The 61,108-nt window shown below is 39.5% G+C and overlaps 2 protein-coding genes across 5 annotated transcripts in view; one reads left to right on the forward strand and one right to left on the reverse strand.

Annotated features, from left to right (window-relative positions):
* Positions 1-20,429, forward strand: part of SAMD13 (sterile alpha motif domain containing 13) — a 45,238-nt gene extending 24,809 nt beyond the window's left edge. For 3 of the 4 annotated variants that reach the window (XM_011355563.2, XM_023528059.1, XM_023528060.1), the window contains exons 3-4: positions 1,777-1,888; positions 19,269-20,429. In XM_011355563.2, the coding sequence (XP_011353865.1) occupies positions 1,777-1,888; positions 19,269-19,412 (256 nt within the window). In that variant the 3' untranslated portion in view covers positions 19,413-20,429. Of the gene's footprint in view, positions 1-1,776; positions 1,889-13,447; positions 15,001-19,268 lie in introns of those variants that run through there. The other variant, XM_023528058.1, reaches the window with a different exon arrangement.
* A 14,802-nt stretch (positions 20,430-35,231) lies between these two features.
* Positions 35,232-60,312, reverse strand: LOC105289066 (uricase). Its single transcript, XM_011355564.1, has 8 exons — positions 60,283-60,312; positions 50,984-51,202; positions 48,131-48,247; positions 47,945-48,023; positions 40,881-41,067; positions 39,171-39,294; positions 37,092-37,175; positions 35,232-35,306 (listed from the first exon to the last, which is right to left on the reverse strand). Exons 1-8 carry the CDS (start codon positions 60,310-60,312, stop codon positions 35,232-35,234), a joined length of 915 nt encoding a protein of 304 aa, XP_011353866.1.
* Between the last annotated feature and the right edge of the window lie 796 nt (positions 60,313-61,108).

The following is a 61,108-nucleotide window of genomic DNA, read 5'->3' on the forward strand; positions in this document are numbered from 1 at the left end:
CGGGGTCTAGTCCACCACTAAGTCACGCTGGTTTTATTGGTTAAATATCTCTTAAACCCTCACACTTATCTCCTTTTCCATAGCCTCATCTCTAGTCTTGGTCACCATGATCTCCTGCTTGGATGACTCCAGTGGACCTCTCACTGCCACCCCTTCTTGCCCTCTGGAACCTCTCCAGAACTGTTTTCAAAATGTAAATCTGATCAGGTCGCCCTTTACCTAGGACCATTTAACAAGTCCCCATTGCTTGTAGACACAAATCTAGAATCCTCAGTGTGGCCACCAAGACCTGCATGGCTCCCTTGGCAGCGTATATTCTTGTCAAAGAGCCTGCAATAATCTTCTGACTTCTTCATCTGGTTAATTTCTGGCTGCTTTCTAGACCTTACCTCAAAAGAAACTTCCATGGGAAAGCCTCCTCTAGGTCCTTAAATTGCCACAGTACAGTGCGCTTGTCCTTCATAGCACTTAGCACAATGTGCAGCTGTACATTTTGTTGTGTGATTACTCATCAGTGCCTTCCCCATGCAGGACTATGGGTCCAAAGAGCAAGCACCATGTCTATTTGCTCACCAGTGTGTTCCTCGTTGGAGAGTAAGCAGGAGCTTCCTCCTGAAGGATCTCCTAAGCCAAGTGACACTGCTTGGAATTTACCTTAAAGGCAATGGGAAATTTGGAGGATTTTAAGTGGGGAACAGTGTGATCAGATGTTCACTTCGGAAGAATCGCCTTGGTTGAGGTCTAGAGAAATCTTGATGAATACACCTGCAGCAGAAGCGAGGCAGAGTCACAGTAACTGCAGGTCCCTGCTTTTCTCTCTCTATTTCTACTTCTCTTGCACATCCTTTCTAAATGCAGTGAAGTTACCTACCCACTGATTCTTGAGGACAAATGCTTGATCATCATCTAGTCATTTGAATATTGATTGAGTTCCTAACTAGATGCTTGACACTAGGGATAATAAATTGAGAAACGGTCCAGGCCCAAATGTGTATCTCTAGCCCATATCTCCCACTGTGGTGTGACAGACTGTCCAATAAGCAGAGAGTATAATCCAGCACAGAAAGTGCTACAGTGGGAATTTGAATGGAGTTCTTGAATGCAGAGGGAGTTATAACTAAAACAGTTCCCTGGTATAGCAAGAAAATGCCTCACAGAGGAGGAGGCATTTGAACTAAGATTAACTAGGTAGGAATGGTGGATCTTGTCAGGTAGAAATGAATGAGGGGTCACTGTGTGTGGAACAACATGTGCAAAGGCTCAGAGCTGTAAAAGGGCATGGCATACTGGGGAATAACTTTAGCCCTGCAGTTTCAGAACTGCAGAGAGGGTGTGTGGGGATGGGGATGAGGAAGGTGGTGAGAGATGGAAAAAGACAGTTACACTGGGGCTATTTTGTAAAGGGCCTGGTGTTATTAACTCAGGAGTATGAATATCGTACTGAATATCATACTGTGGGCCACCGGAAATCACTGGACCACTCAATATCTCTGGATTAAAAAAAGAGTATATAGAAAATACTTTATATTAAAGGTCTGATGGCTTATTAGGAAAGCAGTGACTGAACCAGTAAGAGAAATGATCTTCTGAACCTAGGAGACACAAGAATGATTATGGTCCTGAGAGAGGTGTACCAGGATCTGGGCCACTGAGAGAAAAGAGGGCTATGGTTCCAGTGAGCTGGCCTGGACCCACCCCTAGGAGACTGAGTAGTGAGCCTGGCCGCACACTCTTGCATGATCTACCATGACGACTGTCTGGATTTGTGTTTTGCAGTTCCATGGAGAATGGGAGGCCACCCGATCCTGCAGACTGGGCTGTGATGGATGTCGTCAATTATTTCCGAACAGCAGGATTTGAGGAGCAAGCTAATGCTTTTCAGGAACAGGTAACTCAGTCTAGAGAAACATATGATGAACACAATTACCCGCCTTCCCTGCAGTGGGCAGAGGAAGTGAGGAAGAAGAGGACCAGAGAGCAGTGAGTGATCAGTGAAGCTCTCTGCATGTCCTCCACATCAAGTTCTGATCATACCAGACCCTGAGAAACTGAGGAGAGTGGAGAAGGGAGAAGGAAAGTGACAAGCTAATGGTTCCTTCCTGCAAGAGAAAAACCCAAGCCCTGAGTCACAGCTGCAGAAAGGAGGGCTAAAGCTCATTTACTTCTGCGAGACGGAACAGCTCTACCTTCACCCTAAATCCACTAGAAAGCAAGAACAGAAAGGAATGAAAAAAGAGGGACAGATCTGACACTAAGAGACATGCAGTACCATCTACTACTTGCCTTGGCACCAACTGAGCTTAATAACCCCCTCCAATTTGCTTTCCCAGTACTTAGCAAAGTAGAGTGGAAAGAGCACAGGATTTAGTCAAATCTCGGTTCTTCTAACTCTGTGTGACCCGAGCAACTTACTATATCTCTCTGAGTCTTGGTTTCACATCTATAACATGAGACTATCCATACCTCACTTGATAAGGTGGTGTCGTGAGGACACAAAGACAGTGAATGTACAGCACCTAGGATAGGTCCTGGCCCAATGTTGATGCCTCAAAATGTTAATTCCCTTCCCTCAGATTAAGGCAGCTGCAGATGTGGTGGCTGGGTCATGCTCACTTCCTGGACAGCCATCTTATTGCTGTGTTCTCACGTGGTAGAAGGGGTGAAAGAGCTCTCTGGGGCCTCTTTTATAAGGACACTAATCCCATTGATAACGACTCTGCCCTCATGACCTAATTACCTCTGAGAGGCTCCACCCGTTAACATCATTTCTAATACCCCCTGAAAATTAAGTTTCAGCATAGGAATTTGAGGGAGACACAAACATTTAGACCATAGAAGTTCCATTTAGATAAAGGTTGAAAACAGGAAAATCCATCAGTGGTAGCAAAAAATCAGAACTTGGTTGCCCCTGGATAGATGGTGGTGGAGAATGACTGGCAAGGGGCATGAGGGGACTTTTTGGGTGATGATAGTGTTCTGTGTCTTGATAAGGGTTTGGATTACAGGTATATGCATTGGTAACTGCCTGTGCACCAATATATGCAAACGATTTAGATTCGTGTATTAACATAGCCTCTAAATTTTACCTCAAAAAGAAAAGAATTTTAAAAATATTAACAATGATATGCAAACTGAAGTATTTAGGGGAAAAGTATACTAATGTATACAACTTACTTTGAAATGCATCAAAATATGGATTGAAAATTGGATAGAGGCATGAGTAGATTGGTAGATGTACGATCAAGTATAGAAAATGTTAATTGTCGAATCTAGGAGGTAGGAATAAAATACTCTTGTAACTTTTCTTTATGTTTGAAAATTTGTATAATAAAATTGCGAGGGAAAATAGCTCAGGTTGGAAAGTGGAAGGCCAATCAGCTGGAGCATATTTTATTTTAATTTTTAATGGTATAATGTCCATTTGTAGCATTGCAGTTGAGAAACTCACTTCTAAAATTATATTTAAATAATATTGTGAAAAGTTAACCAAAAAAAAAAAAGTGTCTTAGCTAGGTGACCAGCTGTCCAGAAGTGTTTTTCAGATTGAGTCTTTGTACAGACTTCTCTGAGACAACTGTCCCATATTGGAGTAGGGGTTGTTCTTTGGGCCTTCCAGATTCTGTGGACCTCAGAAATGGAACTGGCCAGCTCTGAGCTTGGCCTAGGAGGAGGCCCTTTCTTCCAGGATGACATCGCTCTGGCACCAGGGACACTGGAAAGCAAAAGAGAATAAACTCTCCCAAAGCATTTCATTCAGAAGTCTTTCTAGGGGAGAAAAGAGCATCATCTTACTATTCTATTGAGCCTGCCAACTCAGGAGGCTGAAAAGAGAATTTCCAGGGGACTGGAGTTTTACAAGCATGAACCAGAAGCTTAAGTTCCTTCATTCTCATGGACAGGTGATTGGGTGAAGTAGAGTCTACCTTGAATTATTCTCTGGAAGTGGTCCGACCTTCCTCCTACTGTGAACTTCTCATCATCTTTCCTCTGCTCATTAAAGGAGGTAGGAGGTGAGGAGGGAACCACTAGTCAGGCTCAGGCTGATAAGACGAGCAGGTGCTGTGATTTTCATGAGGACTTGAGGATTACGATCCTCTACCATGTTAACCTGCCTCTTCCATCATCATGCTTCAGAGATTTTCAGTGTTTCGCCTCCAGGGATCTTCCTCTCAATGAACCTCAAGCAGACAGTAGCCACTCGTTAAGTTCCTCCCAGATGGGAAAACTGCAGGCCACCCCCCATCACAAACACATGACCCTTTCAGGCATATCTTCCAGGTCACAACAGCCACATCTTTAAATCTGTTCAGGGAAAGCTTTGCCCTGCCATTAGATATAAGCGGGGCAAGGATAGATAGAGAGCATCCCCTAATCCACCTTAAAAAAGGGCGGATCCAGAAAAAAATAGCACAGTTGCCAATGACGTTTCATGAAGTATAGTTTCATGGCTGACTCTTATGCTCTGAATGTTTGTGTCCCCCACAAAATGTGTAGGTCAAAACCCTAACTCCTGAAAAGGTGGTATTAGGAGGTTGGACTTTAGGGAGATAAGTAGATTTAGATGATGTCATGAGGGTAGAACCCTTGTGATGGGAATTAATGCCCTGAAAAGAAGAGACCAGAGAACTTGTTCTTTCTCTCTCTGCCACGTGAGGATACAGCAAGGTGGCAGCTACCTGTAAGCCAAGAAGAGGACTCTCACCAAGAACCCATCCTTGTTGCCACTGTGATCTTGAACTACCAGCCTCCAGAACTGTGAGGAATACATTTCTATTGTTGAAGCCACTCAGTCTGTGGTATCTTGCTATAGTGGCATGAGCTGACTAGGACACTGACATTGATGTCAGACCCTCAGATGGACTGACTTTAAGGAGAGCATCTGTCTTTATGGTATGTTCTCACAGTACATAAGTGGATACTATGTTGCTATAGCAACCAGACTTGGATGTGTCTCTTAGAAGACATCAGGCCATTGAATGACATTTGTCCAAAGGACAGGAATGATGTTCCATGTTCCTGTGGTATGGAGAGGCAGCTGGATTAAGCTGGCGATCTTTGCTTAACACTACCACATGACGATTATCTCCATTAAATTTCCCTCTGATGCAATTACCCCCATCAAGTTTTCTTCTTCTGGAAAAACTCTTTTGAGCCTTCTGTGTGAGCTGCAACTACAAGCCAGAAGAACTCTCCAAAGAGAATGCCTGGGTCCCTGCATAGCCCCCTGCCTACTCCCACACAAATGACCCACTGTCAATAGTGTGCGTATGTGTTGGGTTGTATTACTGTTCTGGCCAGTCTCCTTCTATGACCAGTGATGCTCTCCCTCAGGTTGGCATGTGGTTTGTGTCATCAAGGGAGTTGGGCCTACTGGCCTCATTAACATTCTGCTCCAGAGGGTTCACTGGCCCATAAGAGAAGGAGGCAGTGGGAGCCCTTCCTAGAGAAGGCAGTGATTCCAGCTCTGTCAATATTATGTCTCTTTCCCACAGACACTGTGGTGTCTGTTTTCCCAAGTGTCTTCTAGCAGAGAGACCTCACAGGTTGTAGTGAAGGGCATGAGTGAGAGTCATGACTCCTGGTTTCTTTTCTCCTGGTTGATTCATAGTTACTGGATGATCCTGGCAAGTTTACCTTTCTAGGACTCAAATTTCTATAGTGAATATTGAGTTAAACAAGCAGAATATTGCTTAAGCTCCTATATTAAGAGTCAGGTGTTATTTTAGAACTTGCCCTCATGAAGTATGCTTTCAATGCAAAGCATAGGGCCCAAAAACACTTGAGATGATATATATACATAGTTGAATTTTTGTGACTAGATGATAAAAAATTGGCACTTGCCCATGGTTATAGGTTGCCTGGTTTTCAAGAGTCAAAGATACTTTAGAAATTTTACTTTCCTAAGAGCTTTAGTTTGAGAGAGAACCTTTTGACCAACCTCAATTCAAAAGCATTGCCAGCTTCCTCACTCAGAACATTAAGGATCAGGTTCACTTTGTCAAACACTACAGGTAAATGAGCATCATTCTCTGGTGTAAAGCCATCTCTATTGACTGTGCTTCTAGTGGCCAGTTAAGGCATTCTGGCAGTCCAGTACAGAAACTTCACCACTCAATCTGGAGCCAAAATGCAAGTCACAAAGACAGTTCTGCCCATTGTAGTAAAGTCACTTCATTTCTATCTTTATCTGTCTGACTCATTTATTCAGAATATATATGAAGATGGAAGATAGAGATCTGCCATTCAATCAATACTGTATAATTCATATTGCTCAGATGCCTCAAACTTAAAAGTGGGTGACATCAGTGATTCTGTTTTTAGTAGAGTGTATGTCACTGACATAATTTATTTCTCAGAGTATCATGACAAAATAATATGCAATTCATGGTGACAAATTAACTTTATCTCCTCACTTTCCCCAAACCACACGAATAGCAACAATATTTTACTCTGAAATACCCAATTGGTTGTTTAAGCCATTAATTTGAAAGGATAAGACTGGCATTTCTTTTCAGATGGCTTTTTGCTAACTTTTGATATGTTTCTGAGGGAACTGACTTAATACGTATAAGTGAAGTTTCTTATTGCTACAAATTACCAAGTAACACTAACCACCTCAAATGGAGTAATAAAGTAGGGAGGCCATCAAAGCAACCCTGAGCATGTGTCCATCATGACCAGGTGGATTTCAGCTGTAGTGATTTTAGAAGGATACTTCTAACAAGACCCAGGAAAAATCCAGATTTGGGGAGAGTTCAAAACTTATACGATTCTAAGAGGCCGCCTTGAGAAAAAATTTACAAAATTAGGAATACAAAGTTGCTAAGGCTAAACTTAAGCTTCATTGGCTCTGTAGTAAATCCAGCTCTGAATTAGACCAGCTAAAACCCCACAAATTGGAAATAACTTTTATTACTTTATCAGCATTTTATAGTACCAAGTACTGAAAATATTCAACGTGCTTTTACACCTGATATTTCTGAAAAGCTTAAAGTATTTTATAGCGTAATGAACAGATGAAGTGTAAACTCAAACTGCTGATGTGTCCTGTCAGCCCATAAAAGGATTAGAAAAGAGTTAAAAAGCAAACAGGTAATGCTAACAATTAGAAAACAGCCAGGAGAACTGAAAACAAAACAGGGAAAGAATCTTTTGAATTTTTGATTAAACTGGAGTAGGTTTCCATAAACCAAAAATCCCAAATGGTTTAAATCATTCATTTGAATTGAGAACAATTACGAGACATTATAAGATAGGTGTGTAGTGCTTCTTTGGCTTTTTCACTTGTTCAATTGTTTCCATAGTTGTTATAGATTTTCCTAACATATTCAAATAAGTACAAGACTATTAAAGTAAAATAATGCTCATTATTACAAGTTTTTTTTTTACTTTAATAAAGCCATTTGAAATCATTACAGGTATGAGAACCATTTGAAAGAAGCACAGAGGATTCCAGGCAGAGGGAGGATCAAATACAAAGGCATGGGGACCTGAAATAACATGGTTTATCTTGAGAATAACAGGTACTTTGGAGTAAGAGATGTGGTCCAGGGAATGCCAAGGGATTTGACTGAAGGGTAAACAGGTCTCCAGATAATAGTCTGGTTTGCCTGGCAGAAGAGAACTTTACCTAACAGGCACTAAGAAACCACTGGAGCATAATAAGCGGGAAGTGCCATGATGGGATTTGTGTTTTTGAAAGGTTAATCTTAGTGGCAATGTGGAGAGTAGTTTGGAGGACGAGGAAACCAAAGGCAAGAAAACTGCTGTAATAGTTCATTGGAGATGGAAAGTAAGAGATAGTTTGAAAAATCTGGGAAGACAGTCGAAAGAATTTAGTGGATCGTTAACAATAGAGACTGAAGATTTGTCCCATCCTGGTTCTCCGCTGTAACTCTTGGACTGAGCTCGCTGCTCACAGGTGGAAGAGGGTAGAAGCCTGGATGACTGACTGCCAAGTTTCCAGGTTGGGTGGTTATAATGTAGTGCCATTAACCAGGATGTCTGCGGGAGGTAAGTTTTAAAAAGTATGTAATGAGCATAGTTTGGGACATATTACATTTGAGGGCCCGTAGAACATGTAAATGGGTATATCTAGTAGACAGCTCAGGGGAGAAGTGAGGCCTAGAAACAGAGATATGAGAGCTATCAGCAGTCACAGAAGAGAGTAACAGTGAGAGAGACATTTAGAAGGGGAAGAGAAAAAGGCCAAGGCCAGCACCTTGGGAAACACTGAGGTTTTAATTGTTAGGAAAAGAAAGACGACTAGCAAAAGCAACTGAGAAAGAACACTCAGGGAAGTGGGGAGAGAACCAGTAATGAAAGGTTATATAGAAACCAACGAAGGGGAGAGTTCTGAAGAAAAAGAAATAATTAATGATGTCAAATGCCTCAAAAAGGGGAAGCCCAATGGGATCTGTGCATAACGGTGGAGTTCCAGTGGAGTTGGATGAAGGAGTGTGGATGACTGTTTGGGATGTGGAAGACCCCTTTTTCTAAGTTGAGGAGTGAGTGAGGGACAGGCAAGGGAAGGGAGAACCAGTAGCTGGAGGGTCATGTAGGTATAAGGACTCTCCTCATAAGAGAGGAAGCACTCAAACTTATTTACATGCAGGAAAGTAGCCAAAAGTATTGGACAGGTTAAAATCGAATGAAATTCAGGACAGTTAAATGAAGCAAACTCCCTGAGGATAAGGAAAGAGATGAGATCAAAAGGGTATGGAGGGGCCAGGATATGGAGAAATTAAAACCCTCATGCATTGCAGGTGGGCGAACAATATGGTATAGCTGCTGTAGATAACACTTTGGCAGTTCTACAAAAAATTAAGCATTGAATTACCATATGACCCAGCAATGCCACACAAAAGAATTGAAAAGAGGGACTCAGACGGATACTTGTACACAAATGTTCATTGCAGCATTATTCACAATAACCCAAAGGAAGAAAAACCTAAGTTTGCATGAACAACTAGGTAAACAAAATGTGATATATGTAAACAATGGAATATTATTCAGTCATAAGAACAGATGAACTTCTGATACATGCTACAACATGGAACCTTGAAAACATTATGCTAAGTGAAATAAGCCAAATATGGTATGATTTTATTTATAGGAAATACTTAAAATAGGCAAATTCGTAGAGACATCAAGTAGATTAGAGGTTATCAAGGGCCAGGAGAAGGGGTTATTGCTTAATGGAGTTTCTGTTTGAGGTAATGGAAGAGTTTGAAAAATAGATAATGGTGATGATTACACAACATCATGAATGTAATTAATGCCACTGAATTATACACATAAAAATAGTTAAAATGGCCTATTTCATGTTATATGTGTTTTACCACAATAAAATGTAATGTCAGCCATAATACACACGATTTGGTCTATGATTTGGTTCAGTTTGGTCAGTAAAAAATTCAACTATTTTATTAAAAAAAAAAAGAATATAAAGGAATTAATTCTAAGCAAGACAAAGATATCTTCCTCTATCTTTCCTGCCCTTCCACTATACCCCAGTGTTCTGGGGGCATAAGTGAGGATGTGTGTAGATACAGCTAAGAGTGCCCTTGTCCTCAGGGACATTAGGGAGTTCCTGACAGTCTCAATTAACTTTGCTAAACAAGAGGCTCCTTCGCTTAGAGTGGACAGGATGGATGGAGTTTTAATAAGAAACTAGAGGAGAGCAGTGAAGGTTAAGAATGGCCAACAAAGGGAATGGAAGAGGGAACTGACCAAGGATAAACAAAAGAACTGTTGAGGTATTCTACTGACCCAGCTGAGATTGGTATACTGCACAAGTACAATGTTTCATCTTTATGGTTTCTTGATTTATTTCCAGCTGCATCAGGTATAGGGGTCAGAAAAGCTAGACTGCTCGTAGGTGGAGTGTTTGTGACATGGACACAGTGGAGGACTGATAGCTTAAGAGAATATGTGAAAGAATGATTCCCAGGGCCAGTTATAAGATATAGACTTGGTACAAAAGAGGAACCCGAAGGAGACTCATAACCCTGGAAAAAGTGGAGTTGAAATGAAAAAGCGAGTGTAATTAGAGCGATGAGTGAGAGATAGAATAGGATATTGGACTTCCAGTGTTGGCAGAGGTAGGACTCTTCTGGTTGATGACATAAGAGTCGGTTTTAAAAGTGAAGGTGAAGTTGTAGAAATATTTGGTGTATTAGATTAACTTCTGTCTACATGTGGATGAAAACATTTGTAATGGATTAATTATAGTAGATGCTTATTTCTTGCTCATATAAATAGTCCAAGGTGGTCAGTGGGGGTATCTGCTTCACTGTAATGCAAGGACCCAGGCCGATGGACTCTCTGTCATCTTCAGCCAGAAGCTGTCAAGGTCATCTGGGCATTGATATCCAGTTAGTATAAGGATAAAGAGCAAGGAGTGCACGTATGTGGTTTTTTGGGCCAGGCCTGAAAGAGGTGCATATCCACCAAATTGCAAGGAAGTCTGGGAAATGTGTAGTTGTGTGTCCTGGAAAAAGAGCAACCGGCAGCCCTTGCTACACATGAGCTTTAAAGCCATTTTTAAAGCATTTGTTGTTGTCATGCTGCTACTTAGTTTTGTCCTTGAGCCCAGAGATAAATTTCAAAAAGGCTAACTTTAGAAGATGAAATGAAGTGAAGAAGCCTTATCTGATCATACATGAAAAGCCTTCACTTCTAGTTCTGTTCCTTATATCTACTTTTTTTTTTAAATCTAGGCAGACATCTCTGTAACCCAGTTTCCTCATTTGATGAAGTGAGTTGCATTCTTTCTACATCAGAAATGTGTACAAGGTTTTTTAGATTTTGTTTTTGTTTTGTTTTGTTTTGTTTTGTTTTGGTGATAGAGCCCCTTTATCACCCACTTTGGCCCAGCAGCAAATATTAAATAACACAGGGAGATGCCTATTTAGTCACTGAAGGCATTAGTCCTCACAAATTAGCCAAAATGGATTTTGTGCCTGATTTAAGTACAAGACCTATTTTGCTTCTGACTGTTATGGGTATATCTAGTAGACAGCTCAGGGGAGAAGTGAGGCCTAGAAACAGAGATATGAGAGCTACCAGCAGTCACAGAAGAGAGTAACAGTGAGAGAGACATTTAGAAGGGGAAGAGAAAAAGGCCAAGGCCAGCACCTTGGGAAACACTGAGGTTTTAATTGTTAGGAAAAGAAAGACGACTAGCAAAAGCAACTGAGAAAGAACACTCAAGGAAGTGGGGAGAGAACCAGTAATGAAAGGTTATATAGAAACCAACGAAGGGGAGAGTTCTGAAGAAAAAGAAATAATTAATGATGTCAAATGCCTCAAAAAGGGGAAGCCCAATGGGATCTGTGCATAACGGTGGAGTTCCAGTGGAGTTGGATGAAGGAGTGTGGATGACTGTTTGGGATGTGGAAGACCCCTTTTTCTAAGTTGAGGAGTGAGTGAGGGACAGGCAAGGGAAGGGAGAACCAGTAGCTGGAGGGTCATGTAGGTATAAGGACTCTCCTCATAAGAGAGGAAGCACTCAAACTTATTTACATGCAGGAAAGTAGCCAAAAGTATTGGACAGGTTAAAATCGAATGAAATTCAGGACAGTTAAATGAAGCAAACTCCCTGAGGATAAGGAAAGAGATGAGATCAAAAGGGTATGGAGGGGCCAGGATATGGAGAAATTAAAACCCTCATGCATTGCAGGTGGGCGAACAATATGGTATAGCTGCTGTAGATAACACTTTGGCAGTTCTACAAAAAATTAAGCATTGAATTACCATATGACCCAGCAATGCCACACAAAAGAATTGAAAAGAGGGACTCAGACGGATACTTGTACACAAATGTTCATTGCAGCATTATTCACAATAACCCAAAGGAAGAAAAACCTAAGTTTGCATGAACAACTAGGTAAACAAAATGTGATATATGTAAACAATGGAATATTATTCAGTCATAAGAACAGATGAACTTCTGATACATGCTACAACATGGAACCTTGAAAACATTATGCTAAGTGAAATAAGCCAAATATGGTATGATTTTATTTATAGGAAATACTTAAAATAGGCAAATTCGTAGAGACATCAAGTAGATTAGAGGTTATCAAGGGCCAGGAGAAGGGGTTATTGCTTAATGGAGTTTCTGTTTGAGGTAATGGAAGAGTTTGAAAAATAGATAATGGTGATGATTACACAACATCATGAATGTAATTAATGCCACTGAATTATACACATAAAAATAGTTAAAATGGCCTATTTCATGTTATATGTGTTTTACCACAATAAAATGTAATGTCAGCCATAATACACACGATTTGGTCTATGATTTGGTTCAGTTTGGTCAGTAAAAAATTCAACTATTTTATTAAAAAAAAAAAGAATATAAAGGAATTAATTCTAAGCAAGACAAAGATATCTTCCTCTATCTTTCCTGCCCTTCCACTATACCCCAGTGTTCTGGGGGCATAAGTGAGGATGTGTGTAGATACAGCTAAGAGTGCCCTTGTCCTCAGGGACATTAGGGAGTTCCTGACAGTCTCAATTAACTTTGCTAAACAAGAGGCTCCTTCGCTTAGAGTGGACAGGATGGATGGAGTTTTAATAAGAAACTAGAGGAGAGCAGTGAAGGTTAAGAATGGCCAACAAAGGGAATGGAAGAGGGAACTGACCAAGGATAAACAAAAGAACTGTTGAGGTATTCTACTGACCCAGCTGAGATTGGTATACTGCACAAGTACAATGTTTCATCTTTATGGTTTCTTGATTTATTTCCAGCTGCATCAGGTATAGGGGTCAGAAAAGCTAGACTGCTCCTAGGTGGAGTGTTTGTGACATGGACACAGTGGAGGACTGATAGCTTAAGAGAATATGTAAAAGAATGATTCCCAGGGCCAGTTATAAGATATAGACTTGGTACAAAAGAGGAACCCGAAGGAGACTCATAACCCTGGAAAAAGTGGAGTTGAAATGAAAAAGTGAGTGTAATTAGAGTGATGAGTGAGAGATAGAATAGGATATTGGACTTCCAGTGTTGGCAGAGGTAGGACTCTTCTGGTTGATGACATAAGAGTCGGTTTTAAAAGTGAAGGTGAAGTTGTAGAAATATTTGGTGTATTAGATTAACTTCTGTCTACATGTGGATGAAAACATTTGTAATGGATTAATTATAGTAGATGCTTATTTCTTGCTCATATAAATAGTCCAAGGTGGTCAGTGGGGGTATCTGCTTCACTGTAATGCAAGGACCCAGGCCGATGGACTCTCTGTCATCTTCAGCCAGAAGCTGTCAAGGTCATCTGGGCATTGATATCCAGTTAGTATAAGGATAAAGAGCAAGGAGTGCACGTATGTGGTTTTTTGGGCCAGGCCTGAAAGAGGTGCATATCCACCAAATTGCAAGGAAGTCTGGGAAATGTGTAGTGGTGTGTCCTGGAAAAAGAGCAACCGGCAGCCCTTGCTACACATGAGCTTTAAAGCCATTTTTAAAGCATTTGTTGTTGTCATGCTGCTACTTAGTTTTGTCCTTGAGCCCAGAGATAAATTTCAAAAAGGCTAACTTTAGAAGATGAAATGAAGTGAAGAAGCCTTATCTGATCATACATGAAAAGCCTTCACTTCTAGTTCTGTTCCTTATATCTACTTTTTTTTTTAAATCTAGGCAGACATCTCTGTAACCCAGTTTCCTCATTTGATGAAGTGAGTTGCATTCTTTCTACATCAGAAATGTGTACAAGGTTTTTTAGATTTTGTTTTTGTTTTGTTTTGTTTTGTTTTGTTTTGGTGATAGAGCCCCTTTATCACCCACTTTGGCCCAGCAGCAAATATTAAATAACACAGGGAGATGCCTATTTAGTCACTGAAGGCATTAGTCCTCACAAATTAGCCAAAATGGATTTTGTGCCTGATTTAAGTACAAGACCTATTTTGCTTCTGACTGTTAGTTTAATAAATGAGGTAAAGACTTCTTTTTGAGTCACACAAATATATTCTCTCTGTTAACAAGTTGGTCAGTGTTGCTCTTTGAAATTAGGTGAACCCTCCCCCAACATGTATATTATCCACCCTGAATTTTCCACCAATAGGAATGTAAGACAAGCACAGCATCAGCTGAGAGTCATTGGCTGATAATGTTGAGTCACAGTAACTCCACCCACAATGAGCTGCAGAAGGCAGGGAGGGGCGAGGACACTGTAGAGGACAGCTACACCAAAGAGGAATTTCTTCCCCAGAAGAGAATTTGTCCCAAGAACCATGTGATCAGATTCAAAGGATCTTAGTGTAGACTTGAGTAGTTTACCATCTTCCTTTCCAAAGTTAAACGGAAATCCTTCAAACAATAAGCTCTGTGCCTTGGTGGGGAAAGATCTTTTAAAGAAACATGGTGAATTACTACAAAATACTAGGAGTGCCTCAAAATGCTTCCTCCTCTGATATTAAGAAGGCTTATCACCGGTTAGCTCTTCAGGTACACCCAGACAAGAACCCAGAAAACAAGGAGGCAGCTGAGGAGAAATTCAGACAAGTAGCCAAGGCCTATGAGGTCTTGTCTGACGCTGAGAAACGCAACGACTATGACAAGTCCAGAGGGAATCACATCAAAAGAGAAAACAGAGGAGATGGCAGAGACAAAAACTATTTGAAGGAAGAACTGTGGTTTAAGAGGCCACACTCTGGCTTTCAAAATGTCTTTGAAGATGAAGACCTCTTCTCAGGAGATTGTGTTTCCACTGGCTGTGCGGGTGGGGCCAGGAGATCCCGTTCCTCCTTTTTCGATGTGATCCCCATACTGGACACAGGATTTTCCACTTTTGTACCCCTGGGCTCCAGACCAAGTCCCTCTTCCTCTGGAACATTTGTGCCCTTCGTAAGCAGTGGAATGGGAAAGTTTAGATTGGTCACCACTTGTAGCCAGACAGTCAATGGCAGGAGAGTTGTTACAAAGAAAGTTCTAGAAAATGTGAGAGGGAAGACTGAAGTGGAAGAAGAAAGCCTACTTCACCAGATTGCTCCAGGTCATTGGTAAGATGTTGCTGCTATATTCTTTCACAGGGAGATTTTCCTGTGAAGCTGGTAAGTGATGCTTGTCAGAGACAGAATTGGAATTTGAGATTGTGTTGAACTGGAATGGACCGAGGTCAGCTTAGTCCAAACCTCTCATTTCGCAGAGGAAGTGAATAATGGGTCAGATGTTACTTAAGGAACTAGGAAGCAGCAGAGTTTGGCCTTTAGACCCAAGTCTTCTGATTCTAAATTGATCCTTTGTTTCCCCTGCACTATATTTGGAACATCAGAGACCACCACCACAAATATGGCTACCTGAGTCAAGGCCCTAATATCATAAACCTCATCGATTTCTCTTCAGCTTTTCTCCTGCCGTACCTTGCTGTTGTGCAGTTGGCTCTTTCTTAATGGTCTCTCTTTTTCTCTTTCTAGCCTCTTTCTCTTAGGATCTTCTCTTTCCACCTCATCATCTTTCCACACATTTCCAATGGACCATGTCACAGTTAGGCTCAACTGGAAAAGCTACTTAGGTGTAGATTAATGTTGACAGAAAGAAAGAGTGAAAAGTAAATGGGTTTAGATTTTTTATATACTTTTTTTTTAATAGCTAGTATTTATTGAGTATTCAGTAGAAGTCAGGAATTCTACTTCATGTGTGTTGTCTCAATAATACTTTCAGGAGTGAAATATAGTAGCTATCCCCTGCCTCCTGCCCATCATAAGGATAAGGAAATGAAACTTATAGAGATTAAGTGACTGGTCCCAGGCCCCACCTAATAAGTGATAAAATAGTGTCTTACTCTAAAACATATGCTTATCTACTGAGCTGTAACGTCTATAGATCCTATTCATTTATTTGTAGATCTAGGATCTTGCCTTCATTGAGAATTTATACCTGACATCTCTAAACCCTACTTCCATGCATGAATACTTGCTGGAACTTTCTAGTATGCAAACATTTTGAATTTTATTGCCCAACAGGTACTTGGTTACTCTTAACATGAAGACAGAAAACAGAAGCAATGTAAAAAGTTTCAGTGAAACTAATAAATGATTATCCCTCAACACAGATATGTAAACAGGATCCAAAGATATGAATTATCTTTTTTTCTTTTTTGGCTTTAATCATTATCTACATGCAAAGTTATAGGATTTTTATTTGTTTAACTGGATCTGATCACCTTCTGACCCCTTCATTTATACTAAATGAATGAGATCCAGAGGAATGGTTGGTTCCTTGTGGAAAGTTACTTCATGGAGTCTGCAGTAGAACTTCTATTTTCCAATTTCTACTTTCAGGCTCATTCTAGTACACCACGCTGACTGGCAAAATTTGGATTTTTATTTGCATTGCAAACTTTTATAGAAGTTATGTAACCAGTGATTGGCTTTCTTAATTCAAGGAACTTTCCTGTGTTTGTGATTTTTAAGAGATAACTGTTTTATGTAGTCTTTGAATTTTTTAAATTTTAATGAAATTTTTTTTTTTAACCTGAACAGGAATAGTCTTGTATCCCTCTGGCAAAGGGTAGCATTCAAGCAGATAGCACGCTTCCAGAAAGGAAGCAGAAGACCGATTTTCTTTCAAAGCCTGTACATTTCCACATTGAGTGCTTCCTAGATATCAGGCACTGTGCTAGGTGCCTGACATGAATACATCATTTCTAATCCCGAAAATCCTTCAGGGGTTTATTTCCATTTTACAAGTGAGGAAACTAAGGCTCAGGGAAGTTAAGTTCCTGACCCAGGGTCATATAATAAGCCATAGAGACAAGGTTCAAACTGTGGTTTCCTTGACCTGGAAGCTCACATTTCCATTATGCCATATTCTACTCCCATTTATCTGAGCTACCATAGTAATGGTTTAAGAGGAAAGTTTTGTTGTATGAATTCTATTTATTTCAAATGCTTTAAATGAGGATTTCCAAACAGCTTTCCTTTACCAACCCTTATCTGAGGTGAAATGCAGTGTGGCTACTGAACAAAGGGAATGTCAAATCGGAGCATGAAACATGATTTTCCATTTTGTCTTAAATAAAAGCAAATTTCAGCATTTTTCACTGATATACTTGGCTTTTGACAGAAATGCTGAGTTGTAGAAGGACTTTTTGCCAGCAAAGACTTTTTAAAAATTCACTTTGAGTTAATCAAGGAGGTTTTCTTGTTGTATAGAAATGAAAGCAGTGTCATCTCTTCCTGATGCCTGTTTAAAATATGTAGTAAGTTAAGTATGAGCAAACACCAGCAAAGTAAAGAGGGTGAGCAGGAAGCTATGCTGCTTTGTAAGCATTCCAAATGAGTCAGTATTCGTCTCAGTGCATAAGGAGCATGAGCTTTGAAGTAATCTATGATTCAGATTCCTGCGACCTCACAATGCTTTGAGAACTGCTACTGTGATTGATATCCAGGTGTCAAAAGCCAACTCTCACACTGTTCCGGGGGTTCAACCGGGAACCAATAAGGGGAATAACAACCGCCCAAAAAAAAAAAAAAAAATACCCCACAACTTTAGGATTAAAAAGTCAATTCCTATGCCCTTAATTTCCCACTCTTGCCCTATCAACCAACTGCTTGTTTAATGTGTTACTGTTTGGAACAGTTGTCTCTTACAAATTAACGGGAGACACTTTGTTTTCTAGTAGATGACAAAATGAAGGCTTCTAGCACTCAAACATACCACAGACCAATTAGAAGTATTTCTTGTCCTTCTGCTTTGGTTCATGTTAGCTGGTTCACAAGTGAAGTGAGGACCCTTGTCCTGTCAAGGAATAATGACAAGTGATTGTGTAACTCATAGCTCAGGGAGCATTTGCAAGAGTGGTCTCTCATGGAATCCTGTCAGAAACCCAATATCCCCCCAGACCAACTGAGGAGAGAGAAGAGGAGGGGACTTACCCAAGGTCACAAACTGGGTGTTTCTTCAGTCCCCTAGCCTGGTGCTATTTCTCCAACACACTCAGACATTCAAAGCACGTTTTCTGTACAACCTGGCAAAGTACAAGAGAGAGTTTGGAGGAATGGCCCTCTTGGGGATGGTGTAGGAGGAAGTCACATGTTTATGTAGTTGCAGTTGCACAATGTGTCACCTTGTCTGTCCAACAGTGGGGGAGGTGGGTAAAGATGTATGTGGTAAAATCATAAACAGATATGTTGAGGCTGACTGAGTATGTACCTCTGGTCCATCTCTTGAACCCAGGTCCCCTAAAAAGAGGAGAGGCTCAGCTTCTCTCCGCAATAGACAATAACAAAAATAAGGTGGCATTCAGCATTCTTCTCAATGCTTTTTTTCCAAAAGTTTCAAATCCCTTTCTATATTCAGGGTCTTCATATCTTTCATGAGCAGCCCATTTTTATTTTACCTCAAAGCTTTGTAGTCTCCAGGGTAGCTAGAGTGAAGGGGGTACCTGGTTGGGTACCTGAAGGGTAAGGAAAGAGGACTCGGAGGAGAACAGGACAGAAAGTGAATGGGCCCTGCTGCACCCTCACTACCTTATTTCAAAATTCGAGGATCCATTAATGGAAAGTGTGGTAGGGCCCTCAGCATGAGAGATTGATTTTCACATTGAGGCAGGATGGTTCTCCTTTGAAAGGGTAGAAAAGAAGATCACAGTGAGTGAGTTGTTTTCCCAATGCCTATTGTTGTGATCGACAAGATTCAGAAAATCTAAGATTCTAGTCTCCATTGATTCATCTAGACAACACATATTTACTTCTAAGTGTCAAGAGAAACAGAAGGGAGTTGTGAAAAAAGCATCTGCTTTGGCCGTAGGCAGATGAGAGTTCAAATTCTGTGCCATTCTTTCCTAACTTCTTGATCTTAGGCATATTAACTTCTTGCCTTGATTCTCGGTTTGCCTGTGAAATTAACATGATAATCCCTGCCTGTCCTAATTTACAGAGTTGTTCTAGGAATTAAGTACACAAAATTCTGCATAAACTTAAATACATTTTATAAATGGAAAGTGTCATTATTCCTTTCGGAAGCAACATCTTAGATTCTTAGGATATGTACTCCAAGCTTGCCATCACTTTTTTAAGACATGACATTTGTGATGTGATTTTGAAAACAAGAACAGCTATGAATTGTATGTAATCCCAAAATAAAAGTAGGACATGGAAAATAAAATTAGAAGATTCCATTTTTTCCATTTTAGCATAAGTGAAAAAGTAATGATTTTAGTTTGGAGACAATCGATATGACTTTTTTTTCTCTGAACTTCCTTTTTTCTCTATTATTCTTGAGCTTTTGGACTTAATGTCGTCTTTATCCTGTGCTTCCATTATAGGAAATTGATGGAAAATCCTTGCTATTGATGACAAGAAATGACGTGTTGACAGGACTTCAGTTAAAATTGGGGCCTGCTCTGAAAATCTACGAGTATCATGTAAAACCTCTGCAGTCAAAGCATTTAAAGAACAACTCTTCATAGTACAGTCGAATTGGGGTCTTAGACCTCAAAAAATACACAATGATGTAATTTAGTTTCATGTGATGAAACTTTGTAAACAGAATACATACATGTGTATATGTGAAGAATTTCAATCAAATGAAACGCTATCCTATTGGATAGACTAGGCAATCCATCGGCTGACCTGAATTCAGCCAGGAGGAGCAAGGATAACATGTGGACAGAGTGGTTTTCATTGTGGAGTTTGTCAGAGAGAGTGAAAAAAACCAGTCTTTGACATGATTAGACACCCCTCCCCAGAAAGGCTTTGAATTCATAAGGGTTTTCGTCATTTCTTCATAGATTGCTTTTCCCAAAATCCTTAACAAAGAATTTAATGGAATGATCATCTTTTGGTTACAGACTTGGGGAGGGAGAGAAAAGAGAAAGGGATTGCTGTCTCCCTTGGATTCCTCTGCTCCTTAGAGCTTGTGTTATTTGGATGGTATTGCCAACGCCCTTTTTTATAGAGGGTCCTCCACTTGACCTTATTAAGGTTTCACTAGGATATGCTGCGATGTTTGAAATGAACGTGCATCATGCCCCCTTCAGGAGCAGAACCGTAGCTCTGAAAAGAGAAACGGTGTTGTGTATTGGGGATATCCATCCATATGCAGCTCGCTTTCACAAGGGTAATAGTATTTTCTGCATAGAATTGCTTTTAAATTGGTTCTTTGTTTCCGAAGAAAGCATTTTTTTCACTTTATGGTTTGTATTTATAATAATTTGTTTCTGAAGAAATTAGCCAAGAGTTACAGATTAAAAAGGCTTGTTACTAGTACAGAATATTTTTATATATATTCCTTCATGATGGTGTGATTATTTTTTTAATTGCTCTGATGCTTGGTTTGATTCCTGGTTTAAGTACTTGTTTTTAAGAACTTGAAGAAGTGGGCTTGCTACATCTCTGTTCAAAGAGACATCTGTCCAATCTCTGTGTGTGTCAATGCCTTGTTGGATTGGTGCTTTGTGGTTGCAATAAAGCATTGCTTCAGTTTATTCCCAGTGTAAGTCTGATCTTTTCTGTTGGGTTGCTTCTGCATCTGAGATTTAGGATTAAGGTTGCTCCTTAAACCACAGAGAGAAAGTTAAACCATTTTTTTAAAAAAGAAAACTTTAGATATAGGAAACATATAGATCTACATGTGGGTTTGTTTTCCTTTCAAACTGAATTCTCTGTGTATGCTTTGATCCTTCTCTTACCCCCACCCCACTGCCAGTTTGGGGTGTCTGTTTAGCCAAAATTTTTTTTTTTTTTCTGTAGACCAGTGAGAGTCATGATTTTGGGGAAAATTCTGGTGAAAGCTGATCTTCCCTCCAGACAGAAGCTCACATTCCCACATACAAAACTTTGCAGAGGTGATGGACTCCCTGAATTTTCCTCTTCCTTCTCCTCAAGAGTCATTATTTTAGACAGTGTTGTAAATCAGTCCTCTGTGGAGATCATTTCTACGGAAAGTCTGAAGATGAGAGTGAAAAAACGTAGAAAACAAAATAGTGAGTGGGGTTCAAAAATGCATTCCAGATTAATTCAATTATGGAGTTTATGGAGTATCTGCAATTTAGGTAATGCTTTTGTTTTACACTTTAAGTGGGAAAGGGGCTTACAAAAGAGACATTTTCTATCCCCAAATTCTTATGGTCTATCTGAGACAGCAAGTAGAAAACATATAAAAATAAAAGGCAGAATGTAGTTAAGTAGCATGAGAAGAGAGAGTGATTAAAGGTGAGAACTGTACCTGCTGGCGATTTAGGTAGGGAAGAGGGGACAAGAGTTTAAGTAGAGGGAAAATGGAATGAAGAACTTGATTAACCTTTCTGAAGGAGTTTCCACAAGTGAAATAGTGAAGATGTGATACCTCAAAGTGATAACAAGAAGAATGCCCAAGCCCTGCTTCTGTCGAGTCACCCGATACCCTTCCATATGGTTTGGAATAGGTTTTGGATAGGAGTGATAAAAACTGCTTCCCTTGCTCTTACCCCCACCTCGACCGTTAACATCAACAAGACAAAAGCTTGCTTCTCTTCGTGTAAATGTCCAGAGAGGGGAACCAGGAAGTCCCTGGTATGGCTCTTGATGATGCTAGGAATATCTTTTTGCTTCACCAGCCATGATATTCATTCCCAGAATTTCACTGCCCAATATGGCTGCTTCGGCTCTTGCCATTACCACTTTAATTCTAACCAATGAAGAAAAGAAAAGGGAAAAGGTACATACCTCTTTCCTTTAAGGACATGTCCAAGAAACTTTATAATACTTCCACTTATATCTTGCTGTCCAGAATTCAGTTACATTGCCATAACTAAGCTGCAAAGGAGGCTTGAAATATCTCTTCTTTTTATTAGAGACCATGGGCCCAATTAAAATTTAAAAGTCCCTTTATTCTGTAGGTAAAAAAGAAAAAAATATTGGGTGATGACTTTTCGTCACCAGTCAGTTGGCCATTGAACACTTGGAGCAAATGTTCACACTGAAGGTGTGTCTAGTCTAGATTCAAACTTGGGCTCACACTCCTTTTAGTCTCTAGATGTTTTTATCACAGTCACCTCCTACAATTATTGGAAGCTTTGTTCACTAATCCCAATCTAACTCAATTAAGCTTTAAATCTGGACTGCTCTATAAATGTTTGTCAGAAAAAAAGAAAAGGAAAATATCTTAATTGAAAAGCAAACAGAAAAAAATCAAATCATTCCTCAGCCTCTGTTGACAGCTTTCAGGCAAAATTAGCAAATTAAAGATAGTCTGCCTTTCTTACACCCAGAATAACGAACTATGACAGGCGGGCCTGAGTGCCCTGGCAATAACTGAAGATGCCTTCATTCCTTCCTCCTTCCACTCCCAATCCAGGAGAAAAGCAATGTGATCAAAATAGGCCATAGAGAGCTGGCTGGAAGTACTTGAAATTCAGCAGGTAGGCAGCCTTTGTCTCCAGACAGCAGTAAAACCATAGACGTCTGAGTCCTTTTCAGATCACACCAGATTTCTATTAATGTGATCTGGGTCTGCAGTGAGTAAAAAATACACATGCCACGTGGGGAAGCACTTCATGAGTGCAAGTGGGAATGAGCATGCCTTGATGCCAATAGATTTTATGTGAGAACTGTTTATGTGAGAAGTGTTGAATTTGATTATTTTCAAACGGAGGGGCGTACAGGGTATAAGAACCACAAGGTATTTAAAAATTGCCATTCCACGTCCCCTCCCCACCCCACGTTTAAACCTCAGACTCTCCAAAAGGCATTTAATGACTTAATTTAAAGGTAAGTTCACGAACTGGTTGCTTTTCAGTGGAATCTAAGCTGACATGTTATCCTTTGGCCAGTCCAGTATGTGTCTGTTTGCACCACTACATTTGCAATCCTCTAGGTGAGACTGAAAGTTCTAATTTATTACACACTCTTAATTTCTGAATATTTTGCAACCAGCAATGCACACTTTTACATTACCTTTCTGGACCCTGAAGGTGTATGAAAATTAGACTCCTGATCTAAAGCAAAGAACACACAGAGAGCCTCCTTAGAGTAAGTTAATTCAGAAACCAGAAATCGCCAAGCAGATTTCAATGAAAAGAAAACAAGTTGGCATATGGCATTAGAGTGTGCAGCAGATTTGAGTATCATTTTTGATACTTAGTGGACATGATGAATATGATGAAAAATAGACCAATTGCTGGCAGTCTCTTCATTCTGTGCTCAAGAAATATCCCATGTGAGCATGGATACTGTCCCTCTGAGCTTAGGATACACTGTCAGGGCACACACTGTCCTTCCTTGCATTAGTGAAATATTTCTTTGGAGGAATTTAATTTGGAAAAGTCTAATGACCTACAGTTTGCCCAGCCACTCCCATATTTGGAAGCAGAATGCATAAAGTATTTACTGATGATGATCCATCTGCCTTTGACGGTCGTTGTAAATGGGATCTGCAGGGGTCAGGTCTGGGCGCAGAGCCATTAACTGTTTTCTGTAATGATTTGGAGGATGAAGTTAAATGTTCAAAGATCTGACTGCTGTAGGACAGATATGCTCCTTAGGAGAAAACTTGTTAATTCTGCTTCAAAACCAGGAACACAAGCCACAGGAAGAAGAGAGAGAGCCATGGGTGTATTAATGAGCAGCTCATTAGCTTCATGCTGTAGCTCCATAGGCAATTAAGTAGTCTGGGTACCATTTCTGGCCAGTAGTGGCAGTTCTATAGAGAGAAAAAGAGATTAAAACTATCACATCCAAGTTCATTTGCTGACAGTGGTTGTCTTATGTCTTTGTGAATCTCAAGAAAAGAGTTGTGTCCAGCCTAGCACTGGGGCAGAATAATGGGGAAGGCTGTGAGTAAAGTAAGTTCTCTTTGGCTACCTACAAGTAGGTAGCTATATTGGTATCTGTTTACATCAGTTAGGTAGTTTTTCCTGTATACAGTTATCTTTAGGGAAGAAATAGAAAAGCTGGGGATGTCAGGCAATCTCCAAATAGAAAATGTGCCCTTCTTCCTTAGAATAAGTACATGGTCAGATCTACTAGCTTTATCCTAGTAGAGATGGCAAGGAGGTCAGTGAGTAAAGTTGAAAATAATGCTAAACATACTTATTACCTGTGGAGTTATTAATATAAAAGCAGGCTATGGACCAGGCAGCCAGATCTACAAACAACAAGATAAAGAAACATGTGCCACAAGATAGCACATACTATCACCTAGGCGTCACCCATGGGGTATCTTAGGTCACAGAACTTGGAGCTTAGAGGCTTTAATCTTCCAGAAAAGTCCTGCAAAGCAACCAGGAAAAGATGTACCATAAGGGTCTCTAGCTCTGTCATCTGTGGGACATATCTATGGCAAAGTTTTCAAGTTAAATGTCTTCTTTCTGAATTAAAGGTAGAAGAATCATTCTGTAAATTGTGTTTTATTCCCTTTTTCAATAGATTATACTTTATTTTTATATGCTGGGAAGTATTTAAAAATAATACAAAATGCATCAGATTATAAACATATTTTGAGGGGAATTCAGTAAAACTCTTCAAACAACCAGCATTTCCTGCCTTTAAAAATTAGTGTTTGGGTCAGTATTCTCGCTCCTGTGCCAGAACCCAATGATCCCAGTTGAGATACAGCATGGCGCAGTGGACGGAAGCACTGGGGCTGCTCCAGATGCATCTGGGCTTGAATCTAACCCCATATCTACTTGACATGGGAGCATGGATAAGTTGAATGGTTCCTCTTCAACCCCAGGTGCCTCCTCTCTTCCCTAGTGCAGATACAGAGACAGAGAAAAGCAGCACTAGCCTAGCCTTGTCCAATAAAAATATGTCAGCCACATATGTAATTTAAAATCTTCTAGTAGCCACATTCTAAAAAGTAAAAAACAGGAATTAAATAATATATTTAACCCAATATCTCCAAAATATTACTTTTTTCATAAGTAATTAATATAAAAGTTATTAACAATTTACTTTATGATCTTTTTCATGTCTTCAAAATCCACTGTGTATTTTACACTGACAGCACATCTCAATTAGGACAGAACAGCTCAAGTGTATCAGGATTAGTTTCAGTTGAAAACCCAAATAACAGTACTTAGACAAGACAGAATTTCTCTGCCATGTTTATGAGATCTGAAGGTAAGCAGAACGGGGTCGGTATGGCCACTCCATAACCATTGGATCCCAGACTTCTCCTAGCCTGTTGTTCTACCATCCTCAACACACAGCTTCCTATGTGGTCCAAGATGACTGCTTCAGCTTCAGTTATTACAGTGGAATTCTAGCCAAGAAGAAGTGCTGCTATAAGAAGTTGCATACAGCACTTTTACTTATATTCCTTTAACAAGATCTTAGTCATTTGGCCATACCTAACTGCAAGGCAGGTTGGGAACTGTGGTCTTGATTTCAGACAGCAAAGTATCCGGGGATAGATACTGTGAAGAAGTTAGCAATCCTTCCGTGATATCAGTCTCATATGATTGATGGAGGATTGAATGAGACTAGATTGTACGGTCATTAGTATTATGAAAAGTTCATTAAAATATTATTTTATTACTATGCTGTCACTCCATTTCAAGCCCAGTCAAGCCACAGAATTAACAAACATATGTTAAACCCAAATACTGCTCATTTGATGCATCCATTGCTTGCTTAGATCCTTGGATATTGGGTTGTTCTATATGCTTTATCTTCATAAGGGTACATAAAAGAAAAAAAAAAAACTGCATTATTTAAGTTCCATGAAGATTGTTTTGCTGAGTAAAGGGAAACATGCTGAGCAAAATGCATATGCTTTTATTGGTCTCCAAAGACCCAGAGAAGTTAGTTTGAGGCATTCGTGAATTCTAAACACATCCTGTCCCTAATTAAGAATGAACATTCAATAACATTCAAACGATTTTGTGAGACTAATGAAAGGGAGATCTCTGATACCTTTGGGTCAATAACAAACAGAAATAAAAATTTTTTAATAATAAAATTTTAAAATCTGAGTAAATCTGCCTTCATTAATTTGAGCCAATTAGGTTGACATCGGTCTGTTTAATTGCCTATTTTGGGCAGATTTGATAATGAATTTTTAATGCTAAGGTGACTTCTCCCAGCCACCAGAATGTAGGTTATTCATCAGCCTTTTGTATGATGTGCATGCAGAATGCAGAGTAAGTTAACATCGGCCTAATCCACATGGAGTTAAAAAGGAAAACTTTAGAACTATGAATCCACAGTGGAGGAGGAAGGGAACACTGTATGAAGGGTCAGGATACCAGGGTTCTGGTCCCAGATCTGCCCCTGACTTATCTGCAACACCTTGTACATTCTCTTAACCTCTGTTAGTTCAATTGCATACCGTGTGAAATAAACAAATCCAACTAGAAATTTATTTCAGCATTTAATTTCTGTGATTTTTCTAAAAATCCAATTATTTGAGTTGTATGTGTCACTGCTCCCTTCTGCCATTCAATTAAAATTCACAGCATTGCCGTGTTCCACAATGTCATTTCCCCTTTATAAATGTTCTGAGCAACCAGTCTGGTTGATTGTCTCTTGACTGTGCATGAGCTGGGAACAGCTGTTTTTCTTGAGAATTGTTGAGTTGGCTGATTGTACAAGCCTATATAGCTTTAAGTTTAGTCACACTCTCACTGTATCCCCTGGTGGAAGTATCCCCCACTCTAGGAATAGGACTTCTCCACAATCAGAGCCTAGAACTGAGGAGATGAGAAAGCACAAATTTCCCAAGTGGGTCACTGGGAATGATGGTCAGTGGGGCCATTCCTATTTCGACCCTTTGTGTTACCAGACCAGTGTGTTCTACCATTTAGGGACATAGCACCATATATACTGCATCCTGGAAGATGGTACTCCATCATCACATGGTATCATTGCCAAGCTGGTGCTTCAGTTGTGCCTTTAAAAGACTGTGTTTCATAATCCAGGACAGCAGCTTCTGGATGGTACAATATGTGATAGGACCAGTGGATTATATGGTAACTTACAGACTGCCATATCTTCTTTATTTTTAAGTAGATCCTTCAGTCCCTTGGTCTGAGTAATATTATAGAGGGTTGTATAAGCCCTTGGCTAGTATTGCCAGTTGAGTCCCTGAGGACAGGAAAGGCAAACTCATACTAAATTATGTATCAATTCTAGTTAAGATGAGTTTCTTATCCTTTCTTAATGAAAGAGGTCTAACATATTCAACTTGCTGCCAAGTAGCTGGTTAATGTTCTCAAGGATTTGTACCATATCAGGTTCTTACTTGATATTGGTCTCTGCTGCTAGATATTTGTTAGCAACAGTTATGACCAGTAATGGAAAGCAGAATCCTCTCTTTGGGGCCTGTGTATGGCCTTCCTCTCTGCTACCATGACTACTCTATTCACAAGCTCATTGTGCCAACACTAAGATTGCCAATGACAAAGGTTGATTGACATCAACCAGCCAAGTCGTTTTACTTATTCAGTTGGTCAGTACCTCATCCATGACTGATGCCCTTTTATAGACATTATGCAATACAAAGATCTTCGCACTTAATGTCCACTCCCACAGTAACTTGTGCCCAGGTCTTCATGTATAAAGATGACTGAGTGACAAAATGAAGAGGTCAATGCCACTGAAAGAAGAATTTATTATTTACATTTCCTGAGAAAAGGGGACATGCCATGCCATGCAGGGCCACAAGTGAAGTACTGGGTCTTGGTCAGGAGGCAGAATTAGAAGTGAGAGGAAAGCCTAGGCCAGAGCCTTTATTGGGGTTTCCTTGAGGAAAGGCAAAGCAAGGCAGAGTAAATAGCTTGGAACTGGCTGATTTAAATAATTCTGGCAGGCTTTGGGGTATAGCTCTAGCTGTCTCGTTCCTGGGCCTGGATTAACTTAGGGCAGAAGAAATATTGGCTTGGTGTGTGATATAGATAAAGAAGTGGTTAGATTGCATATGAGAAGCATGCTCCCAAGTAAGTTTTCTATCTTTGGGAATTAGATACCCCTAGGAGGAGCAATCTCTCCCTGGGTCTGTAGGTCCCCCCAGGATCTCAAAACATCATAAGATACGGAAAATGAAAAACATGATTAATACATACAGATCTATTTACAAGCCTCTTCCTTATCCCCAGTCTGCCAATCTTTTACTTTCCAGGAGTCTGACCAACCAACCAAGCCATTTGTCCATGAGTTTTTAGATATCCTTACCGAGGGCCACTTTTCTTTTCATACAGAGTAGATAACACTTTGGCGCATTTTTTAAAGCTTTACTCATTGAGAGGATTTCTCTTCTCCACTATCATAAAAGCTACCCTCCTCTTATGGCCATTAGGGGATGACATGGAGGATGAAGCCCATGTCTTGTGCCTTCTAGCCCTACTTGTGCCTAATCCTGGATCTATGATTTCCATCTTACAATGGATTCCTGCTGGGCTTACCAGACCCAAATGCTTGGTGGGTTTGACAAAAACCAGTTCATGATGAGCAGCTCTGGTCACAAATTTCTTGATGTCCCACAGACAGACAATTGTCTTTATTAAGACCCAGTAACACACCAGGAGCTTTTTTTTTTTTTTTTTTTTCAAATGGTGAATAACTCTCTGCCTCAGATGGCATGCTCCAGAATCTTAGGAGTCTATGTTGTAATTTTCTTATTGGGGCTTGCTATAAGCCCCACACAGTGATACTTCTAACAGCGTAGGCTCTGTTAATTCATGAGATCTGAACAGGAATGTTTGTATCTAGCCTGGACCTGCTGCTGGACCTTTTACTACTCTGAGCCCCACACAAAGCTAGAAGCCTTCCTTGCCACCCAGGAAAACGGTTAGACCAGTATTCCCATTGGAATATCCCATTGGAATATGATGCCTCCAAAACCCGAAGAGACTACCAGGCATTGTACTTTCTTCTTAGTGATAGAAAGTTTAAGAGGCAGGAATGTGTTTATTTTTGGAAGAAATGTCTTGGAATGCCCTAGACTAGGGGTCATCGAACTTTTCTATATAGGGCCAGAGACTAGGTCTTTGTACGCCAAAGAGCCTCTGTTATACCTACTCTGCTACTGTTGCACAAAAGCAGCAATAGACGATACATAAGCAAATGGATCTGGCTGTGTTCCAACAAAAGTTTATTTATAAAAACAGGTGGTGGGACAGATTTTTTCAACCCCTGACCTAAACCATTGGACTCCTAAAAACTTCACTAATATGATGGGCCTTTGATGGGTTTCTCTAACATTCTCTGGAATACAAGGGCCACTTCTTGCTCTTCTAGTCCGATTAACATGATATCATGATGGACCAATGTGGTGTCCTGTGGAATGTCTAGATGATCCAGGTCTCATACACAGAGGGCAGGAGACTTAATATGTCCTAGGGCAAGACCATAAATGCACAAAGTGGTTCATCCTGTGTGAATGGAGTCTACTTCTGTTCTTCCTTCTTGATTTGAAAATCTGATGGGTTTTATCCAGTACCTTTAGTATCTAGTTCCATGTATACCAGCTCCTGTATATATTGACTGAGTCTTTGCCACTCTTTTGGCCTATTGTCCCTTTCATCCTGAGTAGGCTCAGCATGTCTCTGCTGATTCATGATGTAACTTGACCCTAATTATAGGTCTGGTAGCCTGCAGAGGAGGTAGGGATAGATCCCGGAGGCAGCGGGAGGGGAACACTGTTTCCTTGCTAAGCAGTAAGTAGAAGACTCTGCATTGCCATCAGGCAAGAGGGACAGTGCTAGCTTTTAACAGGGAGGAGAAGGCCACTTCTGTAGGCCCAGAGAATTCAGGAAATTCTGAGGACTCAAGGTTTCAGGTGCATCAATCAGGACCCTGACCTTGTTGTGGCAGACCTGTCAGGGTTGAGAATTCAATCTTCCTTGGGGCTTTGCTATTCTTATAATTAAGTCCTGGACCTGCTTCTAAGCTTTTCTTGCCATCTGGTTGTAGATTCTGTTTATATGCTGCCAAGGAAGCCCTCTTGTTTTTTGCTTTGCATTATATTGGTTATTAATCATCCTCAGCTTTTAAATGTTTTCCTTAATGCATTAATGGTCTCCAGCAATACCTATCCAAATTATACAGTCCTGATAAATATTATTTCTCTCAAATTTCTCAAGCATCTGAGATATTGCCCCTACCACTGTATTCTCTTTCTCCTCTATCTCCTCCTGATTCACCTCTGGTGAAAGTTTTAACAATAGCATGACTACAACATTTTAGGGGCTCATTGCCAGCTGGCAGTGGGTAGTTCAGCTTCAAAAACCCTATCTTAGAGTCTCCTTCCTAGGACTACCCATGATATTACAGATTGGCTTGCCCACAAACACAGCAGTTAGACCCTGAGATGTCCATGCAGGAGGTTTGTTGAGGAGTGCTCTCTAGAACAGCACCTGTGAGCATTGAGGGCCACAGGATTGAGCAGAAGGAGAAACTGAACTGTGCTGCAGTTGCAACAAAGGCCTCAGCTAATCAGGAGCCCTTGAGCTGGAATGCTCCACCAGAGTTGTCCCAATTGAGCAAAGGAGTCAGGTTTTGTATCTCCCACAATGACTAGCAGGGCATAGGTGTAAATTTGAGTGAGACAGCTTCCTTTAGTCAAGGGCAATTCTGCAGAGAGACCCAACCATAAGCCATTAGCAGTCAACACTTCTGGCATCTGAGTGCTTCAGTCCCAAGGAAGATCTGAATCATGCACAATAATATCTTTAACAGTAGCTTTACCATCAGTTTTGTAGCCACTGGGGAAACATTATCACACACTGAAGATTGCAGAGCAAAGGATAGAATGAGCCCGAGTCCTTGATGTTATCAGCAAATGGCAAAAATCAATCCTGGGATAGTCTATCTCTAAACATCTTGAGTAAATAAGATGCCTTTTAAATTTAAGACACTCTTAAGCATTCGGTTACTTGAAACCAACAACATTCTGACTCACACCTGCACTATCTCAGTTACTCTGAAGTAGACATTATTATTATTATTATTATTATCATCATCATCATCATCATCATCATCCCATTTCAAGATTAGAGAACTAAAGTTTAGGGTAAGTTGCCCAAGCTCACATAGCTAGAAATGGGTGGAGCCCAATCTAAAACTTAGCACTATCTAGATCCAAAGTACATGCTCTTCACCCTTTTATAAACATCTAGTAACAGCTGATCAAACTAAAGTGTGTGTGTGTGGAGGGGCGGGGGGAGGGAGGGGGGCCATCCCTAGATACAAAGGTAATAGTAGCCTGTCTGTAGCTAAAGATTCAATTGGTATCAGAAGAGCTGCCCTCAAGAAGCTTACTGTCTTCTGACTTGGTGGAGTAGGTTGAGAAGTGGACCTGAAATCCTATGTTCACATCCTAATTACCAGAAACTGTAAATGTGACCTTACATGGAAAAAAAAGGACTTCATAGATGTCAGTAAGTTAAGGATCTTGAGATGAAGAGATCATCATACCTAATCTGGGTGGGCCTTATATTCAATGACAGGTATCCGTGTAAGAGTCAAACAGAGGAGACTGACAGGCAGAAGAAAAAGAGGCAATGCGACCATGCAGAGATTGGTGTTGCAGAGCCACAAGCCAAGGAACCCCTGAAGATAGCAGAAGCTGAACAAACAAGCAAGGACGGAATACCATCTAGAGCTTTTTTCTTCTTCCTCCCAGCCCATTCCCAAGCTTTTAAAGAGAGAACAATCCTACCAACACCTTGATTTTGGACCCCTGGGCTCCAGAACAATGAAGGAATAAATTTCTGTTGTTATGCACCACCAAATTTGTGTTAATTTGTAACAACAGCCTCAGGAAAGTAATACACATGGAATCTTTCTCTTTTATTCTAAATATACTTATTTCCCTTTCTCATATAAGGGTAGTCTGTATGCCCTTGTTCTAAGTTTGGTTGAATATATTCTTAAGTGATAAATTGCTATTGGAATCATTTATCCTATAAGAATAGAGTGTAAACTACTTCCTCAGTAGTAGATGTTATGGCACCTGTAGAGATGTGAATAAGCATTTTCCTGGGAAGTAGGTCCACAGCCATTAAATTTTCAATAGGAAATTTCTGAGAATTTCTGAGAGTTTAGTTGGGCAAATGGAAGAATGAGAGGCAGCTGAGCTCTGAAAGAAACGAGAACAAAGACTATGAAAAATACAAAGAGATTAAGTTTCCAATATTAGGAGGCAGGAAGAACCCGGTGTGTCTGGTTAGAGGCTTGAAACCCATGTCTTTAGAAAGAAGCTTTGGTTTCCTCATAAATGCAGGTGAGGAAGCAGAAGTTACAAAGGTTTTACAAAGAAGACTACAAAAGGCAAACTCCGTTCAGACCAGAGTCTGAAGGAAAGGAAATGCTCTTTCGGGACAGAGGGTTAGAAGGTTAGAGAAAAGTTGAGACGTGTGCAGGGATGCATCCTTGATGGCAACGAGAAGGCGTATTGAAGGTTTGACCCCAGAAGAAATCCGAAATCTTTCAAGAGAAGAAATGCACATGCCTACAACTATGGAGGATTTTGAAATGGCTTTAAAAAAGGTTTCTAAGTCAGTAGCTGCTGCAGACATTAAAAGATATGAGAAATGGATATTTGGGTTTGGATCATGCTAAATTCTCACATGTAAACAGTGAGAAACCTGCCTTAAGTGTTTGAATAATAAATGTAGTATTTCACTGCACCGAGTGCTATATTTTTTTAAAACTTTAATTATGGTAGGATTAAAGAAAAATCTTATGATTCTGAATAAAGGCAATTTTTTAAAGTGGCAAAAAAAAAAAAACCAGGTGATTACAAAAGCTAAATTCATTTCAATGACAAATAAGTAAAATTCTGTCTCAAAAGAGTTATTGTTATTACCCTGGGGGAGAAAAAAGAAGGAAAAAGCAGGTTATTATAAGTAGAGGAAGGTATGCACTTAAGTCTGATTCTAAAAAAGGAAAAGGCATAGGACACATTTTCTGGGTCTGTCTCAGTAAAAAGTTAGGAGATAGAATTCAGAGGATTTGGAACAAGTCTTAGCCAGAATCTTGGCTGCCAAAACCACAAGCCTCAAACAATGGCTGCTTCATTGAGTACCATGCAAACTGCCTCCCAGGCGGTAAACGCACCTGCATTATTCTCCCATGAAAGTACTTGAGATGAAGTAGGCGTAAGGAAAGGGAGAGAAAAGAGGAGAGTGTTGAGACAGACAGCTCTGCTTCTCAGAAAATTCGAAGAGTTCACATGGCCTTCCATAACAAAATTACAAAGTGTTTTGCTACAACTACCTTACAGGTGTTTACAGTTCAGGACCGCCTGCTCCTCTGCCAGCACTGAAAGGAGCAAGTGAAACTCAAAGCCTGGTTTTTAGCACATAGTTTACAATCCTAACTGCAAGGAAACATCCTTCACAAAACAGGAACCTGGTTGAAAATTTACGAGTATAGGCTTTTCTGTCATCACACGCTTGGGATACTACATTCAGTAGCCCATTTGCTACCCATTACAATAAATGTTTTAAGAACTTCAAAGAAGCAAAATGCATACATGTCTAAAATTGGTCACAGTTTCCAAGGATTCTTCTTTAACGTGAATTTCTTCTTTGAAGCAACTACAGTGTTTCTATAACTTACATGACCAAGAGTGTGTCAAGTAAGAAAGGCCTGATTAAGTTTATGTTCTTATTTGCTTGTTTAGGAAACATCATGTTAGATTCTAAATTCCTTTTTGAACAAAATTATCAAATCAGCAGACGAGTAAATGTACTTGCCATTTGCCATGCAAGTTACATGTCATAGAAGCACATTTTGTTACATGAGTATTAGATATAGCACGAAGCTTTCCTTATCAAATGGTTTCTTATCTCATGTTCTTTCCAAGCAGGTACTAGCTGGCGAATGGCCTCTAGCATCTTCTAGGATTTGCTGCTCTCAGACCTCCTATCTCTCACCTCACTGACGAAGTCCAGTGATGACTTTCTACTGGGGTCCAATAACAAATGAAAATAAGGCAGGATATTTCATTTAACAAACGCATATAGAAATTTCTATGTGTCAGGCATAAATACTACCAAAGCACTCTACAAATGTTAACCCATTTAATCCTCAAAAAACCTATGAGGTAGTTTCTATTTTCACTTCATTTTATGCATGAGGAAACTTGTCATATAGCTAGCAATAGGTGGATCCAGGATTTAAATGAGTTTGTGAAATTAAACATTACACCATGCTACCTTAAGTAGTAATACTATAAAGGTGAATGAAGCAGATTATCAAATTATACTAAGCACTTATATGTAAGCATCCATAAAAAATGGAGATTTAAAAAATTTTTTTTTTAATAAATGGAGGAATGTTATCTAGAATGTTCATGTGGACAGGTTTTCATAATGGATTTCTAAAATTATGGTTTCTGAAACTTTATGCTATATATTCTATAGTAGAGTTAATTAATTGATGTAAAGATAATCACTCAAAATCTGAATGCATTGTTAAATGATCGATTATATTTATTTCTCTTATTATATAGGTAATAAATGTTTGTATTTGGAATATTCAGAAAAGCACATGGCAAAATAACAATCACTCATAATCCCAGCATCCAGAAGTCATCACTGTTGATATTTCCATATGTGGTCTTTGGTCTTCTTTCCATATGTATATTCATCTATCAGTATATTGACTTAGCATTTATTAAATGTGACTCTTCATGCCAAAGTGATACATTGTTCTAAGAAAATAATTTACACTTTTTTTTAGTGCCCCAATGTGTACTAAATATTCTCTAAGAGTTGTAAATGTCATAAAAGCAACACATTAAGATTTTTTAAAAAGTTTTACAGTAGAAATAAACTCCCAATGATACATATGCTAGAGCATTCTTAAAAGTTTAAATATTCAGTCTAATTGAAGTCACAATGGTGATATATTTCAAAATATCATTTTGTCATTTCATTTTCTGCACTACCCAGAGCAGTTTTAGCACCAGTAGAATGAAGACAATGAGTACTTCTTCAACTTGTGCACAAATTAATTGATATGACACTTCCATTAATTCATGGTTATTTTCTTAGTAAATTGATCTCAAAGTTTCTCTAAGATTGGAAGGCACAAGACAATTAAAAAAGAAATATCGACTTGTGATTGTCGTTCAACATTTGTGAAATAAACTGTATCCAGAAGGTATTTTATAATTACTAATCACAAAACACATTGCTGAGCTAAGTATAGACAAATTATTTAGTACAAGAGGAACATGAACACTATAAATTATCATAGGTGGTTGAAAATTTACATGGTTGCATGCTATGATTTCCAGCATCACAAGTGGCTTAAGGAATTCCTCAGCTGAGAGTGGACTCCCACTGGTAGCTACAATGTCACAGCTTCGAAAGCAGCTTCCTCTTGACTGTACCTGTAATTCTGCCGTATGGATTGTCTGTTGGTAGCAAGACCTGTAGAAAAACCACATTGTAACTTCAAAGACATTAAAGTAGACCTCTCCTTTAGTCTGTGAATCAATATTAAATCAGCAACAAAAACAACAACTTGCTAAACAGGAAAATGTGTATACCCTACAATCAGGTTACTTCAATCATGGCAATGCCTTATTTTTCTGGTGATAGTTAAGAAATGAGTCAAATTAAAGAGCTTTAGAAAAATTTCAATCATTGGGATATAAACGTTTCTCAAATGCATTACATATCCTTGCCTTTTAAATAGAGGGTAGTGAACGTAATTTGGACTTTTTTTGATGACTCACACTGAACATCAATCACTGTCTGATGCTATATAATATGGCCGTGCCCTTAGGAGCATTTGAGGTCCACAGGGCTGTTAGCCCAGTGCTAAATGGCTCCAGACAGCTATATACTTGGAGTTCTTCTGTCTTTCCACTCTCTCATTTGTCACTTGTCTGCTATTGTCAGTGTGTCCTGACTCCCTTCTTCTCATATGTTGTCTTCACTTTATACACATCTTCCGGGCGAGGGCCTGAGAGCAGCTCTAGCCATCCCTAAAGTGCAGACACAGACAGGGGACAGTTTGTTCACTGACTCTGGTGTCTTTATGCAGAACCCTGGCCAAAAGGAATGCAGGACTTTCCGCCTTCGGGTCCCCTGCTGGGCTCCAGAAGGGAGCTTTGAGTCTGACTTCTCAGAGCAAGGGACACGGTGGCCTCAGCCCACAGCCCACAGGAGTTGAAATCAGCACAGGCCTGAGGCATTAAGGGGCCCTGAGGAGACCCTCCTCTCTCTCTCTGCCAGGATTGGGGGTGGGAGGTGGTTGTTCTGGTCATGACGCCTAAGCCTTTTTGTGTTTGGGGTGTGTTTGTTTCACCTTTGGTGGACATAGTCAGGATTACTTTCAGGTCTCTCTCCTGCCCTTTAGAAGGCAATCATTTTAAAAGTCTTTACATTCTAATTAATGGCATTCTGATAATTAACATCCTTTCCTTCCTCTGAAGTAAACAGTGCTGCCCCTCCTTCCAGGTGAATGAACAACACATGGGATCAAGGTCATTGTCCTCTGCAACCTAGGGCTCTAAAGCAACTATAGCAGGCACAAAGCATGACCTTTGTTTCCCAGTGCTGCTCCTCTACCTCCGCTTACAGCCTGACGTAGCCAGACACACTGACTTGGTTTAGCCTTCTGCCATGGCGAAAACTAAGTCAGGGTGAGCGCTTTTTCCAAGACAAAGTGTCCTTTCAAAAACTGAATTTCCTCATCTGGCCTTCTGTAATTGAAAGTAGAAACACACACACAACACACACACACAAATACTCTTTCATCTTTTCTGTGTATATTGTATGCTACTGGATTGACTACTTAATCAAAAGTTAGAGATGATGGACGAAACGAAGATAGAATCTTGTTTTTTCTCCTCATCACCTCATGATAAAAGAATAATGAAGCTGTGACCTTGTGCGGCACTGTTCGGAGAAGTGGATCTCAGAGCCGTTTCCTTGGGTACACTCTGTTCTCGCTTTGTCTTTTACTGTTTGTGACTTCCAACGCTCCTCTGTAATCATTCATCCGCTGCTAGGGTATACCAGCCTCAGGTATCGAGAGGTCCAGAGCCTAAGAGGGCTCTAATCAGTAGCAACTTTAAATATTCCAAAACCAAGAGCTCCTGCTCTTAATAGTTTTGGTCGGTGATAGTATCATCCTAAGTTTATAAAGAGGGGTAAGGGAACCGGGGAGGAAGGTAGATGTGCTTTAAATATTTTTAATGTTCTTACCTCTTCCTTGTTGATCAGTCCCATCTTCGACATGTCTATGTTAAAGTAGTGAATGTTTGGCAGGCTGATTTCCATTTCTTCTATCTGGAATCCACAATAATATATATCACGTTGGGCAACTGTGAATCTCTCTCCCTCCCTCCCTCCACATACCCACTAGCCCGTTCTGCAGGCTCCACCCCTGTCTCTGAGGCACTCTCCAATGTTCCTGTACTGCCTGACACTACTCTCTCCTCCTGGTCCTATTAGTAGATGGTGGGCCCACTCTTTTCCTCAACGCGTACGAAAATGACTTCTCAGAAAAATAAGAGCTTCTTGGGTCAGAAATCTGGGAGACCTCTTCAGCATCTAACAGGCCTCCAGGTGCTGGCCAGTCAACCAACCTCCTGAATCCCTCCTTATTACACTCCCTCCTCTTCAGGCCTGTCCCTAACATTCGCACGCCCTGGAGTAAGAGAATAATTAGAGGCCCACGTACCAGATGTATAACGATTTAAAAGTTATAAATCGAGCTAAAAATTTTTAAGTGAAATATGTTCTATCATTCTAACTTGGCAAATACACCTTCATAACAACCCAGAAGGCCAGGATCTAATTTAAAATTCTCTGACTCTTTGGAGGGCCATGCCATGTCTCTGGCCCATCCCATCTTCTTTCTCACACTCATGTGAGTGGACACCCCCACGTGTATGTCAAGTCTCATCCATACCTCTTGCAAACATCTCACTTTTTGCCCACTCTCAGGCCTAAAGGTGCACACAGACAGCATGATCTGCTTTTCAGAGGATGAATGTAGGGAAGAGAACTGCTCTGGTTCTGAAATTGGTATCAGGGCTATTTGAGCAGGAAATTCTGGGGTGCAAGTATCCATAAAATGGTCTAGAGGGGATACATGGGCTCCTGAAAAGTTTGTTGCCTTGACCCCACTGACTCTTCATCCAGTGGAGACAGGCATAAACAGAAGGCCTGAAGCAGACCTCCAAAGTAGTGGTCTGGGCCATGGCAGGGGTCCCTCTTGCCTAAGTCTGAGTGTAGTACTCTCCCTCTCTGTCCCATCATGGCCTTAGTTCAAGTTTTCTTTGCCATATTACAGCAACAGCCTCCCAACAGCCATCCTTGTCTGAGGTCCATCATCCTTCTAATTTGTCACCCTTCTTTCAGAGTGATATTTCTGGACTGCAAATCTGGCTGTGCAATATCCTGCTGAAATCCCCACAGTGACTCCTGAGCGCTTTCAGGATAAAGTACAGATTATTAATAAGCCTACAAGGGCCCTCCTAATCTGGTTCCTGCCTCATATCTAGACATGTGGAAAGACTTTTCACTGCTGAAGCTTCACACATGGCAGACTCTCAGCTGTAAATGACTGTTCCATGCTGCCTCCTGTCTCCATACCTACTCTGCTCTCTCACTTTTGACTGTGAAACCAAATAGCCCCTACTTGTCCCTTAAGACTCAGCTCAAGCACCTCTCCCTCCAGAAAGCCTGGCTGACCCTATACCTGAATTAGATGCCTTCCTCTGTATTTCCAAAATATTCTATTCTCTATTGTATTGTTAGTTTACTTATTTTTTTCTTTCACTGTACAATGAGCTCTTAAGGGTGGAGAACATGTCTAATTTATCTTTGTATCCCTCATGTTCTGACAGAGACATAACCATTCGATAATATCAAACAGATGAATGGATGGATGGATTGATGGATGGACGGATAGATAGAATCTTTCTGCACCTATCTTTCATTCTCTGGCTCTCCTAAAACATAGACTATTGGTCTAATTCCCTTTCTTCAAGGCATTTGAGTGTCTTGACTATGAGGTTTAAATTGTGGCAAGTTGAAAAGACTCGAAGAATTTTCAACAAAACTAAATAACTATAGCAGTGGCCTGTGTTTTCAGGTTGGACAGATTTTTCCATTTTTGCTCTCTTCTCACTTGCTATAACAAGCTTTTGAACAACAACAGATGTCATTTTTCATGTGTCTTCCACTTTCTTATTTTAACTCTCAACTCTTTCTCAGAGCTGACAGGAGACACAACAAGTTCTCTCAGTCCTCAGAATGGCAAGTGACAAAACGTACCTCAGGAACCTGGCTGAGGGAGAGCACCTGGATGTCATAGAGGGTCTTCTGGACAGAGGGTGAGTACTCGCCTTTGTCATAGGGTCCAGCAAATTTTTCCAGGACAATGTCCCGAATAGTGTCCCTAAAACACAGAAAAGAGAATTGCAGACTCAGGGTGGTCTCTAGGAAAGCATTATAAAGCTAAGAAGTGGTAACCTTTCTGTCCCCATAAAATAATTTTATTGTTGATTTTGGAAGAGATTAATATCTTGTAATACCAAAACAAAAACGAAACCAAAAAAACCCCTCACTTTCCATTTTATTACATACACGCACCATTCAACAAACATATTAAGTGTCACTAGGCTATTTTTATAATTTGGCACCAGGGCCCAGAGGACAATACAGGTAAACCTCACTGTGTGTTTGAAGAGCCTGTGAAGAGGACTCCCAAGCACTTGACTTCTTACTGTTTGGTTTGGCTGGTTCCTTGAATTGTTACGTTTTGGGAGGTTTGCTCTGCACTAAATCTTTCATGTGATTACTTCATTGGATTCTCTCAATATACCCAAGGCAGATACTGTTATTATCCCTAATTCAGAGATAAGGGATCTGAGCTTCCAAGTTAAATGATCTATTCTAAGTATCTCTCTTTAGTGGGTAGCCCAACCAGCACCCTGATTCTGGCATGCTAAATTTTGTGCTCTTTTCGACATAAATACATCAAGCTGCTGCCCATGGGGGAACACTTGAGATAAAAAAGGAAAAAGAAGATTGAGGTGAGGGTTTTTTTAAAGCATTTCCCAACCTATCACATAGTAAAAGGAGCAGAGCAAAGCTATACTCATTGGAGGAAGCTTCGGGGCGGGGGGTGGGGCAGATTCTAGCTCATCGTAGAGCAGAAGTTTCTAACAATTAGAGCTTCAGCAAAAGAATGAAATACCTGGTCAAAAAGTAAACTCCAGGAGTTCAGAGGCCTAATTACGGCTTGTAAAGATATTATAATAACAATCATACTTTTATGTTGCTAAGGTATTTATCATTTATAAAGTGCACTGGTGAATATCATCTCATTTTGAGTTTAGCCTAGGATGACCAACTGTCCTGATTTGCCTGGGACCAAGGGGTTCCCTGAGACACAGGACTTTTAGTGTTAAAATCAAGAAAGTCCTTGGCAAACTGAGACAAGTTGTCACACTAAGTTTAGCCCTCTCTACATCTATGATGAGGCAGTAAAGCCAAATATCATTATCCTCATAATTTAAGGTTCTTACATTGTGGCCTGTGGTCCAGCAGCATCAGCGTTATCTAGGAGTTTGTTAGAAATACAAGTTCTTGGGCCCCACCCCAGACCTACAGAATCAGAACCTCTGGGGGTGTGAGCCCAGCAACTTGTATATTAACAAACCTTCCCTGTGATTTTGATAACAGGATAATGTTTGAGAACTACTGATTTAATCAATTAAAAACAGAGAGTCAGAGAAATTAAGTGATCCATTCAAAGTCATTATTGCTAATAGCATCTGAGATTCAAGTGCAGATTTAATAAGTCAAAGGAAGACCATCATCTTTCTGTCATTAACAGAAGGGATTTTGAACAGTTGGGAAGTTGAATTGAATAGCCTCTAAGTTCCTCTTTCAAATTGAAGACTTCATGAACTCCAATGCCCCAGAGACAAGAACAGACAGCACCTGTTCCAATGCCAGGCCCCTCATACATGCTCATACCAGGTAGCCTCAAAGTCCATGTCTCTGCAGCAGTGGTAGCGCCACTTGCAGTATACTTGGGTGGCTAAACATCGGTCCTTCACCTCGGGGAGGGTGGTAAACTGGTCCTTGATGAATCCTTCAAATCCAGATTGGGTCGTTTTCAAGAGCTTGAGGTCCTTGATTCCAGAATGAATGACCGGAAATCCTGTTTTAAGTAAAAAGGTTGAGTTCATAAACAAGACAGTGCCTTCTCACTGATATCCAGCCTTGAGGATCCCAGTCATTAAAACATGACACACTGTTTGTACAGAGAACTACATCACTGCCCATGTTTTCTGTCTCCGTGTCTCCTCCAAAGTCCAACCAATGAGGATGGTGTGCCTTTCCCTTTATCTGGATTCCACAACTGTCTGCCCTTTCCTGCTCTGGGAGAATTGAAGGTCAGAGACTAAAGCTCCATGTTGTGTTGAAGCCCACAGAAATGAATACCTTCCTCTCAGCTACATTCAGTGTTGTCTCCTAGGCCAAATACCTTCCACTTTTTGAGCTCCATCTCATTCAACAGACAGTCATGCTGAAATGAGTTAATAAGATCCTACAGAGTAGTTTTTCTTCCCTTTATGAAAGTAGTCCTCATGTTGATTGTCTACGCTGGCTGATGGCTCCAATCACCACCAGACCCTCAGTTCCCTTGTGGTTATGAGCTCAGCAAAACAGACAACTTCACGAATGGATGGATAGCAGTGTGGGCCTGGCCAAACCTGAATAGAGACTGGGAAAATAACGCCAGTGACACACAAGACATAGATCTGCCTAAATGAATACTCATAAAAGTTTTGTTTTTTTGGCTGAAAGAGAAGGGACAAAGTTGGTTCATGAAGACCTGGGGGAGGTAGAGAGATGTTAAGTGTAATCTGAATAAGCTGTTTACTTGTGCACCAGGCAGCTCCAGCTCATGGCCCAGGTGACAGGTGGGGCACACGGCTAATGAGGGGACAATTCTTCTTTTTTCAATGTGGAACACACTGTAGCTCCAGCAATTTGGTGAAGCCTGAAGGGAATGTGGCACCAGGTGACACACTGGGAAGCCCCAGGGTACAATGCTCTGTAGAGAGCACCATTATTCCCAAGGATCAGTGACAACTGGCATAGCAAATACTGAGCAGAGCCAGTGAGGCAGCAGTTGTACCCAATGGGTGCAAACTTCTCCATGAGCACAAGTAAGATAGCTCTCCAGGCTGTCAGAAGGTGGGAGAGTTTGGCCAGAGAGGCCCAAAAGTTTTATAACGAGAGAGCTACAAGGCCAGGAGAATTCAGGAATTAACATCACCATAGTCTTATTTGTATGTGCAGGCTGGTGAGGCTGGATATTCAGGAGGCACTTGAGCACACACTTTCAGTGGCACAGGGCCATAGCAGAATGACTAAGGCCGCCTCTTTTCAGTCTTATAGTTAGTCCTGATAAACATCTATCCCTCTGGCCTGCTTAATATATAGATTAAGGGCTAGAGATACCAGGGAACACTATGTCGTACAAGATTTAGTTAATGAATAAGAAAACTCATGATTCTCAGTTACAACACAGGGCAGCTCTTACTAATCCAATGGTTTACATCACTCGTGTGGCTTCAGGCGCTGCTGTCAACTCAGGAGATTTGGGGTTTCACATGTAGGTAAACAACAACTATATTTTGATATTTTCTCAGCCACGTGTGTGCACCTACCTGAGAGAGCCATGGCCAGTGGTCATTGGTAGATGTGCGGATTAAATATATGCTGATTAAATAAGGTGTTCTGGCCAGAGTGTTCCAAGATAATGTGGTAAAATTTAAAATAATATCTGTTTCTCGTAAGTTGTCTGGATTTATCAGATTCTAGATGTATGAAGACATGGTTCTGCAAAATCAGCATTTCTAAATGCAAGGTGGAGACAATCCAAGTGAATTTAAGTCTCAAATCCAAGAGAATTGTGGAAGTTATCAATAAGTATTTATTGAATGAATGAGTAAGTGCAACAAGATTGATTCACTTCAAGAAATAACTATCTCAGATGTTCTTCCATAGTGTAGCGGTTAGCATGTCTGCTTTACACACAGAAGGTCCTGGGTTTGAACCCCAGTGGAGCCATGGTCCATGGTCTACAGCCATGCCACCCTGAACATGCCCAATCCTGTCTGATCTCGGCTAAGCAGAGTCGGGCCTGGTTAGTACTTGAGTAGGAGACCACCTAGGAAGACCAGGTGCTTGCTGTAGGTGTAAATAATAATAATAATAAAGAAATAAGTTTCTCACAGTTTTTAGTCTCTTTTTCTTCTAGACAGTTCTCCATCAGTCTTTACCATTTCCCCTCCTGATCACCCTCATTCACAACTCTAATACACAATGGGGCAGGGGGAGAAGGGGAGGGCAACAACACTAGCTAAGAACGTCCTGACTATCAGCATGTGTTTAGTTACTGCCTTTTATAGACTTTATCTTACTTAATCCTAACAACTCTATTACATAAGTATTGTTATACAGGGGACTTTTAATTATTTGCCCATAGTGGCTAGAAACATGGCTAGAAACTGACAGAAGTGGAATTTGAATTCAGCACCCCATTGTGAGATCCCATGCTTTTCTTCCTCCTTTTTGGATCACTCCCCATCCACACAATGCTTTCTTCTTCCTTTAACTTTCTCTCCCCATTCCTTTATAATAAGAATCCTTTCCAGAAGATAAGAAGGTTGCCACTTCCCATTTCCCAGCGTGCTTTGATGGCCTCAAATAGTGCCCCTAGTCTGAAAAATACCATCTCCATTGGTCTCAAATGGAAAATGAAACATCACTTTTAGAAATTGCTCCTAGGTGTCTTGAAAATTTTTTATTCCTTAAAAATTTCCTATTGAAATACAAGGACCCCTTAAAGGACTAACTCCAAACTTTATAAACTAATATCATAATCTATTTCCAACAATAATCCCTTCTAGGAAAAAAATTCTATAAAAAATGAAACATGAGTTTGCAATCAGGAGTGGGGATAGAAAAAATAGTGGGAATCCTTGGGCAGGGAAAAAAGAAGCTGAAGGAGAACCGAAAGCAAACTTTACCTATTTCATCTTTTCCTATACAGCTGGCCTGGATCTCCAGCATCCCTGTAAGCCAGTAAGACTTTGGCTCCTCCAATGGTCTTAATCATAAAAGGATTCCTGGATGCAGTGCTGCATAACGATTGAGTCCACAACCTTGAGACTCAGATTCCCTGAGTTCAAATCTCAGCACTCTCCATGCCTCACCTCCCCTGTTTATGAGCGTTATTCCCCTTAGAAAATTACTTAAGCTCTCTCTACCTTGATTTTCTCATCTGTCAAAGGGAGATGATAATCATATCTATTTCCTAGAGTTGATAATTGTCTAAGATAATACCATGAAAGACTTGGTAGAATGGCTGCCCAATAAAAAATGCTCTATAAAAGTTTTTATGATGATTTTGCCTTAACTGATTTTTTCTTATGAACTTCAACCACCTGTAAATATTCCCCATGTTTCACAAAGGCTCATTGGGTTCTGAAAACAACTTCTGCTGTGCCATCCCTATCCACCTCCTTCAGCCCTGGGATGAGATTTATTGATATTCCAGGAATGTCAATCCTGCTAGGCAAATTTGAAATGATTTACTTTTTTGCTAGCATCTGAAAATGGAGAAAGTAGTTGCATTTTCGAATGTGTTTTGGCCTCATTTTCACGCAGAATAAAATGTCTCATGTTCCCTAAGAAAGTTAACCATTGCCACAGTTTGGACAGAACACAAACCATCTCCTTTTGGTGCACTCATCATTCTGTAAACAAAAACAACAACAAACGACCTCTTCTATTTGAATGTGAATTTTTTTTTCCTTGGCGCACATTAGACACTCTGGATGAAATCAGAGAGCTTATTTTATCTTCTCTGTTGGCAGTGCCCCAGCTTTCTCAACACTGGTAAGAACCTGAGCCTTTCAAATTCATGAGCCCATCAACTAAAAATATGATGCCTCACGCACTCTAAAAAATATTCCAGTTTAGACTACCGAGAAGTAATTCCACCAAAAAGACTGTCCTTTTCTAGGTTACTTCCCATTAAACCACTTAATCAGCTTTTTTTTTTTCCTTTCTGCCATGCTTATGGAATAATGCAAAAGAAGATTTTCACATTTCACTTTGCTAGAACGTAATCTTTTCTAGCTTTTAGTGTCCTCCTACACACTTAACAGATTGTGGTTTATCTCTCAGAGAAGCATACATCCTACCCGTTAGCTCTCTAAGGGAAAGAAACTCATTGCAAATTAATAGAAAATAAGCCGAATTCCTTACCTACGCATCAGGTGTCACAAAGCACAAAGCTATACTAAGCCAAGAAAAAATTCCGTCATGGAAAGGATAATTGCTTCCACATTTAACACCTCCAAAAAGGACACAAATAGCTAAACGGAGAATATTTTAAAACTATATTAAATCATTCTAGTAGAAAACCTCAAACTTATAAAGCGCTAGAAAAAGTGAAGATTAATTAAATATCATTTGCCTTTGAGAGTTCGTTTAGCTCATTCAGGGAGAGTGAAATCTTCTGTGCAGTTCTGGGTAGGGCAAGGTGACATCATCCAGAAGGAAAGAAATTAACTGGGCTTTTGTACAATTAGGTGATAATCAGGATGATATTAAAAGACCTTGGGTTTGCCAAGAACTCTTCTTTTGAAGGAACTGAAGAGCCTATTAGTTTTTATATCAAGGACAACAAAAGGCAGTGACCGTCTCTGTCCTGGGCCTCCCACTTCCTCGATCTCACTTCTACTGTCTACTTAGCTTGACATTTCTTAAATCTACTCTCCTCCAAGACTTCAATTTTTTCATTCCTTCCTTAAAACCATCCTCTTACCCAACTAGTCTCCATCTTAAAAGATTTTTTTCACTACCACAAGACAGTATCTCTTAGTTGAGATCTCATCTCCATTTTCCATCCCTTTACTTAGCTATGGTTAGATGAATTTTTATAATTAGTGACAAATTAAGAGAAATTTGATTCTTAAAGAACTATGAGTTGTAATTTAAGCAGTGAAGAGATTTGGGGGCCAATATAGTTCAAATTAGCAACTCAACCATCCCAGTGACTTCAAGGCTTGGCTAAGCTTGTAGTTCACAGAGACACATGAGAGAAAAAGTTTGAAAGACCCGACTCCATACAAGCACTTAAACCAATAGCCTGCATCACAAATTCAGAGCCTAGTCCTCCTCTCTGAGTTTAGGAAGTGGTAAACATGACAACAGTCTTCATTTCTTTGGGTGAACAAATTTTTCTGTCTATTCCATATTCTCCAATGGAACTAGCAAACTTTGAAAAAGGTAAAAGTACTTAAAGGTATAGCTTTAAAATATCCATTAGGGAAATAGGGTAATGAGAGTTTTACAGCAATTCTCAGGGCTTAAAATAGTATTTGAGATTCAGTAGGCTTTCTATAAATGTTCACTCAATTGATATGACTGAATCCAATCCACTAGGAGAAACCCAGTTACATATCCTGCTGGAAAAAGTCCTTTTTGGGAGTTGCATGGCTGAATGTGTGATTTAGTGCATGTGTTTGAGGGGGCAGAATTCTCACCAACCTAGCCAGCCCCCACCAAAAGCCCTACTTAGAGATTTGTAACAGCCTTCCCCTGTGGGTTGTGTGGGGTGTGTGTGTGTGTGTGTGTGTGTGAAGATAATAATTATTTTCTTCAGGTAAGCCTATGCAAAGGCATTTCTTATGACAATGATTGTACATTGATTCACCTCATAGTTTCAGCTCTTGGATAATAAGCAAATTAGAAATTAAACTTTGCCACCCAAAGAGCATAGATTCTTACTCTCCAAAGAGATACAGAGTACAAATGTCATCTTCATACACACAACACTGGGAGATACACATACTTATAGACGTGTGCACATGCATACCGCATACCCATAAGGCAACAGACACTTCTTCCCCTGCCCTGATCCCCGCCAGCCTTGCATGATATAAGAGGGGTGCTGGATTCTAGATGAGTCAAGCCGGAACTCTGGGAACACTGCCACAATAATCGCAATACCCTGAAGCTTTGTAGCTTTCTGGAGAAAGGAAAAGCTTTGGCCTGGTTGTGATGACTAGTTTCTCCACGCTATAGTAAGTAGCCAGGTGACTAGAATTCAGGCTGATGATAGCTCCTGGAAATTCTTGGAAAGAGCGAGGGCGTGAAGAGCAGCCTGTTTTCTTATTACGATCAGCAGAGCCCTGTACTTGGCCATTTCACTCCTACCTCCAGGTCTCTGCTAAAATACACTTGCAGAAGTCACCAATGACCTATTTGACAAACCGTAGTTTCTCATCAGTCTTCTTTTAATGCAAACTTCTTAACCTTCTTGTGGCAGAGACTGCTAGCTGTTCATTAGATCTATTTTCTCTTCCTCCTGGGTACCCAGCTAGACTACATTTCCTGGCTGCCCTTACAGTTAGATGAAGCCGTGTGGTTGGGTTCTTTACAGCAGAAGTGCTATGTGCTATTTTGAAGCCTGGTGTTATTGTTATTATGTTGTTCTACAGTTAATTTTTAAATTTCTTGGTAAATAAAAAGAATTATATAATGGCCATTGCTATTTTAAGTGAGGTTTATTTTTATAGTAATATCAGTGGTTTTATTATCATGCAAATAAAATGTCAGGGAAACTTGATTGTTCAGCAGATAGTTCCTATAAAGGTTTTTATAATTAAAGCATGGTATGGTACAAAAAGCACTGGTCTGAAAATTCAGAGATTTGGGTTTTTGCCAGCCTGGGCCTTCTTTTTTTTCCCCTTGCCTCAAAATTGAGTAATAGAAATGATCTATCCCACTCAACTCCAGTATTTATTGCAAAAGGTATTACTTCGTTTTTATACTCTTAAGATAAAAAGTAGTTTTTTAAACATAATCCAAAGTCACAATGCTCATTCTCATCTCAGATTTAAAAGCTTTAAAATTCTCTACAGTTTTCCTTGGTGTTAGTAAACAGAGTGGTTTAGAAAAAAAATCTGAAATTGCTATAGCAGGATTAAAGCATGAAAAATGTTTCTCACCACTCCTTTTCTGTTCAACTTCACAGAAGTGTGTTCCAGTGGGAGTATGAATAAATGCATGGACATGCTTAGCTCCTTTCTGAACATTAGAAGAAGAAAAAAAAACATTGTTTCCAGTAAAATTTCAGCATTTGTCATAAAGCCAACTTCTTTAATTAAACCAAGAGCACAAGTAAGTGAAGTAACCTTTTCAAACCGCTTCCAAGGGACTTCTTCCATGTAGACTTGAGCTCTGATGACATGGTTAAAAGAAGAAAGGAAATGTTCACAGATATTCATAGAAAAAGTTTCTATGCTTTTGATCTGCAAAAAGAAACAAAATGCTAGTCATCAGAAATACTTACCCTATTTAAAAATAGTTTTTAAATATCCATGGAGCTCTCTTTCTTGATCGAGTGCTTTTTAGAATCAGAGCAACATAGAATTAGAAAAAATCTTGAGAAATTAATTGATCGTTATTTCCTTTTTTACAAGGGCTCCCAAGTGTAGTTAATAATAGATCAATATTACCAAGTGAGACTATTCCATTTTTGAAACCTGTTTTTCAGGAGAGAATGTGTCAACTAGTGGATGAGCAAAAAGTAACTTAACATTCAGCTGCGCTTCACCAGTGAACTCAATCATCACCTATACCAACTACAGTACGACACTGTAGTCCAAAACACTCTAGTCTCTTTATGACGATGGCAAATAGAACTCCCAGTTTCTCAAGGAAATAATTTAGTGAAGGGCCACTTCAGCTTCCTTGCCTTGCAAACAAGCCTTCTATTGACCATCCCCAGCCCTTCATCCCCATAAAGCAGCTCTCTACTTATACACAAATTCTTCCTTTTTTATCTTTACATAGAGTTTTATGGTCCTAGCACAGTCTACTGATTATTTATGGCTTTGCCTATAATTAAGATGGACTATTTGTACAGGTTTCCCCAGGACAGTTTTGACATTTATGAGACATTTTATACCTGTTGTCCTAAAATAATTATTAATAGCATCTTATTTCACTCTCAAAAGTGTCCTGGTTCGGGAAATGAAAACACTAACTCAAAAAGATACATGTACCCCCATGTTCATTGCAGCATTATTATAGTAACCAAGATATGGAAACAACATAAGTGTCCATTGACAGATTAATAGATAAAGAAAATGTGGTGTGTGTGTGTGTGTGTGTGTGTGTGTGTACACACAATGAAATATTATTCAGCCATTAAAAGATTTCTGACAACATGGATGGAACTTGAGGGCCCTATGCTAAGTGAAATGAGTCAAAGGAAGAAAGACAAATGTTATGTGATCTCACTTATACGTAGAATCTAAAACAAAAAGAAAACAAATAAAACCAAGCTCATAGACATAGAGAACAGATAGTTGGTTGCCAGAGACGAGGGGTGAGGGGTGGGCAAAATGGGTAAAGGGAGTCAAAAGGTACAAACTTCCAGTTATAAAATAAATAAGTCATGGGGATGTAATGTAGAGCATGGTGACTATAGTTAATAATACTATATTTACACATTTGAAACTGGATAAGAAAGGAAATCTTAAAAGTTAAAAATACGAGAAAATAAATCCATAACTATGTATGATGACGGATGTTAACTGGACTTATTGTGTTGATCATTTTCCAAATCATTATGTTGTACCTCTGAAACTAATATGATATTGTATGTTAATTATACCTCAATTTAAAAAATAAGAAAAATTTGTCCTGGTTTGGATAAAAAATTACTTGGTCATTCTATCTATAATGAATGAATTTAAATTGTTTTTAATATCCAGATCCATTCCTTCACTTTTCTGCACCTCTTACACAGTACTGAAAATGTAAAAATCTGCGTTACCCAGCTCTCTTCTTTAGCCTATTTTCAATTTATTTTTTTAGCAGAGTGATGCCTTTTTCCATAGCCCCTTTTGTGCCTGCTGGGCCATTCTGATTAGCAAGAGAAAAGTTCATTGTGGAGATAGGCCTTACAGAATTTATATTTCAATTAGTTTGTTCATTTCATGCATTATGGGTGTGGATTTTATGCAAAAGCATGAAAAAGACTCTTTCCAGTCTATATTTCTTATCTTTTTACACTTTTAAATGAATTTTAATTTTTTTTTACTTTTTTGCTGTACATTAATTTTATTTATTATTTATTTTTTTACTATAATTAACACTCAATATTATTTTATATTAATTTAGGATGCAGAGCATAGTGGTTAGACATTTATAGAATTTATGAAGTGATCTCCCTGATTAGTCTAGTACCCATCTGGCACTACACACAGTGATTACAATATTATTGACTATATTCCCTATGCTGTACTTTATATCCTTGCAACTATTTTGTAAATACCAATTTATACTGCCTAATCTCTTCACTTTTTCACCGAGTCCCTCAAACCCCCTTTAGAAGTGGTGACGTGATCAAATGGCCTAAGCCCTAGATTTAACAAAATGAACTTGAATTGTCCAGAAATCTGCTTGTGATCCATCACATCTTCACTCAAACTTAAAGAAATCCAAAGTTCAAATACTAAAATATCAGATTCTGTCAGTTTCAAGGCCCTTTCGAAAAGTATAGTTACCACCACATATGGATACTAAGTGGTCACGGAGTTGGGAAAATTAGGAAGGCATTAAAAGTTGGACAAATAAATTTCAAAAGGTATCTCACACTCGAGATTTTCTTCTATAGTTACACCAAGAAGAGAAATGGTACTTTCTCCTATAAATGCACGCCATTCTAAAAGAAAAAAAATAAACAATAAAATTCAAAGAAATACATGACAAAAATGTATAAAATTCTATTCTGGAATACTCTCAGGGCCTTGATTTGTCAATGATCCTAATCAAGAGAGAACATGTGAAGCTGCTGAGCAGGGTTCTCTACCTAAAAGATGTAAAGAGTTGAAGAATTTTATAATAGAAAAGGAAAATTTTTAAATGGCTTAAATGTAAAAATTGGGTTAAAAAAGCAAAGGTAACTTGAAATAAGCAAGTAATATCCTCATGTTATAGAAAAGCAATAGACGGCATCTAAGAAGAATGACACGTACTCCTTTCAACTTTGCCAAGACATGAACTGTGTTCTTGATGGTGTCTGTAGGGATGATGTCTGAATTATCTCCAATCAGGTAATCTTTTTTGGAGCTCAGAGTAAGTTGCACCGAAGTTGCCACCTCTTTAATGGTGTGATATTTTCCATCTCGCTGAATATGGAGAACTTTTACCATATCCTTCCCATAGCCAGTTTGGACAAACTCCACCTCATCATTCTGCAATGAAAACACAGTCATACAAAGTGAGAATTAGAGTATTCATAAAAGCAAGATGAGGTCCTGCTTTTGAAAAAGAATGAGAACTCGTATGGAGAAAAGGGAACCACAAGTAACATATAAAACTATATCAGATCACCCTGCAGACAGACAGGTAAGTGGCTTTCTTGATAAAAATAAGTAATAATAATAACTGTACCTTGTGGGCCAAAGTACTTGTTTTATTAATTCCTGTTAATTTATACTTATAACAGCGAACTAATATTATTCCCATTTTACAGAGGGAGAAACTGAGGTTCAATGAGTTTAAGCAACTTGCTCTATTCCACATAGCTAGTAGCAAACTGAACCAAGGATTCACATTCAAGTCTGTTGACCTTGAATTGTGTACTCTTAACCACTATGTAAACTGCCTTTCTTGTATAAAATTTTTTGACTATGTTAACTGGAAATAATTACATCCCCTTTTTTATGGAGAGTGATATTCAGGATAAAATGCCTTGTGATCAATAAAAACAATTTCAAAATTTCTTCTATTTACTGCCAAGAGGAAGAGTAATTAGTGACAGAGTCCAGATTACCTTCAGAAGTGCAGAATCAGGGCCGTCTGACTGCAGAGAGAGCTGTTTTTAGCAAAGAGACAATAAACACCTAGTGATTGATTCCTTAGTACCCTTGTCTGAAGTTGGAGCTCTCAGTAGCAAATGTGTCTATCTCTATTCTAGGATCCACAAGACTTGGCCTCGGGCTTTACTGGTGTTTGAAAGAGGAGGAAGGAGGGAGCAAAGAGACAGAAAACTTATTTTGTTTAGTATCAATATTGAACATTAAAATGGTAATGAAATAAGGAGACAAAAATTTAAGTAAATCAGAAACAACTCTCATTGAGAGTCTGGGGACAGGTACAAAGAAAGAAACTCACCTGCTAATCACACATAGGCGACATACTCAGATATGCCAAGGGCTACCTACAAATCTGTTTGTGTGAAAAATCACCAGATACCCTGGGAGAAATTCTAAGATACTAGCCAACATCAGAAATTATTTTTATGTTCTTAATCAAAGTGAGGGATGGAAGGCAGTCTTAAATCTTGGGGATAGAGCTTGGTAGGGCATGCTCTTGTTGGTCAGTGAACATATCCTAAAGACTTGTGGTGTCTGAATTTGGTTCTTCCTCTGTGGGAGGGACACATTTAAGGGACAACTCGTGGAAAGGCCCCTCAAAAGTATCTGACCTAATCTTTGGGGGACTCTTCTTCAAGAAAAGAGTCAATAAGAAAATGAAAGAGCAGACTTAAGGGATCCTAATAAGAATGTAATAGTGACAGGGAAGGAGGCACTGTTGTGTGGCTAGAATGACTTTGGAATCAGACCAGGCCCGAATTCTACCTTGCTACTACTTATAGCTTCATGGCTTGCAACAAATAATTTGATGTTTCTGAGCCTCAGTTTCCCCATTTTTACAGATGGAGATACCATCCCTTCCTGTAGGGTTGCTGGTGAGTGTGAAAGGCCTGGCTCAGTTCTTAGTACCTAGCGGTGCAGGCCAACTCTAGCAATAGTGGCCACGTCAGGCCTAGCTATGGACGCAGCAGCAGAAATAGCGGAGGGACCTTGAGTAAAGGCACTAGTTTTGGGAGTGGAGAGCACTAATGACAGCAGCAAGAGGAAGACTCTGATGTATCTTGAGCAACAAGAGAGTCTACCTGAAGAAGTGAAGCACTTGACTGGCGGGGGGGCCTTGGATGGTATGGGCTAGGATCCAGGACCAAAGGTTTCTGAGATCACCCATCATCCCCAGTACTCAGCAGAACTCAGCAAATTTTATTCCTCAGTCCCATCCCCTGCCATTAAACACTCAAGGTACAGTAGGTCTGTGAAAGTGAGTGCTCCCTATGTGATATATACAAAGATTAAATGATATCCACCTCCTCTATCCCCACCCCTGCTCAACTCTCCAGCTGCATATATTGCCACAACCTATTTCAAACTGCTTAAGCTGAACTGAGCTAATCGTGGTTGTTCAGGCTCTGCATGCTTCTCTACCCATAGGCCTTTGAATTGGCCATCTCTTCTTTCTTGAACACTCTCCTTCTTAGTCACTACCCAACTACCAACCCCTTTATCTGCCTAACTTTTTCTAGTCATCCTTCAGATCTCAGCTGCCACTTCTGGTCTGGGGTAGGTGCCCCTTCTATGTGCTCTCAAAATACTGTTATTGCCCATTAGAATCTTTATCAAATTGTATTGGAATTGCCTCATTATGTGTCTGATTTGTTTAGAAATGGTAAACTATGAAAGTGGGAACAATTTTTACCTTAGTTGTAACATGCGCAGCACAGTGCCTGGAACATAAATAGGTGCTTAATAAATGTGTCGTGAAGGAATGCACCACCACCTCCACATCTTGTGTAATGACACAAAAGAGTTAATGAAAATACCCAAAAGATTTCAATATAGGAAGAGCTGCTTGAAGTTACACCCCAATCAGGCAGTTTCTCTTCCTGGGAAAGTGAGGAGGCGCCTTCTTTCCTCTGATCGCCGTAGCCTGGAGATCACAGGCACAGTTGGCCAGAGAACAAAGGCCCACTAAGGTCAGAATCGAGTGTAGATAGAGTCAGTGATGCAGGACAAAGTATTCACATTGCTACAAAGACAGAGTGCTCCAGCACAGCACAGTCACCAAGGAGTTCAGGTGTGACACACGCGAGAGCCATCAGTGCTCTTTAGCAAGCTCCTGACTAGGCCTTGGCACCGGAACAAATCTTGAGTAATCAAGTTTACTGAGCAATGAGTCAGAATAAAAAGGACATAACCATCTGAGGCTGGAACAGAATGGAACAGGAACAGTGTGGAACACTTAAGAGTCTCTCAGCAGGACTTGACAAAACAGATAATGGTCCGGACCACAACTGAAGTCGTTCTTGTCAATAGGGCTTCCCTCATTTCGGTAGTCAGAGAAATCCCAATAAGGTGGCAGAATGCTATTGTGTATCATGCACAGTACGGTGCGGAGATCCATGTCCAAGATAACAGTACAGTAAAATACGAAGGTCGCTCTCATCCAGAGGGTGGGCAGAGGGCTGAGAGAATGAGCTCTGGGCTCTGGAGTCAGTCAGGCCAGGTGTAAATCTTTATTCTGCCACCTATTCGCTCCGAAAATGGAGGCAAATTTATCTATCTATAAAATGGGAATAATAGTAGTGCCCATCTCTCAGGATTGCTGTGAGGATTACACGAGAAAAAACATAAAGCACTTAGAAAAGAGGCAAATAGTGAGTGTTGGATAAATGTTAGCTATAATTATCACTGATAAATAATAATCGTATGTAAAATTTTGAATCAAAATGTCCTTCTAGTTACTGTTAGAGAAAAATACTCAGACTGCGCACCAATTCAGAGTTAGGGTGGCTAAAGTCAAAGACTGCTGCTCTGATGAGGCCACATTCTGCCTTCAGACTTTTGTTGTCCATCTCCATGCTGTATGGCTTGAGGATGCAGTAACCAAAGAACATTCGATTTCTCAGACTAATACTCTGGACAAAACATCAACTGGAGTAAATCTTTACCTGGCTCTTCACAAGAAAAAAAAAAAATCCTTAGATATGTCTTAAAATATAAAGGGATGGAGAATTGTTATGTGTCCACAGGTAATGTTGGAGAGAACTCTCAGAGATTTTAAATGAATCTTACGAAGTTTCACTTCTGCAATGAGACGGTGAGCATTCTCTTATTTCCAGGTCATACTGATAGTGATGTAGGTTGTCACTTCGGGTCTACGGATTCTTAGCCTGGAGTCTGTTAACTTTGTACAAGACCCATTGGGTGAACTTGAGGCAGAAAAATAATAGAAAAGATAGGAAAACCTTTTATAAATTTAAAATTTAAAAATAACTAGAATTTTTCTCTCAAGTCTTAGAAGAGCTTCTGTAAGCATCATCTCTACCCTCTATAACAGAGAGAAATACAAAAGTGCTAGCTATTTAGGACCCATCACACAAGTGTAAATATCAATTCAGTCACAGTGTGCCATTATAAATGTAAGAACTATGTGTGGAGAGAGCCTCTCCCTCGGTCTTTGGGATGTGCTGGAGAAATTCTTCCAGTTTTCTTCCTTCCCTGGCTATTTTCTTGCACATTTGTGAACAAAAAGACTTGAGAGAAAAATGTTGAACTAATAATATTTAAAAAGGAGCACTCAAATGAACAATATTACTATCACTTTGGTGGATTTTAACAATATGTAATGATAAGAACAATAATGATGAATAATAACCTTAGAGGCAGCTGGTATTTTTTTGGTTGCCTAGGATCTACTAAATGTCAGATGGGAAAATATTGATATCTAGTATAAAATGTCATGTTGTTTTAGGCTGTAAAGTGGCTTATTTTTGCTATTGAAGGGGAATGGGCCTAAGCGATGTTCAAAGAGTGACTCTAAAGGGATTTGTCAAGCAAATGTTTCAAGAACAGTATAACAATTAACATGCATAATATGGTAGAAAGAAAGGGTGACCCCTTTCTTAGTTAATCCATTTACAGGTGCTCAGTTATTTTCATACTTCTACCTGTTACAAAGGAAGAGTCATCACTAAATGCCAGGAGAAATGCTAATTTTCTTGCCAGCCTCTTCACAGCACCAATAGCTCTAGAGTAGGAAACTAGAACAAGGCCCCCAGGAGCCTCTAGGATTGGGGGCAGGAAACTCCACAACAAAGAATTGATGAAGACCTCTAAAAATGCAGTTAGAAGAAAATTTTGCTGGAATGCATATGCTAAAAGATCCTTTTCCTAATGTATAATCTTGAAAATAAAAATAGTAGCAACCATTTGCAGAGGCTTTGATATGCATCAGGAAATCTGCATATAATTCCTCTAATACTTTACAAAAACCCTGTGAGGTAGGTATATTATTCAAGCTTTTCAAAGGAAGAGACAGAGGGTTAGGTAACCTGCCAAGGTCACCTAGTTACTAGATGACAGAGGCAGGAGGAGAACCCAGCCCATATGCCCTCAAATGACATTCTCTTTCTTCCCCACTACATCAGAGTCCCTACATCCCCCTGACAGCCAGCCACTCCACTCACTAGGAAGAGAAAAGCAGCATTCCGATCCCAAGAGAAAGAGGAAATGGCCATGCTATTGCAGAAACCTTATTTCTACACCATTTAAAAATTTTTCGCCCATTAAGATCTACACTATCTTATCTATTCCTCGCACAATCCTGTGATTTCATGGAAAAACTACCTATTTTTAAATCAACTGTTTCAAAGACATTCAGTGAGCTGCCGGAAGTTACAGAGCTGATAGGCAGAACAATGTAGCAGAAAGAGCCCTGCTGAAACTGAACAGTTTTAGTCTACTTACATTATACTAGGCAGAACTTACTCAACACTGAGAGATGCCCCCTGCCCAAACCATCACTTTTTCTAGCACTTCTGTCATTGTTTTAAATTACAGGGAAATTCTAAGCTCAGATGAATTGTGTTTATTGCAAGAATGTTTAAATTGTGGAGTAAGGGGTGATTCAAAAGGTGATTGTCTTTTGGGGTGAGATGAAAATTAAGTTTTGTGCCTTTGACAACAGGCCACTGAATTGGACATTGACTTTTATCTGGATAAGTGATGTAGACTTACTTGTGGTTATTAGAACCATATAACCAAAGGACTGTTTTTAGTCCACCTATAAGGACAAAGAAGTAAGAAATCGTGGAAGAAAAGGAAACAAGTTGAGAAGAAACCAGCATTTAATGAGGGCCTGTTATATGCCAGAGGCTATGCATGCAGCATCTCATTGAATCCTGATAGCCCTCTATGAAGGAACAGATGATGAATCTCACCTTTAGAAGAAGATGCTAATGCTCATGATGTTAAAAGTTCAATCAAAACCTCATGGCTAATGAGAGGCAGGGGCAGGCAAGGAACCCAGGTCTTCTTGATTATTTTTACTATTTCCAGCTGCCTCCCTGACATAACATAATAAAGTTCTTTATAATGGGATTTTACCTACAAAACCACTTTTTATTTCTCTGATTAGATTTAATTCTTTCTAAATTCTGCATAACCCCAAAATAGAAGTCTCTGAAGCCATTTTTTAATTCTATCCCTGCATTCATCTATATTTATTTAGCTCCTTCTATGTGACAAGCACTATGGTAAATACTAGAGATACAACAGCAAACAAGGTAGACACTGTTCTGCCCTGATAGAGATTGTATACCACAACCAACTTTTTCAGTACAGAATCAAAAAGTTAGCATTTTAGGTGTTGCAGGCTGTATGTTCTGTTACAACTACTCGGCTTTGCCATTATAGCATAAAGTAGCTACAAATAATACATAAATTAATGGATGTGGCTGTGTTCCAATCAAACTTTACTTGTAGAAACAGTGGGCCAGATTTTGCTCATAGGAGTTTACTGACCTCTGCTCTCTCAAACAGGCCTCAGAAAAGTAATCGAGTAATTAGAACACATTGTGATAATTACTCTAATTAAACAAACTACAGTAAGCCCTGGAACTATATTGCAGGGACACCTGATTGAAAGAAATCTTTAAGACTGGCATTCACAAAGCCACCTGAATGATGAGTAGGAATTAACCAAATAATCTTTTCTAGCCTTTTTCTACTTATTTTACTCATGTTTTTATTTAACTACATTTTTAGTGAACAATTCTTTATTTTATGAATACTTAAGTCATTTTGCTTGTCTTAGACCTTTTCATCAAAATAATTCAAGTCCCTTCCCCTTCGTTCCTCAACAAGAACATCAAGTTTTTCCTTCAGCCTGTCATATTCTAAGTGATTTTACTCCATACATCAACAGTCTTTTCAAAGTCTGAACAAAAATAAAGTCAAACTTAGATAAATTTTATGGTATGGAAATTAAACAAAAGGCTACTGAAAATAAATAAAGCCAACGGGCTGACTACCAGGAGTTCTCACAGGATATCTGAACTTTGTTGAAGCCAGCATAGACCAGGATCTGAGGAAGCTCGACTTTATCTCAATCTCAAAAATTTCTCACAGATAAAGCTTCAAGGGACATGAAATCACAGCCAAAATCAAAAGTACACATGGTAGGAAGGCATCATGAGAGAGAGCTGTAGAACCAACAGATAGCAAAGTGTCACCTGCAAAGACTTCAGATATTGAAATTATCAAACACAAAATATAAAATCATATACTTAATATTTTTACAGAAGTAAAAGAAAAGATTGAGCATATCTTCTTCTTGAGATAGGGTATACCTTGTCTTGAGCAAGAAACAAGGGACCATAAAAGAGACCAAGTAAATTTGAAAAAATGGAACTTCTAGAAATGCATTAACGAATGACTAAAAAAAAAAAAAACAGATTAAATGCAACTGAAGAAAGAATTCGTTATTTGGAGACACAGATTCAGTTAATTTTGCCAAGAAAGACTTAGAGAACAGGAAGACAGGTCTAGATAAAGAATCAAGGATTGATTAAGGATTAATCAAGGATTAAGACACACAGGAGGTAGAATATATGAAAAAGACATAAAATGTACTAGAAAGATGTGAAAGGGCAAATGTGAAAGGGGCGCAATTCCAAGACAGCAAGACCAAGATTTTCTAGAATGATTGAATGAATGAAAGCAAATTTATTTTCATCTGTAAAATAAGAAGCCCATTACCCAGTGAATAACTCTTCCTTGTTCACTATACTTGGGAAAGTTATAGTAAAGGGATTTTCTACTATTTTCAAAGGTGATTGTGTTGTGAGGCAGAGATGGTATTTTCACAATATTCTACTGTTTGGGCTTCAAAATGAGTAATATTATGAAAAACATTCTGCCCAGTTTGCATTTTTTCTATTTACCAAATTCACCTGTGTCTTTCCACAACATTACTTTGCTGCTTTTAGTAAAAACTGGGACACATTTGAATCTAAGCTTTAGGGTAATGTTGAAATCCCTGGAGCTCCTCAATGTCCAGTACAGGGTTCAACACTTAGCAATTGCATAAGGAAGGTTGCTGACTGACAATCAGCACGATTATGTCAACAACAATGGGAGATTAGCAAGCTTATTGAAAGTGATATCTGAAAGAGAGTAAGCTAACAGTGTTTTTCCAGACCTTGAAATAAAATTGGATTTAGCAAAATCCATCTTAATACAGATGTCCGCCAGTCCAACCACAGGAAGGGCTCAGGTTGTAGAAAAAATAATCTTAGCAAACATTTGTGGATCATTTGCTATTTGCCAGGCACTGTGCTAAGCATGTAATGAGAAGAAAACGAAAATTATTTTGTATCTTATTCAACAAATGTTGTTTAGCCTACATAATTGAAAACAAGGTGCCTATATTCTCTAAATGTATCAATGAATCCTAAGCCTGGTGCACTCAGCTATAACCATTATAATACCAAAAGGCATCACATGATAAATAAAATTAATTTTATTTCACTTAGAAAAGTAAACTTCATGCTATGAAAATTTTTAAATTGATGAAAAGTTTGGGGTTTCTGAAATCCTTTTTTCTGAATGCAGTAAAAACATATAAAACAAAACAATACCCATAGAGAAACAGCCAGAAAAATGTTTCCTGGTTTACTAGTTTGGTAGATTGGCCTCAAGGCAGTGAGTCTCAAAGTTTAGGATGCACCAGCATCATCAAAACCCTTGTAAAAAATGTAGATTCCTGAGCCCAATTGGAAGGATTCTGATTTAGCAGGTTTGGGCTGAGGCCCAGAATTCAGCCCTTTCCATAGGTACCACAGGAAAGTGTGGACAGACATCCCTCACAAAATTCTGTCCTAAGAGAAACAGAACCTCAGGCCCTCCCTTTCCTGTGAACCCTGAGAATCCTGAACAATTCCAGCTTACCCATAATATTGATAAGATTTGCAAGGGTCCAGTCTGGTCTGAATTCCTATGTGACTCTGACCTGAATCCATAATTACAGGGACGGATCAGAGCCATGATTTCTGGGCATGAAGTAAACTTCTATTCATTATAACAGCATCTTTAATAATTGATTCAAAAGCATCATGCACTTAAATTCTTTTCATATGCCTATCTATCCCTCCCCTCCTCCAAAAAAAGAATGGCCTCACCTTTTTATAGTCGTTATGGTAATGGGCCATTTTCTCTTGGTCTTTCAATTCAGATTCAGTTTCAAGAATGAGAAAGGATAGTTTCAGCAAAACTGATGTTTGTAACATTTTTTATTTAACCTGAAGAGTGAGCGGTCAATATGTTTACCTGATTTCATCACAGCCAACTGGACATCAAGACCTCTTTAAAGTAAAGCACCATGTTAAGTGACTAAAACTAGGAGGTGGAGAGGATATGTAAACATCTTTAGTAAAATACAACTGAATTTACTCTTATTTTGAAGCAACCTTTTGCAGTATCCTTTAGGGACAGTTTCCTTAAGATAAAGACTGTTACAAGTGATAGATCCCAATTATTACTAAGCCATAAGGCTTTATCATTTCTGTTTAATGTGTGAATCAAAGGCATTTGCTCTCAATCATGGAAAGACAATCATGAGGAAAAATACGTGAAATATATTTAATTCAACATCTACTTACCAACATGAAATTCTCATCTACTGAACTTCATACTACATAATATTAACTCCAAAGGGTTAACAACATATCACTTTTTTCTCTCTAGAACTTTTTGATGACTTTGCAAACCAGTCAACAATTCAGCACAAAGGCATCAGAGTCACGCTGACGTGTTGTGACAGAATCACAGGATCGCACAGGATTGATCCCATTCTGAAAATGCCTGAACCCCGAACAGCAGAGGAAAATGGAATCAAATGTCAGAGCCGGCATAGCCTGAGAGAGACTTGAAACTCAGACTCCACCAATCTATGGGGAAAGTTTCCTGCTGTGGCATGAAATAAAGGTAACATAGAAAATGACAGCA

Source organism: Pteropus vampyrus, unplaced genomic scaffold, assembly GCF_000151845.1.
Source record: "Pteropus vampyrus isolate Shadow unplaced genomic scaffold, Pvam_2.0 Scaffold22, whole genome shotgun sequence".
NCBI classification, from domain to species: domain Eukaryota; kingdom Metazoa; phylum Chordata; class Mammalia; order Chiroptera; family Pteropodidae; genus Pteropus; species Pteropus vampyrus.

What these genes read in the sequence shown, in the direction of transcription:
- LOC105289066 (XM_011355564.1), bottom strand. Translation starts at nt 60,312, where the DNA reads ATGGCCCATTACCATAACGACTATAAAAAG. An exon ending in TCTTGGCAAAGTTGAAAGGA is followed by an intron (nt 48,248 to 50,983) that starts GTACGTGTCATT and finishes TTCTTTTTGCAG; the next exon opens with ATCAAAAGCATAGAAACTTT. An exon ending in AGTTGAACAGAAAAGGAGTG is followed by an intron (nt 41,068 to 47,944) that starts GTGAGAAACATT and finishes TACTTAAAACAG; the next exon opens with GATTTCCGGTCATTCATTCT.